Here is a 69,827-nt window from a genome sequence, read left to right as displayed (position 1 = left end):
GAACTAATGTGAAATACATGTGATCTTAATTTTGGAAATAATAAAAAAAAAAGTGAAGAATTTGGAGAAATAAAAACCTGTAGTTAGGATTTAGGTTGGGGGGAATTGACAAGGCGGGAAAGCAGACTTGGCAGGGCGGATCGGAGGGCTGGAGCAGGCACATTGTGTTTGGGAGGGCGCTCGAGCATCCGGTCCCCAGAAATATCAAAGCCGATCCGCCCTGTTCGGAAACGGCGCCGTTCCCGTTTTCGGCTAAAATTGAATTGTGATTCTCCATTCTGTAAATTACGAGTAGTATTGAATGGAGTGAATATTACGTCCGTTTGTTTCACTTTGTTTATGGTATGGTGGAAAAAACATAATAAAGTGGCTGGCTTCCTTGGAAAATTTGAAAAGAGAGCTGCGTAAGGGAAACGTGGAAGGGAATTTCGTGGGAATATTATTATTTATTTATTTATATCGTTTTTGTAATTTATTATAACTTATAATTAAATTTTTTTAGTATAAAAGTAAATTATAAATAACGGGAGTAACTCCAGGGCGGATGAATAAATTTTACCCGTAAATTACAAATATGACCTTAAAAGACCCTTGTTCACATTGTAAAGACTGGAGAGATCTCGTTTAGCTTCCCCGGTGTGCTCGCCTGGCCCCAGGATAAGTAACTGTTTTGGCGGCTAACTGACACACTTCGGAGTTCTGAGTTCACTTTTGAGTGAGTCTTGTCTTACCAAAAAACGAAAGAATATGTCACTGGTATAATTCATTGACGACAGAACATTTTTTTACTTTTCCTTTTTTTAATAATAATTTTTAAAAACATATTGTTTTCCAATTTTTAATGTGGGAAAATTCCTCGAATTTTCAACCTTTACAAACGTACAAAGACTATTAACAGTTAAATAAAAAAAGAAGAATATTAACAGTTGAATTAATTTGTAAATTGAAGAAACAAATCAACAATCATTAAAGTCAGTTATTTTGTAATTAAAGAAAAATATTAATTTTTTTTAACACTGATATTAGAATTAGACTATAATTCAATCATAATTTATATTAAATCTTATGAAAATGTGTCCATATTTTTTATCCTTATATTCAAGAGATTCTACTCCACTCACATTTCGTAAGGAAAAACTGTCTTTACTTAATTATACAATATAATTAAAGAAGAAATTAACACTCATAAGTCATAATATTTTTGTGAGAATTCAAATTATTGCCCCCACAATTGTGGGGGCAGTAGCCCTAACTTGGCTTTAAAAAAAAAAAGTGATCTGAAGTTTTTTTTTTTTTAATATTGTTATACAGGACTGTATGTATTACAATTAATATTTACAAACAGATTTTACAATTAGGACCCTTTTCGTGGCATGTACTCCTCTAAAGCGCTGCCCAAATTCTTCAAATTCTCTCAAATATTTGAGGGTTGTCCACTCTACTCACATTTCGTGAGGAATAGACTGGCTCCACTTAATTATTTGATAATTGAGGAAGGATTGTAAATAAGCCCCATAAATACTTTTATGGAGACTCGAACCCTTGCACTCATTATTATAAGTGCAAGGGTTCTACCACTGGACCAAATGCCCATTAGTAAAGTGATCTGAAGTTAATTTGCCCAATTTGGTCCCAAGCTCTTGTAGTTAATTTACATGTTTGAGTTTGGATAATTTCTTTTTCCTTCTAAATATATATTTTTATATAAAGTATAATCTTGTTAAATTAATACTTGACAAAAATTGATAGCCTCTATTCAACTTGTTGAATTAATAATTTGATAAATTTATTAGATAATAAATTTAAAAAAATTATGTTTCTATAGGACCAAATTAACAATTAACTAATTTAAAGCTAATCACATATGATATGTTTAAGATTTTCTTTGTTGTATTGGCAAAGTGCTTTGCGTATTTCATTGATCATTGTTATTTTCTCTACATCTTTAAGATAAAAAGTCATTGTTGTGTTATAAATAAGAGATGAATTTAATATATTACCTCTATAAAAGTCTTATCCAACGAATTATCATATAATTGTAATCAAGCCATGCAATCTAATGAAAAGATTATCAATTAATTGATTAACTTAGTCAAAATCAAACCAGAACTATATCATATAGTTGCTTAACAGAATCACTACCTTATTTAATTATACTATTGTGCTTCATAAAATTTTTATTATGGACGTAATATTATATTTATAAATTATCAATTTATTAATATATTAATATTCGCTAAATTAATAGATTTTTTGTAATCCTAAAACATTTAATTTACAGAAGTTTATTATATACTTGGATGAAAGCTGACCTCTCCCCCACTAATTTCGGGATATTGCTACGATACGAGTTTTAATATTGATATAAAGATAGTTCTCATTGAATTTTGATGGCAAATATATTAATTGTATTGCATCTTATTAAAAAAAATTACAAATAACATATAATATGTTTTATTTAATAATTTAAGATGCAATTATTTTATTTATTAAACCCCCTAACTTTATCGGAAGATACAAAATAATTGAATTAAAGAATTAAACATTAAATCACTTAAAAATGGTGCAGTAGCAGCAGTACTATGATTTTTTTTTTTTTCAAATCCACTGCAAATGAAATTTTCGAAAATCAAATAATTAATACGTCTTTTAATTCCCTTAAAAAGAGAGATATGGAAAAATTAGAAGCGAGGTGACCGCGAAATAAACGAACAGCGCAAACAATGCGATAGCCAACACTCGACAGGGTTCTCACTTCCCGGACAGAGAACGTTTGGAAATTGGAAGAAGCTTGAAAAGCCTCACCGAATACACCCTGCGTCCTCATCATAGATGCTATTCCCAGGCAAACTTTTCTCTTCAACTCCTCTCCTCTTTCACTTGTCAGTTTCAAATGTTATTTCACTTAAATTATTTACTTGTAATTCCAAAAATTTTGCTTAAACCTCGTGATTCTGTTTGTTTCTTTCTGTTTCATACCCGTTATGGGAAACTGGTTGTTGATAGACCTAAAAGCCATTTCTTTGAGCACCCATTTGCCTGCGTACAGCTCAGTATATTTTACTCTTCATCTTTATCAAGAAATCCTAGTTTTAACTCTGATTCAGTCCCTGAGAGTCATGTAGTGGACAAAGATTATTTTGGTGATAATAATGATGGTTATCACAAATTTAACCAAATGGGTACCCAAGATTCTTCGGATTTGAGTTTGTTTGGTAGTGATAATGGAGAGTTCGATAAGAGTGAAAAATGTGATTTTGATATATTTGCCGAGGAAGTAGAAGAGGGAGAGGATGGCAGTGATTCTGATGATAATTTCATGGTTTTGGATTCTTTCGACAAATATCGTGTAAATAGAGAAGAGATTAGGAGAGTTGTACTTGAAGAAGATGAATTTAGGCACCCTTTAGTGAGAGAAGTTTGCAGGTTGATTGAACTTAGGTCAGCTTGGAGCCCAAAGCTTGAAGGGGAATTGAGGAACTTGCTAAGAAGTCTCAAGCCTAGGCAAATTTGTGCTGTTTTGCGTTCTCAGGCTGATGAGCGTGTGGCTTTGCAGTTCTTCTACTGGGCTGACAGGCAATGGCGGTATCGGCATGATCCTATTGTGTATTATATGATGCTTGAGATCCTTAGTAAGACTAAATTGTGTCAGGGTGCTAAGCGTGTTCTTAGGCTCATGGCACGAAGGGGAATTGAGTGTCGACCTGAAGCTTTCAGTTATCTAATGGTGGCTTACAGTCGAGCAGGCAAGTTGAGAAATGCGATGTACGTTTTGAGTATGATGCAAAAGGCAGCAGTTGCGCCAAATTTGTTGATATGCAATACTGCAATTCATGTTTTGGTGGTTGGGAATAAGTTGGCCAAGGCGTTGAGGTTCTTGGAACGAATGCAACTTGCTGGAATTACACCTAATGTTCTTACTTATAACTGTTTGATTAAGGGTTACTGTGATCTGCATCGAATTAAAGATGCTATTAAGCTGATTGATGAAATGCCGCTTAAAGGATGCTCTCCGGATAAAGTTAGTTATTACACCGTGATGGGTTACCTTTGTAAGGAGAAAAGGATTAAAGAAGTGAGGGACTTAATGGAGAAGATGGTGAATGATAGTAACTTATTCCATGATCAGGTAACTTACAATACTCTTATCCACATGCTTTCCAAGCATGGGCATGGAGACGAGGCTCTTGAATTTCTTAAGGAAGCTGAAAAGGGGGGATTTCGGGTTGATAAGGTTGGGTACAGTGCAGTAGTTCACTCTTTCTGTAAGGAGGGAAGGATTGAGGAGGCAAAAGAACTGGTGAATCAAATGTCCCAAATGGGTTGTATTCCAGATGTAGTTACTTACACTGCTGTTGTCAATGGATTTTGTCGAGTGGGGGAATTGGATCAAGCTAAAAAGATGCTTCAGCAAATGTACCATCATGGCTGCAAGCCAAACACTGTATCATATACAGCATTCTTGAATGGGCTTTGTCACAATGGAAAATCTTTAGAGGCACGAGAGATGATAAATACAAGTGAGGAAGAATGGTGGACTCCAAATGCCATTACTTATAGTGTTGTGATGCATGGGCTGCGCAGGGAAGGAAAATTGTCTGAGGCTTGCGATGTGGTGAGGGAGATGATTAAGAAAGGCTTTTTTCCAACACCAGTTGAAATTAACTTATTAATTCAGTCACTCTGTCGAGAAGGAAAAATGGATGGGGCAAAGAAGTTCATGCAGGAGTGCCTGAATAAAGGTTGTGCTGTTAATGTAGTCAACTTTACATCTCTTATTCGTGGATTTTGTCAGAAATGTGACTTGGAAGAAGCTCTCTCATTGCTAGATGACATGTATTTGTGCAAAAAAGACCCTGACACAGTCACTTATACGACAATAATTGATGCCTTGAGTAAAAATGGTAGAGTAGAAGAGGCAACAGAACTTATGATGAAGATGCTTAGTAAGGGTTTGGTACCTACAGTCGTTACATACAGAACGGTCATCCATCGATATTGTCAGGTAGGTAGAGTAGAAGATTTGTTAAAATTGTTAGAGAAGATGCTTTCAAAACAGAAGTGCAGAACAGCGTATAATCAAGTTATTGAGAATCTGTGTAGTTTTGGATACCTAGAGGAGGCTGGTAAAATCTTGGGGAAGGTTTTGAGAACAGCTTCAAAAGCAGATGCTAGTACATGCCATGTACTTATGGAAAGTTATTTGAACAAAGGGATTCCTTTACTGGCTTATAAAGTTGCTTGTCGTATGTTTAATCGTAATCTGATTCCTGATTTAAAGTTGTGTAAGAAAGTGAGCGAGAGATTGATCCTTGAAGGAAAGTCAGAAGAGGCAGATACCCTTATGCTACGATTTGTTGAGCGCGGACATATTCAACCTAAGTCTGAAGAGCATTTGCAGAGATAAAGGATTTTTCTAAACTCATAATTGGAGGGATATGATTCCATTTATCCGTTCTTTGTTATCTGATGCAATGCTCTACTACTATAACAACTTTAAGTCCCTGCTTTCTTCTTTTGCTTTTGAATTCCCGAATGTCTGGTAAAACATACAGATGTCATGTTGTTTATAAAGAATAATATAAAAGACAAGTCATGTAGAGTATGCGTTGACGCATGTAGTGGACTTCATGTCGGCTGTAAATTCAGATATTGGATGTAATGTCGTTTAAAGGTGGACAACCTGTCGTCTCCAAAGTATAATTTTATTGCAGTTGTTCTTCTAAACTATTAAATGTCTTGTCGGCCATTTGTTATATGACTGGATGTTGTGTCGTTTTTATAAAAAATTTAGAAACAACGCATCTTCATGTGTTTACACTGTGGTAAATTCTGAATGCTGTGGGGCCCCAGCTGAATAATCTCTTATCTTTCAAAGGAAACTAATTCAACTGTCACCAAGCTCAATGACTGCCCTCCTCTCTCACTGCCGCTGTGTAGTCCATGCTCAACTAGTCATCTGCTTCCCTGGTTTGTAACCAACCTTACTTTCTTACTTTTCTACTCTTTTATTGAATGCATGTTAAATGTCCGATGAAATGATCAGTAGAAATCTTGACCAATTTCAGGCTAGGATATTGCATATTTGCATTTCTTTTTGGTTGATTTAATTATGCTCGTTCTTCCTTATTGGTGCAAATTAATTATGAAGTGTCGACTGCACATGGGCAAATGGAAAAACCATTTTGGAGTGATCCAAAAGTGGTTACAATCTTATATTAGATGGCTATATATACACTTGTTTTTAGTCTCAAAGTAGTTAGGTTTCTTTGAGTGCATTCTTGCAGCAAGTAGTTTATTCGGTTGTGCAATACATACTACAATGTACATGAATTTAGGTTGTAATTAGATGGTATAACCGTGTAATTAACAGTTTCTGTAGATTCATATGGTCATGTTCAAGATCAATTCAAATGCAGTGCTAATTTACCTTTTACCTCAGTTCTCTTAGTATTATTTGAGGTAATGTTGCAGCCTTTTGTCATGGAAAATAATAGTTTATTGAATATTTATCAATGCTGTTAACAGCTTTTGGCTGTAATTACGGTTTATTTAAATGCAATACAAGTGGAGGATAAAGGTTTGAACACTTCGTGATAGATTCAGCTGCTTAGCATATTCAAAAGCAGTATAAGAGTGTATGAGCACCATGGCACATCCTACCCAAATACTTTTTAGGGTTGATCTTGGTGTGGTTTGAGTTCTCTCTTTCCAACCTGGACATGCTTCAAGAAGAAGCATTATTCATCGGGTGGTCAAGCATCATGTGTGCTTTAATTATTTTTAGAGTAAAATAAAGTTTGGCATGCAAGAGGTTTTCAGGGCTGCTACAGATATACATTTGCCTTGATTTTAAAAGGTCAAAAAATGTGAGAGTGGAGGTTAGGGCTTGAAGGGAGGTTTTGATTTGACAAGCAAAAAGAATGCGGATTCCTGTTTGAAACAGAAAGTGAATATGCTTTACACATTGATTTGGAACCACCAAATTCATGTGACGAGAAATCTTTGTTGACAGATATACTTGATATTTTCTCAATACAAATTCAGCATTGTCATTTTGGCAGACAACAGATGCCACGATGGGATTGGACTTGCTTTTCAAGAGATTGGAATAGTTTAGCATGTGCTTGCTTTGTTGGTCACCGCTGCCTATTTGAAACTTTGAAAGCATCTCACCAAGAAAAGATAAAGAATCCAAACAATCCTGAAAGATAAAAAAGTGAGAGAGGTGGAAAGCGGAGGAGCAAAGAAATGGCATAACAAGATGGTGGGGTTTTGAATTTTGCTTTAACAATTTGCATTGAGTACTTTTAATTTTTCAGAAGTGTAGCTTAAGTTGGAAGGCTCTTGTGGAACTTTTAAGCATGTCTACTTCATGGCCGACCCATCCATTGCCAAAGATTCCATTTTTTTATCTTTCTTTTTTTTCATGTTGGATTGGAAATAAAAGTAATGATTCGAAGTTGTAAACTTGCTTAATAGTGTATTTCCAGTGAGTTTGTTTCCTTCATTTATTTTATTTTTTAATTTCCGGATTTCTTTGAGTAGTAGGAACAAGATCCAATACAGGGTGTGGGATATGCCCGTGTGTATGTTTCCTTTTGTTTGTCATAATTTCTATCTATGTTTTTCTCGGAATTAGGACATTTATGATATTTAAATTTTCTATTATAGCCATATTAATTTCTATTTCTTCTTCGTTTCTTTTAATTTTGGATTATTTCTTTTTCTATAATTACTAAATTTCTATGTAACTTGATTTTATTTATTTACATATGTATAGGTGGCCAGTAGCTGGTACTTTTAACATATTATTTTGTTCTAATTTAGTTAATATTCATTCTAATCCATTTAATTCACTATTACTTAATTTCTTAGGTACTATCATTTCTACATATTGACTTTTAAAAAATTTACAATATTCTTCCTTTCAAATATAAATTTTTTTTTATAATATTCATTATATAACTTTCTTATAAAAATGTTTTAATTATAAGATTTTTATATTCTGCATTTATTTTATATCCTCTAGTTTGTACACTTATTTAATATGTTTACAAAATTAATTTATGTCTATGTCTATATTAGGTATATAGCCTACTACTGCAATTTTATTTGTTAGGTCTACTTATGTTCTAACTATTTGAGCTTGTTCACGGTCATAAAATCTACTATCATATAAGTATCAATGTGCTTTAGTGCCTAATCCTTTGATAGCCTGACTAAGGATTCCTATTACTATTATTCTCATTTGTCTATTTATGTGATTTTTTTTTTAAGATAATCTCCACTTATCGGACTTATTAAAGTTAATTCTTCTCTTCTATTTACTATTGATAATTTAGTTTCATTGGAGTAGATATATAAACTATTATTTATTTTCGACATTAATTTTTTATTATATAATCTTATATTTTTAATTTGTTCAAAACTTCTTTTTAATAATTTATTTGGGTCTTGTTCATCTCTTATATTATCAGTTCTTTTTATAATTTATTCACCTCTACTAGAAAATGATGACAATCTTTTAATTATTTCTACCATATTTACATTTATTCTACTATTTCTTACTAAGTTCATTGCTTTTTAATATTACTTTGGGTCCTAAAATATCTTTAATGTCTACTTTTCTAGGTATTAAGACTAGTCCACTTCAATTTAATTTTTCTACTTTATTAGTCAATATGTCCAGTTTTCTGTCTAAATTGTCTAGTAAGTTGTTGAGCTCTAAATTTGACATGGATTCTTTATTTTTTCTAAAGGGTTGAAAGATACTTTCTAATTTAATAAGCCTATTATCTGAGTCTTCTAGTTTATTGCTAACTTTGACTAATAATTTAATAATAGTATTTGCTTGTGCTTGTTGGATAATTACTTTCTTGACTAAATTCTTTAAAGTTATAAGGATTAATATGTGCTATTTCACATTTTAATTCTGTTAAAAATTCTATTAATTACTTTTCTGAATTCATTTGCTGATTATTAATTTTATTGAGTCTAATTGTATTTGTAATTCTCTCTGTGTAAATTTAATATTTTCTATTTAACTTTTAAGGTTTCTCCAAGGTTTTAATTTCCAATTCTACTAGATTAGACATTTTTATGTCTGATATCTGGATTAATTCTATTATTTCTTTCTTGTTAGGGAATATTCTAACCATGTTATTAAAATCAATTAATAATTCTTTAATATAATCTAAATTTCTTCTTAATGTATTTATATTGCTAGTTTCAAAGGATTTTCCTAATCTTAATACTAGTTCTTTTAGCTTTTCTAGACTACCTCTAGGTGTGGTCCTAAATTAATTAATAGATCTACTATAAAATTTTGTTGACCATTGCTAGTGTATGGAATGTGTTTAAATTGATTTTCTAAGTGTTTTATGTCACAACTAATTTTTATTCTTTCTGTCAATTTTAGTTTTTGTTTTCTATGATGACTAATTTCTAAATCTAAATAATTTAATTTATGAAAATTAATAAACTAATTTTTTTAATATTCTAGTTTATTTATAATTTTTAAAGCTGAATTCTTGTACTTATCTAATAATTTTACTTGCTTGTTAATGTTATAATATTATAAATTTAATTTTCCAAAGTCAAATACAAACAAATTTGTAAAAGCGTAATGTTTAAGACTTATTTTTCTTTTTATTTCAAGAGTTAAAGGAGATGTGTAATATATTGGAAGCTTTGTGTTTCTTAATATTTCTTTTGATAAATTGTTTAGTTGTAAGTGTTATCTACTGATTCTTGCTATTTCAGTTTCTACAATATCTAAAACACGTTCTAAAATTTTTATGTAAGGGTTATTTATTATCCAAATATAAAACTCTTTTTTTTTTTAAATAAGGAATGAATTTTTATAAGATTTTTCAAGATTTTCATTAAATTTATTAATCGTGAAAATATATTATAAAGTAAACGAAATCTGACTTGTAATTATTCATATAAAAAATATTTAAAATAAGAACAAAAGAAATGCTCGGACACCAAGAAGAGAAAAGAAAGGACGGCCGCCCGTGATTTTGCGTCTTAACAAAATTAGCACAAAATATTTGCATAAAGCAAAACGAAACACAAGAAGGAAGAATTCAAGAAAGAGCGGGTCCACACATTTCCAGTCAAAAAATGGGGCCAATTATGCAGGCATGGAGCTGAGGGTAAAATCCAAATAATGGAAATGAACGTCTACCTAAACATGTACTGCTTGTACGGTTTACCTAGCTATGTTTGTCTGATGAAAGGCCTTTTCCTCGAGGATCAATTTATTAATTTAAACCCTGGCTATATACGTCTAATACCGTCAAGAGCAGCTAACTTTGTATAAGAAACTCCATTGTTGTTTTCATTCCTTGACCCTTGTGTGGGCAAAGTTTATCAGTATTCTAAATTCTACGAACTTCGTTTATACAGACACAAACTCTCTGTAATGAGAGGTGGAACAAAATAGGAAAAATCAAAGATAGATATGTTAAATTCAAAGGAACTTAAGACTTTTTGAGATGCTGGTGCTTCAAGAGATCAGCGCATCCCACGAAAACTACTAAGTTGTGAAATCAATACGCAAGACTTCTTAAAGATGATGATGGTGATAGCTTTTAACCAGTAGGGTAGATTACATATAAAACTTAAACCTAAAGAATACGGGCAGAATACTCTACAGTCCTTAAAGATCAAGTAAAACTAACGACTAATAGTCCGTTTGGAGCAACTGTGCTGTTGGCGGAACTTAAATACCAAATGAAAGTACACATATATGGCAACCAAAAAGATAAAAACAAATTAAAAAGAAAATATCGCATGACTTTTGGCTGATTGTTGTTAGTGTTATGCGAACGTGTCGACTCACTTATTTTCACCATACTCTCAAGATCTGCGCTTGATCTACGACTGCATCCATTTAGAGTCGTTTTCAATTGAAAATAATAGTATTGGGTTCTCGCACCGTCTGCTCAAATGCATGTTTCCATTACTTGCATGCGTCAGACTTCCGCTTTCCAGATAAACACAAAATGCATGCATCTGGCTTCGCTACATTGTTTTAATGGATACTGGGTTCTTGCTTTGAAATGATGAACTCAATTATTTCAAAATAATTCAAAAGTACGCTGTATGCATTTGATCAAGAAATGATTGATATTCTCATATGACAAAAGAATTCATGTTGAAAGCAGCAAACAGAGTGCATATGCTAGCTCATTGGCCTTTGATGGGTAAAATTATCCGAGAGTACAGTTGGTACAATGTAATTTCGCCGGGAACATATATTTTATTGAGAGTTTTATGCTTCTACTGGGTATAATTAATTGAATTTTGGTTCAAGCAACTAATTAACATCAGATTTAAGCTTTACCAATCGAATAGAGATTAAAGTGCAACATATGGACACTGCTGACTAATTTGAATGCCACCAAAAGAAATGATTGCTCTGTTTTTTTCTTAGTGATTATCTTTAATCATATATATATATATATATATATTTTTTAATTAAGCTTGTTCGCTTCCCTAACCACATTTTGCAGAAGAGTTTATGCGTTGTCTTTTGAGTGATGTTCTGGACCACATGACAAAGCAAGAAGCAGGCAAAAATTGTTGGATTTGATTATAAATTCTCAAAAAGATTATTGATATAATAATGTGTGTTTTGGATTATCTTCGACATTTAATACTTTAATCAGCAAGTGGGATTTTTTTTTTTGGCCCCCATCTTTCCCTGTTGGAAAAGAAAGTAGAGGGAGCAAGGCATGAAGCTTTTGATGATCGTATTATCAACTTAAAGCATGCATTGTCTGCTTCTGAGTTATCAATCATCCTTTCACTCACCGGCCTCAAACCTTTTGATATCTCTTTTACTTTGTTTTATTTCTTTTTTAAAGAGCCGACTAATTTCACTGCTACAACAAATTCCATTATTTCCATCTCCATGAATACGAGCAGATTATTTGCTTCACAGCACAATTCCCAATATATACTCCTTTTCAGATTAAAAAGAAAAAAATTGGTCCTATTGGAGTTGAAGAACAAAAAAATAAACTAAACTTGGTTCTCATCTATTTTATAATTAAGTACTTGTTTGAAGATTTAGCATGAATCTAATTAGTACAATATGAAAGTATTTGAAAAATATTTTCAAAAAAATCACTTTCTAAGTGTTGCTATAGTTCTTTGTAATTTCTAAAAGTTATTTTATCTATCTTCAATCAAGTGCTACTTTTAACTATTCAATAGTGTCAAAAGCACATCTTATAAATGAATGTAAAAGAGCCCGTCCAGCTTATATTCTCTATAAAGAAAACTTCTCATGCTAATCCTATAGAAGTAGGAATTAGATTAAAGCGAATAAATGGAAGTCAATTATCAATCATAAAACAGAGTAAAAAGGTGAAGTAAATTACAAGACATAAAATTGATTTACTTTGTTAATCTTTTCTTTTCCACTTCAATCATTATATTCTCCTAGTGAACAACATCTTGTCAAAGGTTACCCTGACCCATATTAGCTCATTTTTCACAATTAATCATTGACGTTGAACAGATGACAATTATTTCATTTGCAAAGTCTCTCAACTTTAGCTCAACGGAAACAAAAACTAAGGATAGGGTGTGATATGAAGCAAGATTAGAAGTGCTAGCACTCTCTCTCTCTCTCTCTCTCCCTGTATGTATGTAAACTATAAAGGGTATTGATCAGGGAATATGATCCTGATTTTTTAAAGATCTTCTATAATGTGTCTTTTAGTAATAGTATATGAATAAAATTTAATTTTTTTTATTTATTAACAACCAATCCGCAATTGAGTGATTTGCTCATAACATAACAGGGGAGAATGATCAGGCACGCATTGAACAGTGTGATAGTGAGCATGTCAAGCTCTTATTGGGGGCTTGCGGGCCCTACAATACAGTTCGCAATGAGAGCTTGACACGTCGATAGTCGTGCACCCCTGGTCATCCTTTTATTGCGGTAGCAGCTAATTTTCTCAGGTCGTGTGTATTCATCCATATTTGTGTACATAACATTGAAAAGAAAAAGAAAAGCAACAGAAAATAAATAAATGAATATACCAAAACAAAAGCAAAAAATCAAACACATAACAGCAACGCTTACTCTTGTAGGGACGTGACTTGAGTGCCACCGATATGTTATATCCAACCATATGAACTTCTTTCCAGATCAGCACAGCCAACTTCATAATCACCATCATCATCACCACCTCGCTTTCCTTCCTTTCGCTGTATAATTATAATTATAAAATTCATAAAATTATAAACGCATTCATCTTTTGATATATATAGAGAGAGAGAGCTTAAAATCAAAGATTTGATCAGCAGATAATCTATATAACATTACATGGACGAGTCTTGGCGAATGCGAATGGGACTGGGAATGCAGGCTAGAAAATCTATGCCTGAAGAAACACCCGCTACAGCTACACGTCACTCTTTTACCTCCACAGCTCTTGATCCTGACGATTTCTCTGACGTCTTCGGCGGGCCACCACGGACTCTCCTTGCTAGAAAATTCTCTGCTGACTTTTCTACCACCACCTCCTCTTCTTCCTCTAACTTCTATTCCGAAGTTTTTCGGATTCCGTCTCCGGAATTCGTGTTTCCCACCAGAAGGGCCGGCCGTGTCTTGCCTGCCTTCAGGATCCCTGCGTCCCGGGGCGAGGGATTCTACAGCGACGTGTTTGCGTCCGGCGATGGGCGCAAGTCGCGGGAGCGGTCGCAGCCCAAATCCAAGTCCAATTCCTCGTCCGTGTTGAGTTCGGAGGAGCTGAGTCCGCTCCGGCCGCCGGACGGTGAAGACGTGGCGTTGTCTTCTTTTACTTCCAAGCTCAGGTACCGTACCGGTTTTTAACTGTTTTTGGTTTCAGTTTTGTTTGTCTGACGTTTATGCCCTTGTTGTTTGGCTTTAATTAGTAGATTGTAATTTTGATAGAAATTTTTCACCCTCCCTCGTCTCTCGACTCCCATTTTCAAAATATCCTTTAAAATAAGAAGCTAATAAAAATAGCTATTTTTGTTTGATTAGAGTTTAGAAATCTTCAGGAAATTCCTTCTTTGTTTTATAATTGAATTTAAGAATCTATCTTTAGCTTCGTAATATATTATATCTCTTGGTTGCTACAGGCCAATCAATGTTCCGTGCAGATGGAACTCAACAACAATGATGCCGGATGATCACCCTAACAGACAAGGCATGCCGATGCCGGCTTTTCAATGCAGTCGCCCCTCGTACAATGATGATCATCACCTCAAGGAAGATGATGCCAATTACAACAATTTCATCAGGAGCTCCCACTACGGATTCTCACGACGTGTTTCATCCCCAGAAACCATTAGTGTCGAGCCCACTTCGTTCCGAAGCATTAAAGTGTCTGTGGATGATCTAGAGCTCAACTCCCCTTCATCCCCTGCATCCTCACTCTGTCAAGAGCCAGAGCCAAAAACTAGTTTTATGCAGAGTGGTAATGCAATGCAAGAACAAGAAGTGGAACAAGAAGAGGATGAAGTTATGAGTTCTTACGTTATTGAGATCAATTCTGACTACAGAGAGGGAACCGGGGAAGCAGTTTCCATTGATGAAGCAATTGCATGGGCCAAGGAGAAGTTTCAGTCTCAGAGTTCCTTTACACTTGCGCAACAGGAAAAACATGAGCTGGCTGCTGACAACGAAGGTGGTATTTTATTTCCCTGATTTATAGTTTTGATCTGAATAATTTTACTTCCAGTAAGAAGTTCTCATTACAGGATAATGACATTTTTCTTTTTTTACAATCATCTTTTTTGTTTGCTTCAATATTCTGCAGAAAGGCCTAATGCTAACGAATTTTTAGATCCACAAACTGCAGGACATGAAACCTTGGATTCTCCAATGGTAAGTACCAATAAGTGAAAACATTTCCCAGAAACTTTAAGATAATTGTATGCATCTTTTTATTTGAGTTAGGTGCTAGTGATCTTGTAATACATTTGCTCTTCTTTGTTATTGCATCTGTGGTTTCTTTGGGATGACATAACAAAAATGTCGGCAATTCTTTGATTTGTTTTCCCTTCTACTTTGCAGGAAGAGAAAACGAATCCGACAGCTAAAGAAGGAAAAGAGCAATCACAAGACGATGTAAGCTCATCACGCGCTACTATGTGTTCCAGTACAAATCATGTATTATGTATACACGAATCTTGATACATCTGCGCTCTTTCGTCAAATTTTACAGATTGAAACGGAGCTATTAGATGAAGAAATAAGATTGTGGTCAGCTGGTAAAGAAACCAACATTCGCTTGCTGCTTTCAGCACTACATCATGTAAGACATTAATTGATGTCATAATAAAGGATCAGGCTACGGTGCAACAGTGGCACCGTGCCACAGTTGCACCTAAGGGGAATCCCATAATAAAATGCATCTCAAAAAGAGAGCTTGATCATATGATGATGATATGAGGTATGAAGGTGAATATCTAAATGTACTTTCGGAACCTGGGTTCAGGTTCTGTGGCCTAATAGTGGGTGGTGTTCAGTCCCGCTGACAAGCCTCATAGAAAGCTCACATGTGAAGAAGGCATACCAAAAAGCGCGACTGTGTCTTCACCCGGACAAATTACAACAAAGAGGAGCAACAGCCCAACAAAAATATGTTGCAGAGAAGGTCTTTTCCGTCCTCCAGGTACATTTGGCTCTGTGCCCCGCTTTTTTCCCCAAATTAACAAAAGTAAGTTCAAGAGAAGTTTACGGGATCAGTGAAACCACAATTGAAAATTTTGCTCTGTGTGTGCTATTTGACTGCAGGATGCATGGTCCGCATTTATCTCGGAAGATGTTTTCTTTTAGTGAAGAATTTTGCAGCTTTTGGTAACTCGGTTTAATCTTGACGAGGACCTTCAGCGTCAAGTATCCTTTTTGGTACACAGTCGGAAAGTGAAATAAGCTTTAATTATGGATTATGGATTGTTTGATATTTTCACAAGATACCTGTAAGACTACGTACAATACAACTCCTTATCGGATAATTCTTGGAGTGATATGTAAGTAATTAATAAGGGTGAATGCGGGACTGCAATTTTGAGTTTTGACTTGGCTTGGATATTCTTACGGTTCTGATCCCTGTTATTTTTTCAATCATAAATTTAGCATCTCAAAAAATCACTTCTACAGATGTTGGGAATTGGATATCGCTAGTTTCCACTGATAATATTTAAGAGTGACGCTATTGGCATCCCCTCTGTCTCTTGCGAAACCCCATTGTTTCGTATTTATAAATTTATCCTTTATACTTTAAATTGCATTAAACATAAAAGTTACCTACTTAAACGCACCTACGTTGTTTTCTTAGTCTTTTTCTCTATTATAAGCCCTTTAAATCTACAAATTTAAAAAAATGAATTTTCATAGAATAAAAATTTGATCTAAATATATACTAAGTTTTTGTAGAGAAGATAATTTAATAAAGTTTGTTTACTTAGGCCAATTTTTTTTTAAAGGATATGCATATACTTCTCTTTACACACACACACTCACTCAGGTTATTACCTACTAAGAAAAACTAAGAGAGATAGCAATAAAAATCAGAAATTCATGAATGTTATATCCAGAAATAATTTGAAAATGATTTGAAATGGGGGAGGGGATAGGGATGGCAAACAAGTAGAACTGGGTCGGCCTTTTTCAAGCCTAAGCCCAATCCCACTTTAAGTTTAGCATAGGGGGCTCGAGCTTTATTTATTTTTTAAAATTATTGTAAATTTAAAATAAATTAATAATCAAAAATTTATTTTAATCATAGATAAATAAAAAAAATGAATATTTCAAAGTAAAATAATAAATAAAGTAAATAAAAGCTCATAACTTTAATTTTCTTTAATATTAGATTCTTTAATCAAACAAGCTCTTAATTAATTAATACAAAAAAGAGAGTTTAATATCATAATTTTAGTTTTTTTTAATATCATTAATTTATAAATTAAGAATTTAAGTTTTTTAAAGTTACTTTTCAATTTTAATTATATTATTCTAATTTATAAATTTATTTAAAAAAAAAAACAGTGGTCGAACCTAGTCCAAGCTTTTTTCTTTAAGTCATTGTCTAGGCCATCATGTGTGACTGCTGGGCCGGGCTTGGGCTTTTTTGCCCATCCTAAAAGGGGAGAGAGAGAGCGCCTGACAAAAGTTTTTTTTTAAAAAATTTCCCAGAAGTACTATACAGGTGTTTACAAAGAAAATGTAGCAAATAAGGGTTATTTTAGGAATTAAAAATGATATATATAGAAAGGGGTTTGAAGAGAATGTTAGAGGTGTGCCACTAGTCCAACTCTAATATTAAAAGAATCTATATTCATGTTACTTAAATCTCATACATGATACATTGTATTACAGCATCGCTGAAAAATTCTTTAAATTTAACTCTTTAAACACTTGTTTGCTTATCTATATAGTAAAAAAATAAATCATCTCTCAAAAAATTATTCAAATAAAAATAAGTTTATATTATTTTAATCATGTTTTTTTGTCTACCAAAATAATAGTAATTATAACACTTGTTTCTCTTAAAAAATAATAAGATAAAAAATTTAATATAACACTAAATTAAAGACTCGAAAAAACTCTTCAAATAGAATAATATTTCTTTCTCTTCAATATTGAAAAGAGAAAAGGATAATATCATTTTAATAGTTTTTGAAATTTTTTTATTGATGTGACTCTTTAAATAAATAGTAAAATTTTATTTGAATAACTTTATAATGATCCTCTTAAATGTCCACTTACTGTATGTACAGTCAAATTGAATCCAATCAATTCAGATAAAAAATTAAAAACAAATGAAAATTCACAATTGTCGTATTTTGCAAAATATATCTTTATCCTTTTTCAAATTATTATTATTATTATTAAGCATATCAAATGCAATTGCCAATACTTAGAAAATGATTAAACTTGAAATATTTTTCTGTATTAATTGGTTAAAATTAACAAATGCTATCATTTATTCAACCAACTCAGTTTCCAAATTCAATCCAATTAGAATTCTTACATTTTAAATTTTGAAGTTGTACAAATTTACACGGCATGCAATTTACAACACGGTGTCGTTTCACTTTACACATTACATAACCCTTCAAGGGTTGGTACATTTTCAAGCTTTATGTTTCAGGATAGGATGCAACATTAGCAGAATGAGCACAGGCACGGCGGAGCAAGAATCATGCGACTGGACGCAGTTGCCGGCGGACGTGACGTCAACGATTCTATCAAAAATCGGCGCCATCGATGTGCTGACGAGCGCGCAGCGTGTGTGCTCTTCTTGGCTGAGGATCTGCCACGATCCCGTCATGTGGCGGAACATCGACATGCACAACTTAGGAGATTTGTGGGACATGGACCATGACTTGGAGAAGATGTGCCGCCACGCTGTTGACCGTAGCAACGGCCAATTGCTCTCCATCAATATCGAGTACTTCGGTACCGATGAGCTTCTCCAATACATCGCTAATAGGTAATGTCAAAACCTTTTTTAAAAATCCAATTTTTTTTTTATAAATATATATTGGAAATGATTCTAGGGTTTTAGGGTTTGTTTATATGTTTGATTGATGGCACCCATTTATCCATCATAAACTGGAGATTTCTTCAAAAATTTTATTGGAGCAATTTGTTTGGGATTGGCTTATAGAATTAAATTTATAGGTGGCAATGTTTATTGGGTCGGTGAATCATCTATGCTTGGTAAAATTATGTTCTAATGGCCCTGCGAAATGGACAAATGGATTTCATGGGTTTTGACATATAATTTGCCTTCACATGGAAATTGTTTGATGATGAAAACTTGAATAGCTTTAAGTTAATTGTCTCTTTGTGAGTATTAAAATGATTAGTTCTTATTAATAGGTCTTAGTGAATAATAATGTGTAACGTTAGTACACATATTGCAGTCAGTGGTGATATAAAAAGTAACACTGCTGATTTATTTAATGAAGAAAATTAAAAAGAGGAATGAGCGAGAAAGAATATAAAGAAGGAAAACGTGAAGCAGGCATTCAATCCTTTAAATGATAGATTAATTACCCTAAAATCGGTATGAATGTCATGTGGTGTAGTTGCATGTTCTACTAATGCAACTATTCTGCATGGTTCTTTTTCGTTTACTTTCCCCTGTTTCTTTTACAAATTCATTTGTTTGTGGCAAGTGTTGGGAGAATGAGTGTAGCTTGTGATGACTTTGGGAAGATGGTGAATTTAGTTTTGATTATCAAATGGAAAACATTTTGATGCAGCTCAATGACTGACAGTATTAGAACAATGTAGCTGTACATTTTTCTTTGGTAAAGAATATTGGAAAAATCCTATTATGTTTGTTAATTTGCATTGATCGAACATGATGCACATTGTAACTTATACAATTCTTTATTTTTGTTTGAGAATGGTGACCCCGTAAGTCAGATGCATGGATGATAGGGTGCAATTAACAATTAGCAAAGGGAATATTTATTTGTATATTTGATGGAATTGTGACAGCTTGGTTCAGAAAAGGCCCTCAAATTATACATTGAGGGATTTTTTTTTTTCCATATCGTCTAAATTAATCTTCTATCTTTCTATTGAAACTAGAAGGCCAAACACCTTATAAATGATTGGACATATTAAATAGTAGAATCCCAGGGTTCCATGACACGCTTAACTTCCGAGAGATCTTTTCTCTAATATTCTTCTCAAATGTGTAGAAACATCATCTTTGATCTAGTAGTAACTATAATGACAAATGAATCCTATCAAATGGTTGTGATTATTTTTACTATTGCTGGTTTCCTATATCAAGTTCTTTGAAATCCTGTTGGCAGGTCAAGGAATCTCAGGAATCTCAGACTTGTGTCATGTTATAACATTTCAGACCAAGGATTTTGTGAAGCTATTAAAGGGTTTCCACTGCTCGAGGAGCTTGAACTTTCATACTGCTCATTATCACAAGAAGCATTGGAAGCTGTTGGGAGCCTTTGCCCACTTCTGAGATCATTTAAATTGAACAACCGGGGTCACAGGTGCCCAAAAATAGAGTGTGATGATGATGCGAAAGCTATAGCAGAAAACATGCATGGATTGCGTCATCTCCAGTTATTTGGAAATGAGCTGACAAATGTGGGGTTGCAGGCTATTCTTGATGGCTGTCCTCACCTTGAATCACTTGACCTGCGCCAGTGTTTCAATGTCAATCTGGTTGGGAAATTGGGGAAGATATGTGCCGAGAGAATAAGAGATTTACGACATCCCAATGACTCTACCCATGACTATGAATTCGGTGCAGATTTTCAAGATTTTTGTTGGTCATCTGTAGAAGATTACCCATCTGGTATTTCCGATATTGAGCTTGTGTCTGATGAAGATGATTACTATGAGTTCTCTGATTATGACTTTGGCTATGACTTTGACTATGACTATTTGTTTAATGATTAGGGGTCAAGTTTGGTAGAATAAGAGAGAGTTGAGATGTTAGTACTGGTGTCATCTCCCTTGGTTTGTCCATGGTCATTCGCTAATATTTCCTTGGTTTGTGTTATGACTTTATGCTCGCTTTCTACCTTGTGTGTCAAACATGAGACTGAAGACTCTGCTTTATTCTATGCATTCCCCCTCTCTAGTACGTGTGAATTATTGTAATTTTGTTTGTTGCAAAAGTATGCTAGGCCGTCCTGATAAAATGGAATGTTGAAGAAGCTGTCAAGTGTGTTTTTTATTATTAGTTTTTTCCTCCCCGAGATGTATATTCCCTAGCCTCGCTGTTACTCTTTGTGATAGTTTAGCTCAGTTGTGGGAATTAATATTATTAATCTGTTGATGGTTATTATTGTTAGGTTTAATTACTGCTTGGTCTGAGGATAAATCAAAAGAAAATAAAAATAAAAACGGAAAGCTCACACTTGCAAGCAGCACATCTCTGGCCGGCCATTAGCCCATTATGCGTGTTAGCTTGAGCAGAACTGTGTCGTTGTGATACTCGTTTGTGATTCGAGTTGTCCTTCGTTTCCCAGCATGTCATGTATATGTCACTCTCTCACTGGGTGGGCAAATATCATCATTATTCGGTTCCTTGTAATAACAGTCTTCAGTCAGAGGCAGGCCGGGATTAAAAATAATAATTTTAGAATATGGAGATCAAATAATAATTAAGACAAAGTGAAGGGGGCCTGGATGTCAGTTTACGGACAAATGATTCCCTCAACTCGTGCATCGACCAATTTACGCCATTCTCGGAATTGACCGGTAGTGCCGGTGGATCTGGATTCTCGAAGACGTTATCAGGTAGGTCATAGGTCCGAAACACCTTGAGGCAGACCTACAACTACACATTATCAAACCCTATGATAGTTAATTATTTAATTATCAGTAAATTAATTTTACTGAGAATCTACCATGCGTAGGCCACGTAACACTAAGGCACATAATCTCTCTAGGCACAAGTTACGTTGCATGCACAATTCACGTGATCTGAGACCCATTTGTCCGACACTAATCTGACGCACACCCACCGTCATCCTTCCTCGACTTGCCGGACCCTGATTCTACAAGCTGCATGTAACCTCTGACACCGTCTCCCCTCTTACCTGCTGCCACGTTAAATTATCTCGTTGACATTTGTAACTGTTGTATTGTATTGCAACAAGAAGGAAGACAAGTAATCGGTGTCTGGCAAACGAGAAAACATTGAAGGCAGGAGGTGACATTAGAGAGAAGGTACAATAGTGGGTATATTCGTTATTAGAAGTTAAAATGGATATTTCAATCATTTATATAATAATAATAATCTCATTAAACCTAATAATTTTATTTCTTAATTAATGAAAATAATTTTAAATATTTATAATAAATACGAGGATATATTTGAAAAGTTATTGTTAAAAAAAATTATTAAAAATTAAAATTAAAATTTAACTTTTTAAGATATTTTTGAACTTTTTAAAAATAATGTCAAATAGACCTTAAGTATAAAATTGACTCTTAAAATTAAATTTTAAAAAAATTACTCATTCATTACTTTTTTAATATCTGCTATAAGATAAAGTAACTTTAGTAAAATATTTTTAAATATTTAAAATTAATTTTTAATTTTTCGAAATCAATTTTTAACTTCGTAAAAGCAATTTCAAACGCCCAAACACCTCAAGCAGTACATAACGAGAGGTAGCTGGCATTGTGTCTTGCACAATCAAATCTCAGCTGGCGTTTTCAATTCTTACTATCAACTCAATTCTCTCCAATGTTGTCTCCAAAGCATTGTTTATTGCTTAGCTCTTTACCCAACAAAATTTCATATTAAAAAATTAGAGTTTAAGTTCGATAAGCAATCTTCTAAAAAGAGTTTTTTAATTTTGTCTTGTTAAGAGCAAAGTGAAAACCAAAATTAATTAATTAATTAATTGAGTGGATCGTCCTAGTTGGCCCCATTGCAGCATCTGCCTAACCCAAAGAAAATCCATGCCCTAATCTCTATTACCCGCGAATATATTTAATTTAGTCTAATTTTCTGATATTTTTACATTGGCTTTGCCAATTGAGAAAAAGACAATTAAACATAAACCCTTCTCTCTATATATCTACCTTAAATTTATATTCACATCAGTGATGATATTTTAATGCAGTGGAATATATACATCACAATAATCAATGAAGAGAAGTCATTTGTTTATTCTCTCTTTTGTCATTTCAAGTTCAAGCCTAGCCTTTTTTTCTTCTTCTTTCAAATCCTCACCGTCATCTTGTTGAACTTTTAGTGTAAATTTGAATTATTATTTTGAAATCAAATTTCAATTATTGAAGCTTTATAAGTACTTCTCATCTCTACTTTTTGCAACAGACTTGATGATTGATGTATGATGGACAAGCCATGTTCCAATGGTGGGTCATATTTAATATGGAACTAACTATTTCTAGCTTCTTTTCTTTTTTCCTTTTTTTTTTTCAATGAAGTCGCTTTTTCTCCGGAGAAAAAAAAGAGGAAAATCCTTTGAGTATTATGTAAATACAAAATAATAGAAGTGCATTTCAAACCTTAAATGTATCGTGTAGTACTTTAAATTATTGAACTCCCTGCAGGGACAGAGTTCAAAATTTAGTTCATAAATAACAATTTAACAATGAACTTACGTCACCAATGGGCCTTTGGTCCAGTGGGAGAGTCCTTGCACTTAGAATAATGAGTGCAAGGGTTCGAGCCTCCATAAAAGTATTTATGGGGCTTATTTACAATCCTTCCTCAATTATCACATAATTGAGTGGAGCCAGTTTATTCCTCACGAAATGTGAGTAGAGTGGACAGCCCTCGAATATTTGAGAGGGTTTGAAGAATTTGGGCAGCGCTTCAGAGGAGTACATGCCACGATGAAGGTCCCAATTGTAGAATCTGTGTGTAATACAGTCCTTTATAAACAGTATTCAAAAAAAAAAAAAACAATGAACTTACGTCCGATTGAGATTGAGGTGCTATAACTTTTAAGTTACAGCTGCTGTGAAAAAAAAAAAACTAAAACTATTAAATAAAAGTTAATAATATGTAGTAAATATAAATTTTAAATAATAATTTTTATAAAATTGTTAAAGATATAATAAAATTTTCATTATACAAGTGAAAAATCATATCAACATAGCTTATAAGTTATAGCAGTTAGTGTTTACCAAACACTTTAGTGCTCCCAACCTCAATTCCAAACGCACCCTTAATATAAGTAATCACTAATTTTCAACTCATGGGACATTTCAAATAGAAGACGTTTAAAATTTTCAAACTTTTATTAGACATTTTAATTAAGTTGACCGAGGTAGAAGCTTAAAATAATGGATGCAATTCTGAGAATTTGTTAATCAAGCGAGGGCAGGTGTCCATTCTTGTCCCATGCTAATTCCATCGTTGACTGTATCGACATTAATTACGTAAAAAAATTAAATTAAATTAAAATTAAAAATTTTGGTCTAGGTGCGGTTTATAAAATTGTTAAAATGTATGTCACAAAAGCCCTTGATATCTAATCTAATACATTATTTTCCTCAGTCCAGCCAAATTTTACAAGCTAAACCAACCACATTAATATTTTTATTACTTAAATTGTGTTCCTTTTTTTTAAAAGAAAAAAATAATTTTTTTCTTGAAATAGTAAGAATAAAAATTGTACAACTAACTTCTATCACTCATAGAAAAGAAAATTTCATTTTCAACAGATTTTGACAAATACTAGTTAGCAATTTTTGTTAACGGGAATACGAACATTAATGCACTTTGGGACAAAATAATCTCAAACACACACACCACAACTTGAGAGAGAAAGGGTCATTTTCCACATTAGAATACAATGTGATTGAAGAATGTAACGCCACGTGGGTGGATGTGATAGGGAAGAGTGGGGTCCGTGGGGACAGCCATTCGTTAGCCCAATGTTGGGTTAGCGTGGGGCCAGGCCTGGACAAAACTGGGGACAACTGCTTTTAAGTTATCTGTTACCCCTGATTCTTTGGCAGCCCATCACATGGACAGTCCCATGTGTTGTCCAATTATATGCTCGCTTTCATAACAACCGTACACGACTAACACTTCCAGCACGCGCCGATTCATTGGTCCGTGGCTGTCACGATATTTCATTAGCGTGGACACGGATTGCATATCAACAGTAACTTTCTTAAACGCGCCTTTTTAATTGTACCGTGGGTTTAGCAAAATAAAGTGAGCGTAACAGGGGAATGTGTCTCTCTACCTTCTTTTTCCCGAACCTCGGCAGCTGCAAATCTCGCTTTTCTTTCACACGCCCTCTGGGTTCGGCTTTTGGTGTTCAAACTAAATTATTATCATCCAATGATTTAAACTTGATTAAAAACAATTAACGAAAATGGGGAGTCAAGAGAAAAATCTGAGCCGTTGATGTGTCCCACGTGATGCGCTCATAGTCGTGGCCGACCGAATGGCGAAAAATAGTGGGACCGAGATAAAACTTAAAGTTAATAAGAGTGGTAAGCTCTGCAGTTAGAAGGAGGATAATTAATTAATAAGATCAAGTTTAGGTCAAAAGAGTACTGAATTTGAGGGGATTTTAACCTGCCCCCGTGATCGCCAAAAAACCTACTCCACTAGAGTTTCCAGAACACTAATTAAAGCTTTCTATCGTTGTTTAAGTGTTTGTATTCTACTAATCAACAGTCATTATGCGAATCAGTTAATTTCTTATTCAATGTTAACACATCTGGTGATGTTACCTTAAATAAAATGTAGGATGCAATATTTGTGTTGTATTCTAGACTAAACCTATAAATTAATTATGAGGAAAAAATTAAAAAAAAAAAAAAGGAATGAACAAGTAAACATATTTATGTGTTTATTATTCTATCGTTTCTAACTATTTCTTTCAACTCTGGCATACTATATTTACGTAAATAGCTAGTGACAGATATACACATTAATCACCCGCTAGGGACAAAATCTGGCAGTGCCTCACTCAAAACATTGCACTAATCCCCATTTATTTTCCTACCCCACTTCAAAAGTAATCAAATGCCGTTGACTGCGTTTTAATCTTTTGTTCTGGAAACGGCATCGTTTTTTGCCTTCTCATGCCCGGAATCTCGGGAGGCGTCAGCGATCTTATAAGAGCGAAATTAAGACCTTTGAAGAACGGGTGCGTTTTGACATCAGCAGCGCCGCGCTTCGACCCGAGTCTATTGCTCGGATCCTTGTTCAACAAACCGGAGATCAAGTCCCGCGCGTGGGACTCAAACATCGAAGAGGGCGACTGAGTAGGAAATGTTAAGGGCTTCTTCACTATGTTACGCAGTGTGCTTCCATTTGATGGAGCGGCGAAAGGCGTACGGCCGTAGATCATCTCGTAGATAAAAATTCCAAAAGCCCACCAATCAACGGCATTACCGTGGGACCCACCCGAAGCAACCTCAGGGGAAACATATTCATGGGTGCCGACAAAAGAGCAGGACCGGGCAGCGACCGGCTCGGCAACGAAGAGCCGATTAGGAGTCAAAGTTTGGATTTTTTTAGACCCGAAAAACCGGTTCAGAAAGCGAGACAAGCGTGTAGAGTATTGGCGAGTATATGTTTGGGAGCGTGGAGATGCGGCTCCTGGAGAGGAAGATGGAGATTCAACGGCAGGGATCGCATTTGAGCATAAAGAGAGGTCAAAATCTGAGAGCATGATGTGACCGTCCGATCTCACCAAAACGTTCTCGGGTTTCAAGTCCCTGTAGATTATTCCCAGCATGTGTAGGTACTCTAGAGCAACCAAAACCTCAGCGGCATAAAACCTGTAAATAGCAAATGAGATGACAATTTGTTAACGGTTTTTATTTTTTATTTTTTATTTTTATTTTTATTTTTTTGCCAAGCACTGAAATTTAACACCATCAAGACACCGTTAAGAAAAAAAAAAAAGGATATTGTTAATTCTATAATATTACTGTAACACACAACAATGTCGTTGTTTTTATCATGATAATATTTTGTTAATAGCCAAATATTATTTTTCTATTTTTCCTTCAGCAGATGGATAGAAAATCGAAAAAAAACGGACAACTTTCTCGGGAAAAAACACGCGTAAAGTCCTCGAGAAAATGAAAATTTTCTCATGTCTTGCGTGATAAAGGTCAAAATATGTTTGGATGAGATAAAATAAAATGTATCTTCGAAGTTAAACTAGGGTAAAGTCAATCAATTATTCCACAAATGGGAAATTTTCAAATAACTGAAATTTGCGGCTAAAGAGAAAAAATTTGAGCTGTGTATGAATTTGAGAAGAACTGGGATGATATAAAAATGCGATTTTCAATGACCCAATTAACGAAGCCCTCTGAAACACAAGACAAAAGTTTATTAATTAATATTTCCACTGAAGATGACTTAACAGAGCTAATAAAGCAGACATGATAAGAACAATACCATACTGCTCTGTAATACAAGAAAACAAAACACCCCTTATCAAAAACCAAAAAATAAAATAAAATAAATTGGAAAACAAAATACCCAGAATCAAAACATGCAAAAAAGTTTCTTTTTTTTTTTCTTTCAAAAGGTATTATGCAGAACTTGAAAAGGCTGCAACTTTTGATTTTTTTTTCATGCTTTCATAATAAACGGATCATCATTTTTGACAAAAATAAGAAAACCAAACAAAAGAAACTAAAAGGCTAAAAGAAAATGTACCTAGCAGAAGTCAAAGAGAAGCGCTTATGAGGCTGTTTATGTCTCAAAGAATGCAAGTCACCACCCGAACAAAACTCCATAACAATACAAGAGAAATTGGAGGCTTCAAATTCAGCATACAAAGTGGGCAAAAAAGGGTGATCCAACATCTTCAAGATCTTCTTCTCCATTTCAGCTCTATGCACCTTCTTCTTCTTCTCCAACACCTCTTTGTTCACAACTTTCATGGCATACAAACAACACGGCTCGTGGCCACGGTCTTGACGGTACTTGTTGTTGAGACTGCAGAGGTAAACGGTCCCGATGTCCCCAGCACCGATACGGCGGTGGAGGTCAAAGTCTCGGAAGGTGAGGCCGGTTTTTCGGCCGAAAGTAGCAGAGCGGATTGCGGAGTAAGCGAAGTCGGAGGAGCGGTGAGGCTTCAGGGAGAGGTTTTCCGGAGAAGATTTAGAAGTGGGAAGTTCAAAAGAAAGACGACTGAAACTGCTACAGCTTTCACTGCTCATTGAGCTTGAATTTGCTGTTGACGTTGTTCTAGTTGTCGCGTCACTGGGTGGCTCAAAATCCGAGTCTATTAACATTTTACCACGTCTCTCTTTCGGTAGGGAGGTTATCGAGTATATATTATTTGTCGTCAAAAAGAGAGGAATAATCGAATCGGATACTTAAAACGGCAAAGATCAAAGTTGTGTTTGGTCAGAGTGCATGAACGATCGAAGATGGGAGAAGAATATATCAGGTTTGAAGTCAAAGATATTGCGCAAGGGAAACGAAGCAAGCTAGCTAGCTGGAGGGTATTAATTAATGGAGAATCAACGAGATGATATGAAATTATGAATGCAGATTTTGAACGTAGCAGGCTTTAAGAGAGCTCTGAGCAAAACCAGTCCGTACGCTAAGCACTGTAGAAAAGGCAGAGCGAGAAGTGTTCCCCTGGTTTCTTTAAATTTGTAACCTGTTACTTTGGTTTGGTTTGGTTTGAGAGAGAGAAAGAGAGTGGAAAATGAGACGGTGGTTGCGTTTATTTATGCTGAGGTGTACGGAGGTAATTAGGGCAAGGTCCGTGAAGGGTAAAATAGTCTTTGTTGATAGTCGTAGTACTATTCCATCTCGCAGTTACAGGGTAGAAGAATAGTGGTAGAATAGATCAGTAGAATAGAGGAGCTACTAACTATCCAGCCGTTTGATGACGTGAGTAACCGGCACGTGCGGACGGCCTCACGTGGCCGAGCTGAGATTGCTTCTTCTCAGCTTTTAATAAATGAAATCTCACCTTGGGCTAAAAAAGTGGAAAACGCTTTGGAATTCTACACCGGCACCGCGTGTGGTTTTACTGTTTCTTTGCAGGACTGTGTAGTGTGTGAAGCTTTTTTTCTTCTGCAGGCATTTGACTTTTTTTTGTCTTTTACTAGTCAATGTAAATAAGGAGACGCCCCATTTTCCAATGAGTTTATATGAACGGTTGATAACAATTTTGGTATGATTATTATTTTTCTTCGTTTTCATATTGGATAGGATATGATTGTTCATTATTATTTTTTAGTACAATCTATACATTCTTCTGTGTTGAATCATATGGTAAGCCAGGAGCAGGAGTACCAAATGTGAACGAAAATAGGCATTTTGCCTTTTAAGTTAGATGGGATGGCAAAAATGTCATTATGCGGAAGTTTAAACAACGAGTGGAAGATTTTGGGCAAACGTAGCTCAATTTATAGGCACGAATTTATCTGGATTCCGCACCCTACAAAGTATAAATTCTAGCACAGTAATGAAATTACGCAACAGTAAAAATACTGTATGATAATGACTTTATGAGCTCAGTTATCTTATCAATTCTCAAATTCACATTTTATGTGCAAAATATTTGAAATTTTTGTAATCTACAGTTCTACACCGAGAAAATAAACAACACAAACACACATGTTTACGAGGATTTTGACTTTATTATAGAAACCCTCAAGAAAAAACCAAGAAGGGTCGCTAATAGAATCACAATTATGTTTTGATCATTAATGTATAAATATTAAATTGAAGAGACAGCAGCAGGAGCTGGCGCGCACACGCTCACACATAGGCTAGCCAGTAACTGTCTTGAGCCTAATGTGCCGATGCTGTTGCAGATTCCAGACACAGCCTCATTTTTCACCACGGTACACGAAGTTGCCTGGTGGCAGCTGCCTTTGGCTTATTCAGTAGTTACCTCAACAGGCAGCTGCTTAAGTTAGTTTGTTTGAAACCACACAGATGACTTAAAAGTAACCTCCCATGATCTTCTAATAAAAATAATCTCTCGTAATTTTCTAATTACTTCACAATCAACAACTAAGTTATACAAAAAAAAAAATTAATTTTGAGTTCATGTAAGATACATATAATGCAATCGATATTTATTATACATTTTCGAGGTCTATTTAGCATATATAGCTCTGAAATCTATACCAATTAAAAGCGACCTTAACCATTGGGTCTTAGCCCAGTGTCTGGAGCCACTCCCTCACATTTGCGAGAGAAGTGGTTCGAACTCTCACGGAAGTATTGTGGAGGTTTAATTTAAATTTCCTTCCTCATCTCTTGAGTGAAGGTTGAAGTCCTTCGAATATTAGAGAGGGTTAAATTTGGGCTGTGTTGTTTAAGAGTTAATGTAAACTAGTTCCAATTATTATGTAATTGTAAATATCAATTATAATATCATGTAATATGTTGTATCATGAGTAATAGTCTCATGTAATTAAAAAAAAAAAAACGACCTTACTCGCATTTGTGAAAAGAAATTTGAATTCACCACTAGTTATGACCTTGGACCTTAGTGCATTCATTAATTGGCTGATGAGAATCACTCATTTAGTTTTTGTTTCTAAAAATTCATGACATTCAATTTATCATACTTTGTGTGAGATAGATTAATAAGCTGGATTTATTTAGTTATAAATTATCATTAACAGATTCAAAAAATAAAATAAAATTATCAAAACGAAAGCGATGGAGCCAATAGAAAGTGGACAGATTAGATTGATATTAAAACCCACATGGCCAGATAAAACCGGGAAAGCATGACATGTCAGCAGAGCTGGAAGCAAAAATGATAGCGTCCCGATGAAAACAACAGTCCCTAAACAAGAGTTCGAAGCGATTTTGGATCGTTTCATGCTCATTTCGATATTGTGAAAGCAGACGCAGAAGATATAATTGGAAATTTGATGCCAAACGGGCCCTCTGATACTTTTAGAAACAGATTGTTGCCATGCGAAAGGCCAACAAAAAGTGCACCAAGTGGCTCTATTGTTGCGTCATTTGAGCCATGACATATTTCTGCAAAGGGGGAAGCCGAACGCCCGTCCCACAAATTGATGGGTCTTGTTTGGATTGCATGTGATGTTAAATGCCAAATTTGAATATGGAACCAAACCTTTCTTTGTTGTTGTTATTTTTAAAATTGGTCATAATCTACATATATTACAATATTGGATTTATTGTTTAACACAAAGATCTACGAGATTAGCTCAAAAATATACTCTCACTTGCTTTTGAGAATGCTTCGAAAGAAGAAATATTTTGACCTATGAGAATTCGAAAATTTAGACTCAACTTTGTTGAAGAAACAACCCCCCACATCCTCGGCCTCGTGGCAACTTTTTGTTATTTAAACAATCACATCTTACTTTGTCTTTTTATTCACTTAAAGTACGTTTAGAATTGAGGTTGTCTAGCGTAGTTTAAAAATTATAATACCAAAGTATTTAGTAAACACTAACTGTTATAACTTGAAAACTATATTAATATGATTTTTCACTTGTACGATTGAAAATATCTTATATCTTTAATAATTTTATTAAAATTATTATTTAAAATTTATATTTACTACAAATTATTAACTTTTGTTTCATAACAGTTGTACCTCAAAAACTACAGTATCTCAATCCCAAACAAAACCTTATTATAATAAATGTATGACGGTCAATTCATATAACGATTCTAGCCAGTGACTTTTTGTTGATACTTCAATGTGATATTTAATAATTTATTATTTCAATTTTGTTAAGTCTGATTTATGCTGAATTTTCATTCTAAATCTACTTGATTTTAGTACGATAATCGCAGCGGTAATTAAAATTAATAGTTAAATTAGCTATAAAATTAAATACACAATAATTGCTCGACCGTGTTTAGACACAAACCACGATTCAATTTTCCTTACTCTGATGAATCGGGCGACATGAGAAGATGTGTTAATCACATCTAAACTACATTTCTATATTAATTTTAAATATCAAATGAAAAATACAAAAATAATCATAAAATCTTGTGGCGGCAATCATATTTTCAGCACCAAAAAGAATGTGGTATAAATGAAGTTGGAGACAAAGTAGCTTATAAGCTATACAGAAATAAACCATCAATCATGTCATGTTGGTATTGCTATTGAACCTAAGGCCAATAATTCTGCTAGCCAAATCAATCATATTAGACCAGAAAATCAAAAAATTAAAGAGAGAGAGAGAGAGAGAGAGAAGATTAGGGCCCAAAATTCTAAACCATGAATTTTGGTGATTAAACATATGGTTAATCACGAAGGCACATGCTAACAAGAAGCTGCAAATTTGGTAAACCCATTTGGGGATATCTCTTGTGGGCCAAAGTCTAATTCGGTGTCATTTGTGTTTTTTTTTTTTTTTTGGACATATTGTCGTATTTCTCTTTTATTAAATATCGATCGAATTAATGACAATAATGTAGATCAATCGTTGTTGTCAACAATAATTGTGGACTAAATGTGTTACTGTCGACGTTGAAAATTATATCTTCTGGGACCACATATTATTACTAGTACAATGAGACACTATTTTTTTTTTTTTTTAAAAAAAAGCATTCCTCTGGACACAAAATCATATTGAAATCCTAAATTAACATTTATGTAATAAGAGAAATTATCATTGCACCACCTTTAATTTACTTCATATTTATCTAATCACTATAAAATTTTAACATGTACTTTGCATCACATTTCTTTTCACATTTTTATCAACTAGTCACTTTTACATTAACACTGTTGAATAATTTTAATAAAATGATAATTTTACCCCCAAATAAATTAAAAGACTACTTTATCTTATAAAAACTTTTAAAATTAAAAATTATAATCATAAAAATATCCCTAAATTTAATAAAAAAATAAATCTCAAATAGAGGTGCTCAACTGATTTTTACTAAATTTAAATTCTACAAAATTTTAATAATTATTTTTATTAAAAATTATAATTTTACAAAATTTTAATAAAAATAAATGAATTTATTTATTAAAAAATTATAATTTTGTAAAATTTTATTAAAATAACTGAATTGATTTCTTAGAAGAATAAATCCTAAAATTTTAATAATTTAGGGGATTTTTATTAAATCCCAAAATTTTGTAATTATTTTTATAATTATAATTTTATATTAAAATATTTTTTATTAAAAATAAAAATTCTAATTTTGGGATTTATTTTTATTAAATTTAGGGATATTTTTATCATTATTTGTTTATTTTTTAAAGTTTTTATAAAATAAAATGGCCTTTTAATTTATTTGGGGGTAAAATTATCATTTTATTAAAATTATTTAATAGTGTTAATGCAAAAGTGGCTAGTTGATACAAATGTGAAAAGAAATATGGTGCAAAATACATATTAAAATTTTGTAGTAGTTGGATGAACATAAGGCAAAATAAAAATGGTGCAATAATAATTTCCTATGTAATAATTAAGTGCACAATAACATTAGTGTGAATATTGTCACTCATCTGTATATTAACAGTCACAATTGCTCCTCACTTCTAGTCTAAATTATAGTGTATAATCACAAAACAAACATATGATTGGGAGCAAGAGTAAGAGAAATATCGTTGCAATTATTTAACATATAATTAAGCAATTAACCCAAAATAATGGAAAAATATGATAATTCCAAGGAAGTATGTATCGTAAGAAAGATGCACGAGATCGAAACAACCCGCCATATTCCCGCTGGGTTGTTAGGCCGACAACGTGACAAAATATGTCATTTAGACAAAATCCTCAAAACTTAGATAAATTTAAGTTAAAGCCGTGTTAGTTGAAACTCATGCCATTAAATAATTTAACATTGGCCATTATAGTATTTACAAACTTGTACTGAATTAAATTAATATCGCTACAAAAAGTCAACAAACTTCGATAAAATAAAAACAAAGTGACTGTATCAAATAAACCCCAAAATAGAAAAATTATGGGGAATCAAAAATTCAAAAAAAAATAAGGAATCCGAGTTCCTCTTTCTTGGTAGCACAAGCTGTTTAGATTGCCTCTATGTCTGCCTGATTTTATAGTTACAATAATATTAGTGGCTGCACATCTAACTGCTGGATTCTGTCCCACCATCATATTGATTTAAATTTTACCTTATAATTATCATTAGTCGGGCAAGTCAAAATTTGTGATGGGTTTGGTACTATTTAAAAAATTAAATTTAAAAAAAAAAAATCGAACAGGCACAATGACAAAATGAAAAAAAAAAAATTATATTGATACAGTCTCTCTCACTTTTTTTTTATTGCAAGTGCTAAGTTCGTATTTCATTGTACATTTTAAATTTACTTTGTATGACTATGAATCGGTGTATGAAATAAAGAAACTTGAAAATTATGAAGATATTAAAGTTGTCATATCTATCAGTTGGACACTATAATTCTATGTACAAATTTTTTTTGAATGAAAATACTTATAAGATCGAATTAAACGCTCTTAAGAAGATACTTTGACTTCATTTTTTTTTTATCATTTAGAGAACATTTTTGTTATTTTAATTAGTTTTTTTCCCCAAAAAAAAGAATCAATTACAGACAGTTAAATAAACATAAAAGCATTTTGAATGACTCTACAGTACATATTTTCAAAAAGAAGAAGAAGAAGAAGAAGAAGAGGATGCCTTGTGATTTTCCTCGAGCACTGTTGCCAAAACTCTTTCTTTTGGCTCTATCAAGAAACATATATTTATCTTAATTCGCAAGTGACATTGATTATATTAATAGAATGATTACGTTAAATTGTGATACACACACTTTTTTTTTAAAAGTAATTATATGGCTAAAGCCAAAGAGATACGTACGTAGGGTAACCTAAAATCAACTGGGCAAATTAAACCTTGGCAATTAACAACGTGATCGTATCAACAAAAGCATATTTAAATCTTAAAAAAAGCTTATTTCCTCTTAAATTTTACTTGAAGCGCTGGCAGCTGGCTCCTAATTTGTAGGATTTTTTTTTTTTGCATTTTGTTTTGTTTTATATGACATGGGATTTTGTTGTAGATATAAAAAGGATGATCGCATTTTGATCTTGTTGCTGCATGTTGCACGAATTTTCTTTATATGGAAAGATTGAGTAAGCCCTAAGGCAATAGAAAGAGAATGAAAAAGCAAACTCAATCGAGATTTCTTTTAATTAGGAGCCATATAGAAAGCCAAACGGGTAATTGTTTTATAAAACCATCTTAATGTCTTTTTTTTCCCTTTAAAAAATAAATAAATAAGAAGAAGAACTTTGACTGAGATTTCTGGGACAAATAAGAGAATCACTGAGATTATTGATGAAAATATTCACATCCGGAAGCAAAGAGACATGCAAATCAAATCTTTTTATAAAATGTCTTAACAGCATTAATCCAACATGGCAACGTCATAATATCTGCATTTTGTTAAACAATCTCAATAATATTTTACTGCTAAATTTACAGTTTGGGTCCGATTTGAAAGCAACTGAGATGCACAATCTTTGAACGAATTCCATAATAATAATTTTTGGAATTCATGGGTATTCAGTAAACTCGATCCAATTCGATATTGATGCATGTGCGTAATTTGCAGTTCATTCCATTCCAGTAATCTTGAATTAAGAAATAATAAGATGTTGGAATGTGATAAGTGTGTGCGTAAAACTTTTCAGGAAATGAAACAAAAGAAATTTGTGGAGGAGTGAATGGAAAGTTAAAACTCAATTAAACAGAGATATCTCTACTAATTAATTATGACTATGAGAATGAAAGGGGCAACAATTGACAGAAATTAATTAAGGCCACATGGCTAATAAATTTAAGGGACGTTAATAAAGAAGTAGCAGAAAAGTACTCAAGGGTTGGTGGTCGGATGCTTGGCTTGCACAACCGGGGCTTAATTTTGGTACTTTGAGCTGCTTGTTAGTTGTTAAAAAGCGCCCCAATTAGAAGTGTGATTGCCGAAAGGCAAAGCAATTTGTGAAAGAGAGGAGTGACACGTGACATATCCATGGATTGGTTTCACGGGGCCTCTTCTAACACTTGCTTTGTGTTGACAGCCGGTAAATATATATAAAAGTAGAATATTGATTTTGAATTAACTTGAAATATTTTTTTTTTCCCTTTTCTAAGTGCACTTAGTTTTCTCCCTGATTTTCAGTATCAAAATATAATGATTTAATCAAATTGATGCTATAATAAAGTCTTTAGCTGTATATCGTAACAGAATAATAATTTGTAGTGATCTTAATGGAATTTCAATTCTGTTAGGGAAAAAAAATATTGTTAGATTAATCTTTGATTATTTTTTGTTTTTCCTCCCTAAGTATGTATTTTAAATATGGGCTCATGAATCAAAGTTAACGTAGGCGAAAACTGTTTGTATGCTGGATTGGAATTTGTTGGGCCTGAAGAGGGTTTGGGAAGAGTGGAGCTATTGGCACCCCTACATTATTCTTACAAAATCCCACTTTAAATAAAATTACAATTAAAGATAATTAAAAATTAAACACATATAGTTTTTTTTTCAAGCAAATTACTTAATTCATAATCAATCTTTTTTTTTAAAAAAAAATTCTATATGTTACGTCCTATCTAACTAAAACAAATTGTATAAATTTAAAATAATCTATTGTTCTCTTTTGATTTCTTATTGATTAAATATTTTTATACTTAAAATTACTTTTAAATTATAATTTGAAATATGTGTTATTTCAACCAATGATTAACACTAAAAAATTTATCACCCATATAACTTTTTAATTTGTGTGTAGATTAACAATAGAATTGAAAATAATTAAAAAAAATAACACAATAATACTTTGAGTTTTAACAATAAAACAAATCAAATGAAAATTGAGAATTTAGAAAAGTAAATCTAAAAAAAGAGACATTTTCGGAAATAAAGTGAATATAACTAAGAAGGGGGTTTTATGTGGAGATGAGAGGGGTGCCAATAGTCCAACTCGTTTGGGAATCATGTGTTTGGATGAGTTTGGGCATAATATGGGCTTAAGGCTCACAATCTCAATATTCCTAAATGCTCCTTTATTCTCTTTATATTTTCAAGATTTCTGAAAATCCTCCCCATGCACAAAAATGATTTTTGAGAAATACATAAACGCTGTTCAAATATGTTCAAGTAGAAGAATCAATAAGCATAAAATAAATATAGTTCGTGATGAATGTCCCTCCTTAATAAGTCTTTATTACAAAGATAATTTCAAACATTCTTTTTTTTTAAAATTTTTTTTCCATTTATAAGCATTTTAAAAGAACACAACCAAGTATTTCATTGGTTGAAGACCCTTCAATTCAAAGGTAATTTAACGCCTGATGTCGTATTAATAACATCCATTATAGATTATTAACATGAAGATCAAACGTTACGCTGGTAATTAAAATATAACTTGAATGATGGATTTACGTTTTATTATATGCTGTAAATATTTGTAAAACTTGTGAACCGTCGTCACTAAGACCATTCATGGATCACCAGAAAATTATTGTCAAAGCGGCCACAAAGAGAAGCCAATTTTGATTTATTGCTCTTTTATATTTTATCACGGTTGCAACATAAATTCTCTTATTAAACTTTAATGTCCACAAATGTGAGAATCATTTAATAAGAATAAAAAAAAGAAAAGAAAAGAAAAGAAATGAAGACTGACCATGCTTAGATCAAATCTTGAATGTGAGACAATAATTTTTTATTTTATTTTTTTGTCAGAAAACGTGACTCAATATCTTATTATTTTTACTGTTATTTTATTTTTATACTGTTATCATTATTGTTGCTGCTGCTACTAGAATGCCATCGATAATAAAATAAGCAACTGAACGTGTGACATAAATTTATGGAATTATGATTTTCTTCTTAAATTTTAATATAAACTAAACGTGAGAGAATCACTCAATCAATAAAAATAAATAAATAAATATTAACCATGTCCGTGTGTAGATCAAAACTTGAATGTCACAACACACAAGTTTTTTTTTTTTTTTTTTTTGTGTGTCCATTTATGTTCACAAGCACGCGATCGAGCAGCTTATTAATCCGGTAATTTATTATATTATATTCTATTCATCATGATTATGTTTTAATATGGTTATGGTATCAATATTATTATTATTTTTCCTGGGACAAAATAAGAAATCTTCAGGATAATAATAATAATATTAAAGAATTCACCAATTATATATATGTAGAGAGAGTAATAAAAGTTCTGTCAAAGGTACTACTTAGCTGCTCAAGTGTCTGTCACACTGTCTATGTGCAGTCCAATACAGCATATAGATACAGACAGCAAGAAAAGAGAAAAAGGAAGAAAATTTCCTTTGAAGAAACTGATGATTCCTCCTCAACTCTATCCTCCATTTGTATAATAAGTCCCCATTTTGCTCTCTCTTAAATATTGTTCTTTCTTTTTAAGTAACTAAAGAACATACACACAGGGCTGGTGCTGGTGTTTTCTTTTCTTTTTTCCCTTTCTTTAACAGGCATCAACAACATTCGACAATGGTAAAAGAGACTTGGATTTTGCAGTTCATTTTAATACTATTGGTGCAATGTTGCTATCTGGGTATGTTCTCCTTTCTTTCTTCTTGTTATGAATAATTCTTCAGCGTTTGCATTGTTCTTAGTTTTCTTGCTGAAAAATCTTAAACGACTCTATGAAAGGAAAAAAAAAAAAAAAACACTTAAAATGGTAAAAAAAATGTTTTTTTTATTTATTTAAAGTCTAGAGAGTCAAACGTTTTGTATTTGTTTCAATGAAAAGTTAGGCCTTGTCTTAATCTCTGCCTTTTTTTTTTCTTGTTTATTTTTGAACTCATGAAAGTGCATTTTTTTTCAGTATAAGTGGAAGGAAGGAAAATGAAAGGATCTGCTGTTAGTAATGAGTTTTTAGTTACTTTGAAGCAGGACCGAGTGGGGATTAAAAATAATTTTATATCTTTTGAACCTTTTTGATTGTTAGAAAATTCATCTCGGTTTAAAATAATTACCTTTTACAATCCTAATTTGTGGGGATTTTATATTATTCATCATTATTAAATTGCTAAAAAGTTTCTGTAATTTTTATTTTCAATTTTATTTTATGTGCTTCTTCATACCCCAGTGGCCAGTGGTACCAAATTAAAAAAAAAAAAAAATTCTTGACAAGCAAGGAGAGAATACTAATTACGTTATATGCATATATTTTTTAATTGGAAATGAGATGGAGAGAAGCAAGTAACTTACAGGAATACACATTTAAAAGACAAATTAAAGAAAAAGGAATAGGAGCAGTGGCAGACAAACTTTGCTTCTCCAATGCATCTTGGTTGATGCTATACGTACACATAACTATTTTATTGCACTGTTTGTATCCTTGGCACCTCGAAAATGTTTCTAAGCATCGTTATGACGGCTAGAAAGATTGTTATTGCATAGTTTATCGTGATGACGAAGGTCCGGATTCATTATCTTATTTATATTTTATAATTGTTGATACAATATGTAGACACTTTTTTATGGGTCATTACTTAATTCATTTTTGTGATCCTTGCAGTAGAATTCTTGTTGGGGGAAAGAAAAAAGGAAAAATTTTAATGGGGAAGGCTGTCTAGTTGAAGTTTACTGATAACTTTCGTCATTTCAATATTAATTTTGTGTTGGTTCTGATTTTCATTTAGTTAAAGTGATCATGAATGAATGATTGCTCGAATTGTTATTGCTCCTTCTGCATTGCTCAAAATAAAAAGATTATGTTTTGAGATGAACATGATAGTGAAATCATTTCTTTTATTGGTTAATATTAATGTTGTTTTCTTTTACCCAACATTAGCTTCAACAATGGAGGAGAAGGCAGAAACAGCGGTTCCAGTTTCGTTTCTGTCTCCACCGGAAGGCAACACAACTTTCCTTGATGGAACAACATGGTGTGTGGCTCTTGCTGGGGCCTCTCAGATTGACTTACAAAACGCATTAGACTGGGCCTGTGGTTTGGGAAAGGCCGACTGCAAAGCCATCCAAGACGGCGGTCTCTGTTATGAACCCGACACACTCGTGTCTCACGCCTCCTATGCATTCAACAACTACTATCAACAGAACGGTAACTCGGACATTGCTTGTAATTTTGGAGGAACTGCTGCTGTAACAAAACACAACCCGAGTAGGTGATCAGTTTATAACCTTTTAACTTGGTTTTAAAATGTAAGCACAACTGTTGTTTCCGATTTTAAATACAGATTATACGCTAATATTTGTTAAATTTTACATTAAGCTTGGTGATTGACTAAAACAGAACAAGAGTTTATGTGCGTGTGTAGCTAGAATGAAATTAGTATCTATGCAATATGTGCTAAATTTAGATGAAATGAAATGTACACCTGCAGTTCTGCTATTGCATGTCATGTTTACCGATCAAAGTTGAACAGAGAACTAATTACTGAATGCATTTACTTTAATTGCTTATAATTGTAGGTTACAACAAATGTGTCTATGCAGCCCCCGGGTATGTGTTTGATCTCATGATTCATCACCTACATATATATACTTTTGTGCTTTGTGCTTCTATGCGCACTCACACAGGCACACACACACACACATAAGTGTGTGTGTGTGTGTGTGTGTATGTTGATGACTAACGAGTATGTAATTCTTTGCTGTTTCCAGATCAGTAAGCTCTTCAGCACCTACATTCTTCAAGCGAACAACAAGCTTAATCTGGTGGAAAGTTGGCGCAATCTTACTACTTTTGTACTTGAGAAGCTGATGTTGGGTCGGTAGACTTGCCCACAAAGCTGAATGGGCGTTTATTTCCATGCTTTTTCCACTTAAATGAAAAAGGCCAAATGATTAGGCCTTGATTAGGGAACAAATTAATGTGATCAGATTGGAATTTTGGAGTTGTAATTAGCTTATTGAGTTATTCCAGTCTTTGTGTTTAGGTAGGGAATATTCCTTTTGTTCTTTTGTTTAAGTAATACTACCTTTTTGTCCCCTTGTGGATTGTGCCTTTTTCACCTCACATCAGATTCCCGTTCCCATGCTAATGATGCTATGCTAGCTGGTAGTACTTTCACTGGTGGCTGTAATAATAATTACAAAATTAGCTAAACACAATATTTAACTTCATAATGTAGTTTAGGTCAATCTAAGAGTTGTTTTTACTAACTCAAAAGTATTTGATAATTATTTTCTATTTAGATTATTTGGAACAACTCTTAAATTGATGTAAATTATATTATTTTGTAACTTAACAAACCTGTAACTTTTTATTAAAAAAATTGTAATTTTTTTTTTCAATGATAACAAACTGCACTAGTTTGGGATTCACACTAACTTAAATATTTACATTTACGATAAAATCTAGTAAGTCCATCTCTTTTTTACATTTTTTTATAAAAAGATAAAAGAACTTTCACAAGCGCTAGAATTAGGTTCATTTTGGTTGAGCTTATTGAACAGAGGTTATGAGAGTTGCGTTCTTATAAAAAAGAACTTTTTCTAGTAGAGTTTTTGACCAAATAAAAAAAAAAACACTTTTGAATCATTAGGCTCTTTGGTTCTACAATACCAAAAATGTTTTTTAAGTTGTTAAATTACCAAAAAAAGATATTCAAAACAACTATCTTCATAATCATCTAAATTTTCATAAAATGCACTCAAGCGATCAAATTTATATGAAAATTATGTACTTCTTTGGTGTTCAAATTCAATAAAAACAAGTTTTTAGGGTGTAATAGATGGAATAAAAAAATCAATTTTGATTTTCTATATATATATAAAGATAGTTGTGGAATTAATAAAATTACGTAAGGACATTTTGAATATTATATAAAAAATAATATTTTGCCTGTACTTCCAAAATTTTAAATTTTAGAGTTTTGCAAAAAAAAAAAAAAAGACAAAATAATTTTTGAAGAACTCAAAAACTCAACTCTTTTTTTTAATCAAACACTCCTATAAATTTTAAGAAGTCCTTTTAAAATAAAAAAATACTTATGACCTTTCACAAGTATACTAAACACACACTTTTAGTGTTCATCAGTCCACTAGCTACTGCCCCAAAATCTTGTAATGGTTTTAGTTTCCAGAATCCAGCCTGAAGTTTTTTTACCCCCCGCTGATAATGAAGGTATTGATAATTTGATGACACTCTATTTTGAATGAAATTTTTTTGTCAATGTCTATAAGGTAGTGTTTACTTTTTGGATTGAAGTGAGAATCTTGAGGAGTGGGAATCTTAGGATTGGGAGTGTGGAGTGGGAGTGGGAGTAGATTGTTTACTTGCACTGGAATGGAAGTATGGAATTGAGATTAAAATCCAATTTATTGTTTACTTTGTCTTGAATTAGGAGTAAATAGTTTTAAATTATATTTTTATCCTTATTTAAAGAATTATAGTTTTTAATTACAAAGTTAATAAAAAATATATTTAATGAATAAACATTTATTTTATTATCTTTGTAAATTTATAATAATTATTAATATTCTTAATTATGAACATCATAATTTTTTATTAATTTTAATTTTAATTATATAAATTAAAAATTGTTGATAAGGGCAATATAAATGAAATATTTTTACTATTAACATAATATGAAATTAATATTTTCTTAGAATAAACTATTTATTAGTATTAATTATTAATATTAAATAAATATAATAATATTATTTTTAAATAAATATAATAATATTATATTTTCAAATAAAGATGGTATATAGTAATATTATTAATATTAATTCTCTATTAATATAATAATATTATTTTTAAGTAAACTAAACTTAGAATCAAACCCAATTATTATTTAGTTAAATATAATAATATTATTTAGTACAAACTTAGAATAAACTATTTATTATTATTAATTATTAATATTCAATAACTATAGTACTATTATTTTTAAAATAAATATAATAATATTATATTATTAAATAAAGATAGCATATAGTAATTTTTATTAATTCTCTATTAATATAATAATATTATTTTTAAGTAATTATAACTTATAATCAATGTAAATTATTATTTAGTTAAATATAATATTATTATTTAAATAAAGATACTATAATTTATTTTATTTTATTAAATATTAAATTAAATTAAATTAAATTTAAAAAAAATGGTAGAAAATGGAGAGGTGGGAGTGGATTCCTACTCCAAAGTCCCACCTCTCCCCATGGGAGTCCCACTCCCACTCCCACTCCCCACTCCAAAAATGGGTGGGGTCCACGGAGTGGGATTCCCAATTCTTCCCCAATTTATTGAAATAAACACTGGAGTAGAAGGAATCCACACTCCTCACTCCCACTTCAGAAAGTAAACACAGCCTAAGAGTATTTATTACCAAAAAAAAAAAATTCTAGCAGATTATAAATAAATGAAGAGAAAACGAAAGGGCTAAGTTAGGCTTAGGGCGATGTTATTTTGCAGTCTGTATGTTTTGTGTGTGTGTGTCTCGGTCTGCTCTTTATGTGATGTGAAAGCCCGCTTGCGCGTTGACTACCCTTTTCACCTTCCCAAATCAAATCACAACCAGCTTTTCCTCCTCGGCGACGTCATTTCTTTTTTTTTTTTAAATTTTGATTACACGTCATATTATTGTATTGTACAGATATTTACAACTGCTATTATAGCAGACATTATAATGATATTTACAATTAGATATACAGAATTGAAACTTATATTATTATATTAAATTTAGTGAAGTACACGCCTAGACAAATAATCCTCATAGAAGAGAAATGTTTCTGCTCCACTCTCATTTCGCAAGAGAGAAGGACTTATAAATATTTTAGCTCCCAAAATACTTTTATGGAGGCTTGAGCCGCTGCCCTCATGCTTGTGAGGGCAGCAGCCCAACCACTTCGGCCAAGGGCCTAGTGGCGGCAACACCATTTCTTGCTCGTTAGTTTGTTTTTACATCTTCCATTTTTCCTTGAGTGAAGCTTTTAACATCCTAAGAAAAAATTCTTTATGACGTCCTTCTTAAATTTTATTTTTTAAAAATATACCTAACTTAACTTATAAAATATTAACATGTTTTTTAAAATATTAACTTATAAAAGTATTTATAGATAATATTTAAGAAAAGTTAAACTATTGATAGCACTCCAAATACCTCTTCAAACCCCTTTACATATTGTACATCTAGCCTTCATTAAACTTGCTATTTTTGTAAAACTATGAATCTTATTCATAGTCTTTATTGTATAAATCATAAAAGCAGAAAATAATTTTATGCATGTCTTAGTAATATATACAATCCTCTAAAATACCAAAACAACATGTGGGAGATGGACTGAGGAAGAGAGAGTGGAGAATGTAGGTGGCCACTTTTTTTGATAATTTACATAAGAAAAGGGGCAAAAAAAAAAAAAAACACGCACTTGCCATGCCATATATTTGTAACAATTCATGTATATTGAAAACCAGCTGCAATTAATATGCTACAATTCTTAATTTAATGGATACCGCGGCTCTTGTTTAATTAAAGCGTCTCTCGACACACCTATATAATAAGAACATCTTGGAGAATGGAGATGAAGCAATTAAGCTCCTACATTGAAGAATATAATTTCTTGCGAGTTGTGTGAGAAATATATAAGACGTATGAAGCTTTACTACTTTAGCTATTATGTCGTTGCTATGCTTCTCGCTGCATCCTCAGGTACGTACTGTTGCCCTATTAATTAATGACTATGCTGTTATTAATTGATCAACGGCCACATTACCTCTTGATTTTTTTTTTAGTATATTAATTATATGTTTCTAATTAAAGAACCTTTTGGTCTTGGTGGGAGCCAAAATTAAGCAGTGGAAATGAGGGAGCTAGGGAGTAGTAGTCGAAGAAATAGCAGAGGAAAGTGGAAGGTGCATGATAGTGATGGACCCACGAGGATGCAATCTCTTGACTTGCAGACAGCATTGCCTTCAACAAAAGAATGGAAATGGCGTTTGTTTGAGCAAAATTAAAGAGGGTTACCAATGCGTTTGCTATTTCAATTGCGGAGATAGATAAATCTATGCATCCATCGGTGCCGTGCTAATGAAGGTCTTCTTATTTTATTTTAAGGAGGAAGAAAAACATGGAAGCATATGGAGAGATAATATTGGTTCTCAGTTTCATGGCTAATAACAATAAATTGAACAGAAAACTTCTTTCTCTTCTTATTTTGCTCGTGAAGTTGCTTTTTCAGGTTTATTATCTACTTTTATAACATTTCTTATGAAATCGTAATTAATTAAAATCATTAGTGGCGTAACTTATACTAGTCGTGATATGAAGACACATATACTGTCATTAAATTAAGTGCGTGATGAATCTTAAATTTTAAATTTTTTAACATACAATTATAAACCTTATATTCATATTGATTGCAAAATCATATATACTATAAAATAAAATGATTAATTACAAAATTAATTACTGTCTTAATTATTATTTTTTTAAAAATGCAATGACTTTTTCAACTATGCCTTACCTCGTGGTGGTTGCTTTAATTTATTATTAAAGTTGAGGATTTAATATTTTTGTGTGTTTTGAGACAGTATTAACATTAATTAAAGCCTAATCAGAGTAGTTGTGTGTGTGTGTGTGTGCACGCGCGTGCGTGTGTGTGTGTATTTTTTAAAAAGCAAAAAAAGGGTGGTTGGTGGATAATTGTCCTTTTTTTTCTTAAAATATGTCTGCTCGTGTAATTATCTTCATCCTATCTATGTTATGTTTAAAAAAAAACTAATTAATTAATTTTTATAACATCATTGAAATGATTTGCTCCCACTCGTTATTACATATGAATCAAATTAACTTAGAAGTTAATTTAAAGAGATACTTTACTTGTCAATGAATTTATGTAAATTTTCAAAAACTCAATCAGCTTGTCTATGTTAAGTTTTAATTGGATTGATATGCTAGACATGTAATTTTCTTTTTAAGTCTTTTGAAAGAAAGAAAATTTCTTTTCCAAACTATTTTACTTAATACGAATATAGATTTAATAATCAAAGAGATACTCACCCTGACGAACCATCAAATATACAAAATAGATTATTCATTATTAATAAATGTTGATGTTCAACATAATACAATCAAATACAAATGATTGTCACTTTCTGTAGTGATGATCATGAGAGAATTTTCCCTCCGCAAACCTTCCTCTAATGCAATAACACTTTTGAAACTCGCATCTACCAATACCAGGAGCTCCACAAGATTTGTCACAATCTTTGTCAACTTTGCAGTCCCCAATTTGTATCGCTTTTACTCCCTTGGATAAACCTAAATCAAAATTTTTTTTTATGCATTTTATGAGTTAAACATATCACTATCATTGAATATGAGCTTGCCAATTACCGAATGAATAAATTATTTAGAAGATTAAATAAAATTTTTTATAATTTTTTTGCAAGAAGTATTTAGAATAAAAAACTAATAAAATTTTTAAAATAAGTAAAGAAGATAAAAATAGGTAAGGAAGACAAAGGTATAGAATAATTACCAGACGAAGTAATTAATAGAAGAACAACAAAGTAAGCAACCAATTTAATTTGATTTATTTTCTCCATTATTTCAACTTGGTGTAGTATAAAAGAGAACCAAGGGTCTAAGGGTGGTATTTATAGTTTCTATAATGGATTTGCTTGCCCGCTTGGTAAATTTTTGGTGCAAGGATCTGGACATCTATGGTATGTGGGTTTTTTTGGTAAGTTTTTGGTGCAAGGATCTGGATATATGGTATGTGTGTTGTAAAAATCTTTAATTGACTTTTGAAATTCAGATCTAAAGGATTTTCTTTTTCATTTTAGAGGTAATGATAAACAGTAATGTTGGCACATATAAGGCAATATACCGTGTAGTTTTGACAAGAGATTTTCTGATACCACTTGTTGGCAATAGAAGTAATCGGTTGTGCAATTCCAATTTTAGCATGGCCAATTAGAGGTGATTAACATAAGAATTAAAATATTTGCCTTCAAATTATGTTAAATCAAAATTTTCAAATTTTTTATTTGGAAATGGATGGGCGATGACATATGTGCCAATCCAAATGATGAGCCACTGCCCAAAAAACGAGTTGGCCAGTAGTGAACTGGTTTAGGTTTCTTTTTCTTAATTGCAAATCAATTCAATATCTAAATGTAGTTATTACCAAACTTCATTAGGCTATATTTCTCAATCGAATTAAAGTACATACTGTACCATAATCATTTATGTAGACAACTTTTTAGGTTATATTTTAATATGTCTATTTTAACCCATCATAAAATTAGAATTACTCTTAAATCTCTGCATACTAAAGGCTCACCCTCTATGTGATACATTAGCCCAACATTAGATTAAGAATCCAACAAAATAAGGTTAAATCAAATCAAGTTTTCAGAAATATAGATGAACAAGCAAAAAGACACGTAATGCTTATTAATAATAGCAGCATGGCTACCATTTGAATTTACTACAAGGAGAATGACTAGCTCTTGGTTAAATTTGAATTTTACACAAGCAAACATGCAAAAGAAGAGTACTCAGAGGCATCACATAAAGAAATACAAAGTAATAATATCAGCAGGCCCATTAGTTTATATTGAGAAGTCAAGATTGGAAATCTCCTTACAGATAGCATATGGAGTCACTCCTGGTACAGTGGAGACAGAACACGTGTTCAACAAAATGCTTATGATCCCTGGATCATTGCCCGTGAATAAATGTATCTTTGATGAATATAATTTCTTTATTAGGTGATTAATAGAAGAAAATAAAATAAAAAAGGAAAATCACGTTTCACCACCTTTCTAAAAAAGTTATATTCTTTCCAAGCTTTTCCTACGAAAAATAAGACGATATGGCTTTATTTTTATAACACAACAAGTTTTAATGTTTTATAGTGGGTTAATATATTGAATGTAACCATACATAAAAAGAATTATCTTATTGAAAGCATTAGATTGGCTATAAAGTAATAAAGAACAAGATAGGGAAACTTATCATAAAAACATTTTGAGCTTTGATGAGAAGTTATGAAGGGCTCTTTACTTAGATCTCTTGTAAAACAAATAGGGTAATACACAAATTCTCCATGAAAAATGCAACAGAAAGTCAATGCAAAAATGAGACGCGCAAAAACATCAAACTAGCATCTGGTGTCTGATTTTCTGCACAGCAGTTTGTATCGAGAGTTTGCAGCCAATGTTGGATTTTTAGAACTTGGCATTTTCTACACTCATTGATAACAAAAATCAAAACCAGAATTTAATTGCACATCTCATTTAGTGATTTACATAGTAAAGGAAGTAATTATGTGTTTTCTACTTATGCCTCTAACTAAATTTTCATTTTGTTACTTTGTACATTATTTAAATTTGTTGTAACCACACGGCTTACAGTTTTAAACCTTTAAAACCATGCGGTTTTAAAGTTTTCTCGCACTTTAAAATTCATGACTGGAATATTTCTCTTCTAGTCATATACTAACTTTAAAAAATATGTGACTCAATTTTTATAAAACATCCGGAGAGGTCATCAAACGATAGGATCCTACTCAAAAGTACTTCATAAAGAGTTTTAACTTTTAAAACAAGCGAGAGTGAGGGTTCATGCGGGTCCAAATTGAAGTTGATTTGCCAAGCAAAACTTATATAACGTGGCAATAGTTTTAATACTAAATAAGAACAAATTAGTAATAAATCAACACTGGTAATGAATTAATGTACTACTGCCTACCATATAACATCTTCATTCGTCGAATATCATCATCGTTCAAACCCTTGGTGGTTCCTGCTCGCGTTGACGGCCACATACTTGCTGCTTTAACAGAGCTATGAGAAAGCCCCAACACATGTCCAAGCTCATGCAAAGCCACAGTTTGCATGTCAAAACCCCCTTTTACCGTACCCATAACCCAATTCACATCGCCATTGAAATGTACCACCGCATATGGATCAGAAAATGCATGAGCCAACGTATGCCACGGTCCGTCGAAAGGAGTGCCGTCCCCATGATCACCCCGCTGAAAACTGATCTTTATATCAGCATTTTCGTAGTCATTTGACCCTTCGAATGCGAATGGTGCCCAATTGCTCCACAATAGAAGAGCTACCCGAACTGGTTCATGAATGTCAGCTCGAGTTCCTGGCTGAAATGCAAACGTTACGGTTTTTTTCGTTAACGGCCATCTCGGGCCTTCAAAGAAAGCGTAATGAATGTCATATTTTTTATCGGCAGAGCCTCTCTGCATTCTTGTTGTTCCATTTATGATATCAGGTAACCCGCAACGCGGCTGCGCCATTGTTGAGATTGTTTGAAGATCTAGGGTTCCTGTGGCGTTCAGGTTGAAGTTTATTTGGTAAGTTTTGATGGCTGATTCTAAATCTTCACCAAAATAGTCATCCTCAATATGGGATTCCTTGTCTGAATTATCAAGGGAAATTGAAGGGCTAATATTGTTTTGATTTATGTAGCCAAGTGATTGGAGATATTTTCTGAGTTGATGGATTCCTTTCACTTTGTCACCCTTTTGAGATCCCTGAAATTGCTCAAAGAACTCTAATGCCGATGGTTTTCTTTTGTTGTTTGAGGCGTCTGAAGCAAGTGCATGCATTAAGAGGAGTTGAAGGAGAAAGAGAGACATGAACGCATGGAGACTAAAGGTTTTCATGGCTAATTATAAGCTAGTTAATTTGATGGTGGGGTTGCTTGTATATCTTTCAGGCTTATATTTATAGGCTTTCTCGTCATCAAGTTGTACGCTCACAAGAATTTAAAGTTGTGTATATCACGCATGCATGCTGTGAATATTAAGTGCTTTACGTTTCATTAATTTTTTGCCACTGTAGTTAATTAAAAGCATAAATGCACGAAATCATCGGAGGTGATTATTGTGGTGGCTTCTAATCCATGATTCCTTTTCTGATCATAGTTATAGTCTTTAACTACAACGTCATCGTTTGTAAGTCTAGAGCCCATGGAACTGTTGTGAATTTGTGAGGTATTTCAAAATACTCACACTATTCCAAACTGACAAAACTCATATGGTCTTCACGGACAAAACTATGGTGCAACTGTGGTACCATACCACAGCTGCACCTAGTCATTAGATTTAACTGCACACATGTACTATAGCTGAATCTAATAGCTTGCAGTAAGTGTATATTTGGTGTATCTTATTTAATAATCATAAGTGTTTATTTACTTTTATGAAAAAATTTGTTGTATTAACTATTTTTCATGTATTAGTAAAAACTCAAATTTTGAATTTTTAGAAGCAGAGTTTGAAAAGTTTTTTTAATATTAAAATATATATCAAAATTATCTTTTACTTATTTGACAATCTTAATTCGTTCTTTTCATAATATAACTTTAAAAAACTTGCCTAAAATGTTTTAAATTAAAAACTCTACTTGTAATGGTTTTATCAATAAAAAATTTATTTAAATAAGCTCCATTTAAAAAGTTATACCAAATCTAGCCTAAGAGGAATTGAAGAAGAAACAAAGAAATAAGAGAAATGGGTTTAAATTTCACGATTGAAAAAATTGAAAACAGAATTTGGTTCATTCGGTTGATGGAGAAATTATAATCTCATTTCAGTTTTCTAGGGATTGTATATGTGTCAGTGTCTTATCATATACTTAAAATCAATAAAAAAACAAACCAAAGTTGGTTGGTGTGAGTAGTTCGGCACTCTCACTCCTTAACAGAGGTCATGGGTTCAAGCCCCACTCTCGTATGGAGTCATCACTTTGGCCAGCACTTTACCCCTTACCGGGCCGACCTGGTGCGAGCAAGGATTAGTCTAAGTTGTGATACGGGCTTCAATGTGTCTCCTACAGTTGAGGCACACTCAGGACCACCTCGTGGTTCAAACAAAAAAAATTTAATAAAAGCATTTCCGTTTACACTCATCTATAAGTTGTAACTTCATTCAATAGGTTTCTAAAACGATATGTATTTCAGCAATTTTTCAGGATTAATAAATTGAATAAAACTTAAATTTTTTTAATTACTTGATTTTTTTAGTCTCAATTTTTATAGGTGACTTAACCAAAATTATTGATAGTGTTTTTCTTTACTATTTCATCTGTTACAAATTCTATGGTATATAGATCAACAAAATAAAATCAAATAAAGAAACATTATTGAACCAATAATTTTGAAACTATACGATAGAATACACAAATATCAGATTAGAAATATTAATTTATTTAGACTAATAATTAATTCCCATCGACTGCTACCATATAACGTTTGAATCCCTTGAATATCATCATCATTCAAACCCTTGGTCCCGCCAACGGGTACATAATTGCTGCCTGAACAGGGCTATGAGCTAGCCCTAACACATGCCCTAGCTCATGCAAAGCCACAGTTTGCATGTCAACAGCGCCCGGGACTGCCACCACCGTCCAATTTTCATCACCATCGTAATGAGCCCGCCCGTCAGTCGGCGAAAAAGAGTGAGCCAGCAGATTGTATGGCCCCGGACCACCGAACGGGTACCCGTCCCCATGATCCCCGCGCTGGAAACTGATCTTGATATCAGCAGCGTCGTAATCCTGAACGAATTCGTATGAAAACGGCGTGTACTTGCTCCACGTTAGAAAAGCTTGGCGTACGGGTTCTTGAACGTCGGTTCGAGTCCCGGGGAGGAACGCGTAGCTGATTATTTGTTTGGTTGCTGGCCATTTAGGCCTTCCTGGATAAAATACATAATGAGTGTGATAATGGGCAGGGCCACCCTGCATTCTTGTCGTCCGGTTGATGACATCCGGCACCCCGCAACGTGGCTTCCCCATCATTGATACCGTTTTGAGATCCATGTGTCCGGTGGGATTCAGGTTGAAGTTTCTTTGGTACGTTTTGACTGCTGATTCTAAGTTTTCGTCAAAATAGTCCCCATCGGCAGCATGGTTATGGTTGTGATTGGACAAGTAGCCGAGTGTGTGAAGGTATTTCTTGAGTGCATTGATTCCTTTAACCGTGTCACCCTTTTGAGTGCCCTGAAACAGCTTAAAGAACTCTAATGGTGATGCTTTTCTGTTGCTGTTGGTGTTTGAGGCTGAAGCAAGTGCATGCAGTAAGAAGAACTGAAGGAGGAAGAAAGAGATGAATGCATGGAGAGCATTTCTTTTGTGTTTCATGGCTACTAATAAATTAATTGATCAATATCGAACTTGGTGTATTTGACGGTGAAGTTGCGTATTTTCATGCTTACTTTTATTTGAGATTATATATAAACCTTGTTTTTTTTTTTTCATAACTTTTTTCGGAGCAAACTACCTTATTAAGCTTTTTTTTTTTACCCCTCGCTAATCAATCATTAAATTTCTCCATGGATTATATTATATAGCTAGATTTCAATAATTACGGTCTAGGTTCGAGTCTTAGATAATGTGCGTATTATGGGAGTAAATAAAAAAAGATTATATTCTTAATTTGATTCAATCACAATGATCATGCATAAAGAAAGATTTGAACCTTCAATGAATAAATGCCAACCATTATAATAAATAAGTAATTTTAAAAATGAATATCAAATATGTACTTGACGGCGAAGATGCATATTTCTTATTTACTTTAATAGGCTTAATGTCCCCACAATATAATGTTGATATTTACATGATTAAAGAAAAAAAAGTATATACTGCCTTAATTATTAACCTCTTCCAAGCAAACTACTTATTAAAATTTTTTCTATTAATAAACAATTAAATAGTTCTAATTAAGATTGAATAACTTAAATAATAGTTCCAGTGATTTGATTCCTTTACTCATACAGAGAAATGCAGCGACTCTCGCGAAATAAGGAATAGATAGGCGGAGTAGAACATGGAGGATTATATTCTTAATTTGATTCAATTACAAATAAGGAATAATATTTTTTTAAAAAAAAGTATTTCATCATTTTTTAAGTTTAAAAAAAAATGCTTCACATGACTGTTTAGAAAAAATCAAAATTATAAAGTTGAAGAAGTCATGAACATCAAATTATAAAATATTGAAAATAGAACCATTAACATTAAATTCTTCATAATCCAGTTATATTCAATAATAAGATTATCATCTCAACCTATCGATCGATAAAAGTGTCGACGACATTTTAGTAATATGAGATTGAAAATTTAAGTCTCTTGAAATTCATTTGAAGAGATTAAAAACTACAACTTCAATATTGAAGCAGTCGAATAAGTGACAAACGTTAAAGCAAGAGGTGATTGCTATTTGATGAAGTAATGTCGATTTACTTACTGTGTCTTGTGTGCCATGGACATTCATTAACTAACAACTTGCAAAAAGAAATGTTTTGGTCAAAAGAAGCCGGTCGGATCAGATCCGATTTCCATTTTGGATCCTGAAGCCCAACCAACCCATTTAAACCTTAACCCTTCCAGCTGAGCACCCACGATCCACCAAAAGAACGTTTCCCTGAGTCACCCAAAACCTTATCCGAAGAAAATCCCCAATAGTGGAGAGCCACGTCCTCACCGAGGATCTAAGTGTATCCAATTCAAGCGTTCTGAAGCCACAAATCGCTCACGTGGGCCATCATAAACGTCTGCCCACTCAGTTTTTAATATCGTTTCAAAACTTAACAAACTAAAATAATTCCCAAGTATTACTCGTTCTCCGGTCATTCAATTTCCTCCGTAGAAAGCTGAAAAATGGCAACTTCTTTGATGACCATGCCACAGTTCAGTGGGCTCAGACCCCAAATCTCAGCAGCTCCAGCACAAAGCCTGGTAACAATTTTTTTTATTGATGTGATCTTTCATGTGGCAATTTGGCAACTACATTAGGCTCATGTTTGTTTTGTGTAAACTCTAATGGGGCAGGTAGCAGCCCAGCCAATGAGGAGGAAATGCAGTGGAGCTTTGGGTGCTCGTTGTGGCTTCATTGGTTCGCCCACAAATTTGGTAAGCACTTTCACTGACATCTGTTGATTTCAGAATTGCTTTTGTAAAAAGTGCGTAAGTTTATCCCATTGTGGGCAGATAATGGTGACAACAACAACCCTGATGCTATTTGCTGGGAGATTTGGGCTGGCTCCATCAGCAAACAGGAAAGCAACGGCAGGATTGAAGCTTGAAGTGAGGGACTCTGGCTTGCAAACTGGTGACCCAGCTGGGTTCACTTTGGCTGACACATTGGCTTGTGGCAGTGTTGGTCACATCATTGGTGTTGGGGTGGTCCTTGGCCTTAAGAACTTGGGTGCTCTGTAAAAAATTTCGAAGCAGTATGTTATGTTAAATCGATTGTTAATACTCGCTGTGCCATTTCTGTTGCACCTATCTGCCTGGTTTTAATTTTTGATGGCTTCATTTGGATGTTAAAAATAATTTATTTATTATTCTCTAGAATAAATGATAAGTGATATTAGTGATTATATTGGATAGAGAAAGAGAATGGATGAGGAAAAATTCCATCGACGCCCCAAGTCAAAAAAATTGAATCAATCCACAAACTGGGGTTTTGAGAATTAATATTGCATACACTTGTCGTTTTAAAATTCGATTTACATTAAGAAAAATATATAAAAATATATCGTCAATTTAGTCCTTTTTTTATCTTGTTTTCTTACATAATACCGTACAACTATGCACACAAATTATTATTAGTTTCTATGGGAAAAATTATCCGATCAAAAAGTTCATGAACAGTTTATAGAAATATTGTATGAGAAATTTGAATATTTGAATTTTGATGGCATAGATTTAAAAGAAAAAAGAAAAAAAAAAGAAAAGAAACGATAAAACAAAATCATTTTGGGTTTCAAATTTTTGGGGCGGTGGGCCTAGTCAAATTGATCCGCTTCGACATTTACTTTCGATTTCTAAACACACCTGCGTTTTGTAGCGGGTTCCGTTGGAAGTCCCCAAAACGGGCAACAAAGCCCAAAACCTGTAATTGAATATATATATATATATATATATATATATATATATATATATCTCTCTCTCTCTCTCTCTCTCTCTCTATATATATATATATACCGGGAAAAAAAAATTCATTATGCATATTACCGTACTAACAAATCGTGCGGTAAATTTACAACAAATAAATGACTAAAGTACAGGGGGAAAAGATAATGCGCTCAAGATAATAATAAATGATATCTAAATTCAACATGCGGGTTAATTTGCCATCCCTAATGGAGAGAACTGAATCAAATTAAGCATAAATTTGGACCTGGATAAACTCGGATAATTTGGTTCGGGTTTAACTCGCGCCAAAAGGTAATACAATGTAGATATGGGAATGATATTTTGAACTCAGATACATTTCGGCTCTCAACTCGGATATCCGAAACCCGAACCCGAATACTTTAAGTATAAAAGAAAAAGAAAAACCCTAATGCCTTAACCTATTGCAGCCGCTTTCTTTCTTCTCCCTCTTCCTTAACCTACTACAACCGCTTTCTTTCTTCTTCATCTTCTCTTTTCATTAAACCCATTGCAACCGCTTTCTTTCTTCTCCAATTTCTTTTTCATTCACTCAAACGACTTGAAAAAATATTTGTATTGAAAGGAAGACAAAGAGGAATGCGCCCATTAAAGCTGATCATCGTTTTTCCGCCACTCTTGCCGATTTTTTGTCACCAGAAACTGCCGAATCTCCACAACAACTTTCCGACGATGCTCTCCTCAACGCCGACGACAACACCAATGCCACAAAAAATCTGAAAACTCAGCAACCCTCTCTCAATGTTCATTTAGCTATGGTATTGGGATTTTGGTGATTTGAGGTTTAGAGATTCGAGGAAGTAACAGCGAGGAAAAAAAAAAAGAAAATTATAATAGATATATGGGTTTGGAACCCGCAATCTGGAAACCCGAATTTTTTCGGGTTCAATTCGGACCGGACCCGGAGTTAAAATATCCATATTTATATCCGAGTTCGATATACAAAATTATCATCCGAGTCTGGAACCAGAAAAGTTAAACCCAAACCCAAAATCAGATTTTGCCATCCCTACTCTCCATTGTGAGAATGCCTGTACAAACAAATGCAATGATATATTTGTTGCAATAATCAATCTATAGTTTGAAACTTCAATTGACAAACTTTTTTTTTGGGGCTTTAGAGAGAGAAATTGGAGTGTTCAAGAAAGAACTCTTGAATTACACTTCTCATATAAGCATATAGTTTCTCCATTTGGTAAAAATCATAAAATTTTATAGAAGAAATAAGCACAAAATATATCATTGATATTCTCACATATAATAATGAAATTGCAAAAAAAAAAAAAAAATCAACTTCATGAGAGTGTATTTGAAATAAATGGGTATACTATATCCTTATCTGATAAAACATAAAAAATCAAGGGCTTCGAATATAATTTACCAACTTAAAAGCGTTTCGTTTGTCAGCCCACGTGTGAGCTCGCTAGCCCCGTCACCTCACCTCTTCGCTGAGCCACAGTAACAAAGAAGGGAGGAGTGAGAGCTGGAAGCTGCAAAGGAGCAGAAAAGCCCAGAATTCAAAGGAAGAATAGTTATAATAACAACTTCAATTAGAAAAAAAAAATAAAAAATCAGCGACTCCATAGAGCATCGAGCGGAAGAGAAACAACGATGAGTATATGGAACTACGTCGTTACGGCTCACAAGCCGACAAACGTTACTCACTCTTGCGTCGGCAATTTCACCAGCCCGCAAGAACTCAATCTCATCATTGCGTAACTTCTCTTCCTCTTTTTCTTATTCTTCTTACTATCTGTTTATTTGAGTATTTATTTGATTAATTTCATCTCCTTGTTGCAGATATTTCGTTCTTATTGTATTTTCCTGCTCTAGGGTTTTGATTAATCCAATTATTGTTTGTTCTCTTCATTTCCTCTTAACGGAGCTTCTATTAATTTAATCAACAAAATTTTCTATTGTTTGGTTTATAAATTGCTCATTTATGATTCTTGCTTACTTTTTAGTTGATTATTGTTCTCGTTGTAGCTGTTATTATTATTATTATTTACATTTGTTCATTATTAAGTTGTAATTCATTTTAAAAGTTCATTTTTTTCCCTGCGTGGGACTTATAATAATGTAATTGAGAAAAAAATTTGTTCCCATTCGGTGTATATTGCTTTGCTTTGGAACAGATTGTGCTAAATCTAATTTTTTTTAATTTATTTTTGGTTATATATTTGCTGAAAGATCTGTGAAAGAATTGTTGTGTGGTTCATTCTGGTGTCACGAGTACAATTTTAAACTATTTATTTTGCACCATTTTCAAATTTAGCTGGATTTTGTGTTGAAAATGCATTTTGATCCATTGGCAGTCTATTTATAGTTCAATCTTCTTTCAGGAAATGTACACGTATCGAAATACATTTGCTTACTCCTCAGGGACTACAGGTATCATTCATTATTTTTCTTCTTATATTCTTGCATAAATGTACCCGTTAGTGCTTCAATTGGAGCCTTGAGTGTGTTGAGTTGTGTTTTCCACTAATAGAATACAGATGCACTTTATGCTAGGACAAGGTTTGTTGACATTATGTGTTTTCTTGTTCAGCCTATGTTGGATGTACCGATATATGGAAGAATTGCAACGCTTGAACTTTTCCGCCCTCATGTGAGTTGCCATTTTTATTCTCCTAAGAGTTATACAGTTAGAGCTCTGATATTGGTTGTGGTTTGATTTTATTTAATGTTTTGTGTTCATATCAGGGCGAAGCACAGGATTTTCTATTTATTGCAACAGAAAGATACAAATTCTGTGTTCTTCAGTGGGATGCGGAGTCATCTGAGCTCATTACAAGGTTCAAGCATTAAAAAAAATAAAAATAAAAGAAGAGTGACAATTAGCTTTCATCCTTTGATTAGCAGATGTTTGACATTGTTTAAGTTCATGTTCAAAAGGGATATCTTAACAATGGCCAAGAATTTGGGATTCTTGGCAACTGCGAGAAATTTGGTCTCTTATATAGGCTACTAATGTTTTGTTTGATCCTTTTAGTTATCATTTGCCTTAGTTTTCCATGATCAATTTTCTATCAGAAGGTTGACTATCCCCATTGAATCATTCATAAACGTCAGAAAGTAGCTTTTGATTTTTTGATTTTAAAGAGTTTGTAGATTTAGTCTTTTATGTGTGAGAACCAATTAACTGTTGCATTCTTGCACTGACAAAGTTTTGCACTTATTGTGTAGAGCTATGGGGGATGTCTCTGACCGTATAGGCCGTCCTACAGATAATGGTCAGGTAAAAGCTCTCATGAATTTTTCTGGTTGTTTTATGTTTCTATGTTTTTTTTATGGCTGAAATGTTTTCCTTTTAATATTAATGAAATTTTAGCAAAGGTCATTCCACTTCCGCTTTCACTCTATTTGGACCGTTTCTTCTGCAGATCGGAATAATTGATCCTGATTGCAGATTAATTGGACTCCATTTGTATGATGGGTTGTTTAAGGTATTTGTTTTGACACTAACTCTTCTGTTATGCGCATTCTTTTCTACTTTTTATATTTAATTCTTTTTATGCATAATTTTTAAATAAATTATTATTATTTTTTTTTTTTGCTCAGGTCATTCCTTTTGACAATAAAGGCCAGCTCAAAGAAGCATTTAACATTAGGTATTCCTTTTGATTCTTCCCTATGCTTTCGAGCGGAAAAACTTGGCTACTGTATATATTCACTGTGCATTTGTTAGTACTTTCAACACTCCAAATTCATATTTCTTTGTCTACACAGGCTGGTAATAGAGATCAAGTATGGTTAGGTATCTGCCTAAGCTGCATTCTAGCTTGAAAGTGCTTGCTAGCCTTGAGTTTGGTTCTCTTGTTTGATTGGGTTCAAGCATATTGAATTGCAAATGGAAAACCTATTATTTGTCAGTCGGAGATTTCAGATTAAGTCCTTCAGAAATTTGCTAATGTTGGATAATGTGGGTTAATTAAGTGGTGGATTGAGTATAGCCTCTAAAACATGCATCGCAATTGATTTCTATATTAATGTTCTTGTTTTCAATTGAATGTGTATTTCTTGCTTTATCTGTTTCCTAGTATCGGTGTAGTTTAGTTGAAAAATGACCCAAAGTAATACATCCTAGATGCTAACCTTTTCTTTTTTCCTTTTTTTTTTCTCCCCCCAAGGCTGGAGGAACTTCAAGTTCTGGATATTAAGTTTCTCTATGGTTGTGCAAAACCAACAATTGTAGTGCTCTACCAGGTTCATAAATTCTTCATCTTCTTTATTTTTATTTTGGAAATGTGGGTTTTACTTTTCTATTGCATTTACATAAATTCTTGTAACATTATTCGTATTGCCCTTTTTTGTGCATCTTTGATCTGGTCACTCTAAAGTTGAAAGGAGATCCATAATAGAAGTTGGGTGAGTTGAGGATGGAAATTATAAGAGTTTGGATATGGAGAGTCGCCTGTGTATGTGAAAAGATTTCATTGCATAGAAAACATACTTCCTGTTTCATATGCGGATATACCCGTGTCCGACACAGCTAGCATGATTCTTTACCTTATTGAATATATTTCTGAAACATTATGGGTGCTTTGGATTGTTTCGTAGAATAATTGCTTTCCTGACAGTTACTATTTTGCATTTTAGAGTAACATAGAATAATTGCTTTCCTGACAGTTACTATTTTGCATTTTAGTGAGTAACATAGAATAATTGCTTTCCTGACAGTTACTATTTTGCAGCTTCCATGCTGTTTGATGGTCATAAATCTGTGTCGTATATGAAAAGATATCTTTAATGAATTGTGCTTGCCTATCAAAGCAGGTAGGTCTTACAAAATATTGTTCAGATCTTATATTTCCATCTCATTGTTGTAGGATAACAAAGATGCTCGGCACGTTAAAACATATGAAGTTGCCCTGAAGGATAAAGATTTTGTTGAGGGGCCTTGGTCTCAGAATAATCTGGACAATGGGGCTGATTTGCTCATACCAGTACCCCCACCTCTCTGTGGCGTCCTTATAATTGGAGAAGAGACAATTGTCTATTGTAGTGCCAATGCTTTTAAAGCAATCCCAATCAGACCTGTAAGTTATTCCTAGACTTCCTGCCAATTTTATTTAAGCATAGAAACAGTATTTTTCTGCAGAATTACCAGTGGCAATTGGTTCCGTATGGCTTTTGACTTATTTTCTTTGGTACGCTAGTCTATCACGAAAGCCTATGGGAGAGTTGATGCTGATGGTTCTAGATATTTACTCGGTGATCATGCTGGGCTTCTTCACCTCCTCGTCATAACCCATGAGAAAGAAAAGTAAGTGATTCGGTCTCGAAATAACTGTCAAATGTTGTAAATCCTGTAGGAAAAAGTTATAGTTTGAATTAACTGTGTCTGTAACACAAAAAAAGCTTAGCTCTGACCGTAGACAATTTGTTTTGATGGGATCTCTTGTAAATTGTTCTGTCTATTTGTTGTCAGGGTTACTGGACTCAAAATTGAGCTTTTGGGCGAAACTTCTATTGCATCTACTATATCATATCTGGATAATGCGGTTGTGTATATTGGCTCAAGCTATGGAGATTCACAGGTTTGGTGGACATGATGTTTGTATATGTTTGTTTATTTTTCTCTTTATGTCTTGAAAGCATTTTCCTGAAGTTTAAAGTAAATTCTGCTTCAATATTGAGCTAGCATTATAACCTGTCTATGTTTGAAAAATCCATTTTGAGTTCTGCAGCTATGTTGTTTTATAGATGGTTGGTATATGAAGAGAAGAAGAGCTGCGTTGTATGCAAATCCTACTATTTAGTTGTGTGAGTTTTTAATATAGGAAAATTGACACAAATATTTTATAAAAGTCCCCGACCATTGAAATCTATAGTTCTTACAGAATAACTAATTAATAGTGAATTTTCTGGAGTAATTTGTTAATCAAAGTAATAAAACTTATTTTTTCAAACTACCTCAATCCATTGTTCCTTGTTCTTTAACCTTTTATCCCACTTACTACCCAATTCAATATTCGGAAAACTTAATTTTAATTATGCACATGCATGGCCACTGACATATCAGGTGCTTCTCTTATAATATCTGAATTTAGAGATGCCATGGGTAATACCAGAAATAGTTGGTGAAACTTCACCTTATAGATGCAACAGCCAGAGTTATTCATGAGATATCCATCTTTCTTAATACCTTCACTCAAGAAAATAGGGATGATCCCTCCTATCATTCTTTGCTGTGTGTTTTGATGTTTTCAACTTGAAGGAATAAATAAGATGAAAAAAAGTTGTCCATGTTGTGTTTATAGTTGTAAGTTAAAAGTAATAGCTGAATTTTTAAGATAATTTGTGATAACGAATGTTGACATTCTATGTGTTGCCAAAACAGCTTATAAAACTAAATCTACAACCCGATGCAAAAGGTTCATATGTTGAAGTTTTGGAAAGATATGTCAATTTGGGGCCAATTGTCGACTTCTGTGTGGTTGACCTTGAGAGGCAAGGCCAAGGTCAGGTTGTAACCTGCTCTGGAGCTTACAAGGATGGTTCTCTCCGTATAGTTCGAAATGGAATTGGAATTAATGAGCAGGTATGATTTATTTTTTCCTTTTGTCCCTGCAATTTTGAATTAGTGGGCAGGTATGATTTATTTTTTCCCTTTCGTCCCTGCAAGTCTGTTAAGTACTTGTACAATTTCATGAAACTCACTTTTGGTGCACATATGCGACATTGTAGGCATCAGTGGAATTGCAAGGTATTAAAGGAATGTGGTCACTAAGATCATCTACAGATGATCCATTTGATACCTTCTTGGTGGTTAGTTTTATCAGCGAGACACGAATTTTGGCAATGAATCTTGAGGATGAGCTTGAAGAAACTGAGATAGAGGGTTTCTGTTCTCAAACGCAGACTTTGTTTTGCCATGATGCTATCTACAATCAACTTGTGCAAGTAGGTTTTCTTATTGTATCTACTCTTTTAAAACAAGTAAAGAAACAGAAACAAGAAAATGTATGCTGATGATTTAAACAAAGTGCAAAAATATATCAGCTGTCGACTAGTCGACAAGAACTGTCCTGTAAGGAGAAATAAAACTGTACAGCGTTTAATGTGTAAACCCGAAATTGACCATAGACTGTAAGCAAGTATGTAGACCACTGAAACAAATTCAACCGGCCAGATTTATTTACAACCTCTTCCCAGTTGAGTTGAAAAGAGAAAGAAAGAGGGGGTGGGGGGGAAGGTAGCTTGTTTTGTGATAAATGCCCAAAGAGATGCACTTCTGTTTACTCTTTGGGGCATATATGTTCACACACTCACTAATTTTTATCTGTAAATTTGACCTAAACTGATGTATTCATTTGAGGTTAAATAGATTTTCCATGAAGTCATCGACTTTACTCTTTATGATGGATGATGCGATGGTAGGCATTAGTAATTAATGATGTTCTATTTATGATTTCAAGGTCTTGTTTTGAGAAACAGCAGCTAATCATGATATGTCTGTTCCATTTAAAAGAAGTGAATATCTGAAGCTGATAAAAATGACTTGAGTCATTTTGTTGCAACCATTTCTTCTTCAATTTGCTTGTTTCTTCAGGTTTATAATGTATGTACTTGTGTATGTAATAAATGAGAATAAGTGTCTTACTTTTTATGCTCTAACAGATCAAACTTCTGTGACAGGTAACTTCAGGCTCTGTAAGACTTGTCAGTTCTACATCCAGGGAGCTGCGAAATGAATGGAAATCTCCGCCCGGTTATTCAGTTAATGTTGCAACTGCAAATGCAAGCCAGGTTGTTTCCCATCCCATACTATGCCTGGTTCTGCCTACTCAGAGTCAAGTGTGGTCTTTGCATTCTTAATTCTTTACTCAGTTGCTTCTTTTAATGGCAAGCCTCAGCTTAGAAATGGAGTTGCGTGCAGCCTGACTGTTGTTTCTTTTAATGGCAAACCGGACCTTAAAAATGAATTTGCATACAGCCTGAGTGGATAAGAAACAAACTGCTTTATAAGCTAGTGTTGTGGTTGTAGATCATAGTTTTTATCTGTTGCATGTAGGGGTGTGGTCATCCAAAATAAATCAGGCACAGAAACTCATTTCCATCTCTCTCTTGTATTTAATATTTTTACATCTGTTCTGATGACTTTTGGTGAGCTTGAATATTTTAAGTGACCTCTTGGTATTCTGCTTTAACTTCCAGTTTGGCGTGTTCTAGTTTCAGTTAATGGTGTAATTTTTGTACTATTTTATGACAGGTTTTACTAGCAACTGGCGGTGGACATTTAGTTTATTTAGAAATTGGTGATGGAATATTGACAGAAGTAAAGCATGCACAGCTGGAGTACGAGATTTCATGCCTTGACATTAATCCCATTGGTGAAAATCCTAGCTATAGTCAGATAGCTGCAGTTGGAATGTGGACAGATATTAGTGTTAGGATATTTTCACTCCCTGACCTGAATCTCATCACTAAGGAGCATTTGGGTGGAGAAATCATACCTCGGTCGGTTCTTCTTTGTGCCTTTGAAGGGGTATGCTTTTGCTTCTGCTTCAACTTTGTTGATTTACTTGCAATCCAGTTTGAGGAGCATAATTTTATGTGTGGCACTTGCAAAAATAGTCGCCGTGTATAACATTAAAAAGTTAAATGTCTCTGATGAAATCAATTCGTGATAGAACTATGGGTCCATTTTAGATTAATTCTTTTAGTATAGAAGGATACTGAGCAAATGTGTGTGTCATTTTATTCTTTCTTTTTTCCCCCCCTATGAATAACTCTTCTGCTTATTTCTTTTCAGATTTCTTACTTGTTATGTGCACTTGGGGATGGCCATCTCTTAAACTTTCTATTGAACATGAAAACCGGTGAGTTGACAGATAGGAAGAAGGTTTCTCTTGGGACCCAGCCCATAACTCTCCGTACCTTCTCATCCAAGAATACCACACATGTATTCGCTGCATCTGATAGGCCAACTGTAATTTATAGCAGTAACAAGAAGCTGCTTTATAGTAATGTAAATTTGAAAGAAGTTAGTCATATGTGCCCTTTCAACTCTGCTGCTTTTCCAGACAGGTACACCTTCATTATCTGAGCTGTGTAGAATGACTTATCATTTTCTCTGTTATTTATGGATAATTTAGTGTGACACCACTGGGGTGTTAATTGTTGAATACAATTATTCATTTTAAGAAAAATAGTTTAAAGCAAAAAAATTTGGGTAAGACGAGAAATTATGAAATTCATAATTTTACCGAGCAAATATTCTCATACCACTCCAAAAGTCTATGAAATTCATTTGCAATAACTTGCAACTGTGAGGTAAGACGAGAGCGTTATCTTAATAATGTGTGTGCTGGGATAGTGTTAATTTATGACGTGCTTAGCAAGTTTAAGTTATTTTGGTCAACAACCTTGATCTCCTTACTTTGTTTTAGTTATATCCTGTGTAATGATCAGTTTAGAGCCATTAACTAGTTGTTTTTGATCTGCAGCCTTGCAATTGCAAAAGAAGGCGAGCTTACTATTGGCACAATTGATGACATCCAGAAGCTTCACATCCGCTCTATACCACTTGGGGAGCATCCACGGCGTATCTGCCATCAGGAACAGTCCCGGACTTTTGCCATCTGTAGTTTGAAAAACCAGTCATGTGCAGAAGAATCTGAAATGCACTTTGTTCGTTTGTTAGATGACCAAACATTTGAGTTCATATCAACTTACCCACTTGACACTTTTGAGTATGGCTGCTCCATACTCAGTTGTTCTTTCTCTGATGATAGTAACGTTTACTACTGTGTTGGTACTGCATATGTTCTACCAGAAGAAAATGAGCCAACAAAGGTAAAGATGACATTTGATGCAGTTGTCTTCTATTTTCAGGTTGAGAACTGAAATTGTGAAGACCGCTAATTTCTTAATTGCATTTCTCTTCTTCCCAATCAACATTGCAGGGCAGGATATTGGTTTTTATTGTGGAAGATGGAAAGTTACAACTAATTGCAGAGAAGGAAACCAAGGGAGCTGTTTACTCTTTGAATGCCTTCAACGGCAAATTACTTGCTGCCATCAATCAAAAAATTCAGTTGTACAAGTGGATGCTCCGGGATGATGGTACACGTGAGCTGCAATCTGAGTGCGGACATCATGGTCACATACTTGCCCTCTATGTACAAACTCGTGGAGATTTCATTGTTGTTGGTGATCTGATGAAATCAATTTCTCTGTTGATCTATAAGGTAAATTGTTAGCCCTCAAATATATGTACTATCTATAATTTCTCGCTGAATGCCAATGTATGAGGTTGTTTATTGTTTTGCACTCAGTGCTTCCATTGACTTTAAAGGCGGTTGTTTATCTTCTGTGCATGGAAATTTTATTTCCTTTCATTTGTTTTCAGCATGAGGAAGGTGCTATCGAAGAGCGAGCCCGTGACTACAATGCAAATTGGATGTCAGCTGTTGAAATTCTTGATGACGATATCTACCTAGGTGCTGAAAACAACTTTAACCTCTTCACAGTGCGGAAAAATAGTGAAGGTGCCACAGATGAGGAACGAGGTCGTCTTGAGGTGGTTGGCGAATACCACCTTGGAGAATTTGTCAATCGGTTTCGCCATGGATCCCTTGTTATGCGCTTGCCGGACTCTGATGTGGGCCAGATCCCAACTGTCATTTTTGGAACTGTTAATGGGGTCATTGGGGTTATTGCGTCACTTCCACACGAGCAATATCTATTCTTAGAGAAGCTCCAGACAAACTTGAGGAAGGTGATCAAGGGAGTTGGAGGGTTGAATCATGAGCAATGGAGGTCCTTTAACAACGAGAAGAAAACTGTAGATGCTAAGAATTTCCTGGATGGTGATTTAATAGAGTCATTTCTTGATCTCAGCCGAAGCCGAATGGATGAGATTTCTAAGACAATGAATGTTTCTGTGGAGGAGCTTTGTAAGAGAGTTGAGGAACTTACGAGGTTGCATTGATAAAGTGTCCAAAATGCAAGTATTTTTTTGGTTCTTTTATTTATTGCCTTTGTTTCCTTATCTTGTAACATCTTCAGACATATCTCTTGTGGCCTTGGAGTTGTGTGGGGAGTTAGGACCGGCGGTGGGTTGTATGGGGGCATCGCATAAAGTGAAATTTATCACATTTTTTGTTTCATCTAATGTTATAGACTTTCTTGGACCCCTAGTGGCTTGCGTGGATTGTGCATGTTTTTCATTTTTGACAATGTAAAATGGCAATGGAAAATGTCCCTTATTGATCACAGAAGGCATGTATCGGCCAAGAGTAGGAGTCTAAGCAGGAAGATAGGGATGTTGGACATGCATCACTTGTGAACTAGACTCTAGAGTACGAATTGTCAAGCACTTTTTGTCGTTACTTATAACCATAATTGCAAATATCATTACAGCTCTCTGAAAATCTTGGTATTTTTTCTAGAGCCAAGTACGGTTGATTTCAAAAGTTTAATTAAGCTACAAAAATGTATACACCGTTCTATCTATTGGCACACGAAGATGCTTTTATGTCCATTAGGGAGCCTCTACATCTTTCTCGTCTGCCTGTTTCCCCTCATATTTTGACATGATTTTATACCCCGGATTTTGAATCCCATGTTTCTCCTCTTTCCCTTATTTTTCCTTTTTTTTTTCGGGGGAAGGGTCTTATGATTTACCATAAAGGTGAACAATTTCATGAGGCATGAGCACATATTCTCACTATCATTTTGAAGCTTTGTGGGTGTATAGATCTCAGTTTTTAATACCTGTCCCTGGCATCTGAAAATCCTATCTGCTATAGTTTGCCGAGCATTTAAAAGAATAGAGCATTACTACTTACTAGTGTTAGCACAATCACTTTAACATATCACTAGACAGTTTACCATAAACTCAAGTACCCAACCATGACAAAAGAAAAAGAATGAACAAGATGAGACGAAATGCTGCCACAACCGCAAAAGGTTTCCTCTTACGCAAGTAAATTTGGCAAGTGCAGTTTATTGTTAAAAGCAATAAACTGAAAATAAAACTCATTATCCACCAAAAAAGAAAAGGATTCTCAAGCTCCTGCTTCAGGTGACCGAGTCTGTCGCTGCAACTCATCATCAGCATTCCTAAAAAACTGATCCCAACCACTCCCTGGCTTAGTATCTAAGTAATCATATGGGACGGCTGTCTTCAGACCTGGCCTAACAGCGCATTGGCTCTCCACAATTCTAAATTCCACATCATCACCTTCTTCCCCAACGTTCTGCTGCAATTCCTCCCAGGCAAAAAGCAGAGGCAAGGTAAAAGCACCCCACGGATTGAAATCCAAAATCTTAACCCGCTCATCCTTCGTGACATAAACATCAAATGTGTAATTTTCTGACTCAAATTCTTGTCTCACATTGCTGTCAAAAAGTTCTTGGATCAACACTTTAATATCATTTTTCTTCTCAGATAGAGCAGGATAACACATCGTGACCTCTCGCTGGGAAATTCCAACTAGGCACTGACCACGTACGAAACATCGGAACTCCATCTCTGGTCGTAAGGATGGATACCACTTGCGGAGGGCGAGGAAGAAACTTGGTGGTCTTGTCAAGGTCTTATCATTGCATGAATCATATGCATGACACAAATCATGAACCAAGGAATCAGATGACCGTAGTAAGAGTGCAATCTCACAGAATGAAGTGCATCGAAGGGTCCCAGAAGTGCTGATCCAAGCGGCATCTTTTGGTGCACTCCAATTCAGCTTAGGGAAAACTGCACCCCCAAGGGATTCAATAGATTCCTTGATCTTTAATTCTAGTTCTGGAAAAGATGGAGGAGATGAAGGTTCTGCTTCATCTCCAGATCCTTCAGAGACCTGATAGTCCTCTTCTTCAAAAGCATTGTGGATTCTATTCGGCAGCGCGTCATCATTTGAAACGGAAGCGGGAAGGAGAAAGGGCCCAGAATCATCAAGAAGGTACTCCACAAAATATTCTGGAAGCTCATGAATCAGGGTTCTTATGGACACCGATTTAAATTTTGGGTACCATTCTTGAATCTGGCAACGGTTAACTTCTTCCTCTGTCATTCCTAACATTGTAGAATAATGGCTCAGCACGGTCAATGTATTAAAGCACTGAAACTCCTTCTATTATCTGGTTTACAACAAGCAGAGCACATTATCATAAGTATTACAGAACCGAGCAAGATAACATACAACATCACTTGTTATTTATCGTACTAGCTCAGTAACAACAATAAATAAAAAGCACAATACTTGTTTTTTCAGACCGTGCCTATAAACTTTTAACAGATGCTATCGCTAATTAGCAATAATAATACAAAACATATGCAAGAAATCTAGAATACAAGAATTGGGTGTTAAATTAGGAATATCATAAACAAACAAAAAAATCAATATAAGTTCATAATATATCTACATGCAAACATTACCAACAAGTTGTAGCTAACAGCTTCTAATTCATCAAGTAAATATTCTTTAAAATCAGCAAGAAACCTCAAATATCTGAGCAAATAAACAAATTTCCAATTCCTAAAACCCATAGAAGAATCATTTCACCTAATTTTCTCTAGAAACAAACAGATATTCGGTCCCCTCTTTTTGTGGTCAAGCAAGATAACCATCCCAATAAGACTCTGAAGTCTGAATTTGAGATCCTTCGAGTTTGTTGTAGTCGTGGAAGGCGAATCTAGGGCCCAGGCCCCAGCCCACAGATCCATCCAGTTATGAGCGGGCTGGGCCTGGGCTTAAATGTTTTTTATATAAATTTTTAATAAAACTATAAACTTAGGGAAAAAAAACTTAAATTATAAATGATTATGCAATACATGATTATCCAACATACAAAATACTTTTAATACAACATAATAAACCACAAATAATGCTTGTAGAATGATTTAGCTAGAAAGATTATGCCAGCAAAGCTTTCTTATTCTGTTAAATTATAAATGTTACAATTTCAAATTTGTTGAGAATCTGAATGCATAAGCATGTAATGCAATTTAAAAATCGACACATATGCAGAGATGCTTCCTAATCAATGAGAAAAGAAATAAACAAGCAAATTGTAACTTTGCCCAAAATAAATAAACAAGGAAACGATTAATTGCAACTTTATAATCACATTAATATGTATATATATTCAAAATTAATACAGAAATTATATTTTTTTCTACAAGGAAAAAAATAGAAACTGGCGCTGATTATTTCTACCTCAAAGATCAATAGATCACGTGGATGCTACTACGCTGGATGCAAGGCTTAGAGTGGGTTCATTGCTGCTGGCGTCCGTGCGTCGCGCTGCAGCCGCTGCTGGTGCTAGGTTCGTCGCGACTCGCGTGGTTGCCTGCCGGCAGCTGCAGTGCTGGGCTTGCGACAGTCGACAGTGATGATGGCTGTGAGTGAGGCAGCGACGACTGAAGGTGTGCCGGTGTGGCTGGTGTCGGCTGTTTGATGCACGGTTGGGCGGTCCGCGGCTGGTGTTTGTTTTATTTGTTTTGTTTAACACTTCAACTTAGGGTTATTGCTTTCTGGGCTAGGGGGAACGGGCTTCGCTGTTTTCGCTTTTGATTTTGATTTTTTCTTTTCCTTTGAACTTTTTTATTTGAGTAGTAGTGCTATTGGCACACCACTACTTTCCTTAAAAAACCCCTTTTCTTGCCGCACCCCAAAATAAACTGATGAACGCAGCGTGATTTGAAACTCTGGTTTATTTCCGAAAGTAACCTCCTTCGTCATCTTTAACAAATGAACAACCCCTCGTCCCCTCCCCACCCCCCCCCCCCCCCCCGCGGTGCGGCAACTGCAACAATTTTTGTTTTTTTTAAACTAGCAAATACTTTAAATTGAAATTGAAATGAAACCCACTAGAGTGTCATCAAGTCACTATGATAATAAAAATAAATACCCTTTAAAAGCAAAAAAAAAAATCTAAACATTTAAATAATTAAAATTCCATAACAACATCTACTCTTCAGCAGCTGATTCACCTCTTTATTTGTTATGCTTCTCTCATTCCTTTGATCTTGTGATAGATATAAGAAAATATACTTTTTTGTTGATTTTTTATACTAGCTAACTAGATCGAATTATATATATTTTTTTTTAAATGCGAAAAGTAGGAGATTGGATTGAAAACCAGTAATTGGGGATAAAATTTAAGACTAGAAAAGAAAAAGCGAATTGATTTATTGTAGATTAAATCAATAAGATTAGTTTTGAGAAATGAATGGACACAAATAAATAAGTTCTAAATATAAATATGAAGGATGAGAATTTAAAATCTAAAAAAGAAAAAAAAGGGTAAAGTGATGAGGGTAATTTTGAAATTAAAATGTGATTTTTGAGAAGTGATATATATATAAAAAGGGAGCCCTTATGTTACAATTAATGTAACATAAACACTCAACAACAACCACACAAATAATGGGCCCACACAATTTGTGTGGTTG

General features: G+C 33.7%; 9 protein-coding genes across 12 annotated transcripts in view; 6 read left to right on the top strand and 3 right to left on the bottom strand.

Moving 5' to 3' along the window:
• Positions 1 to 411, bottom strand: part of LOC18052301 (putative hydrolase C777.06c) — a 7,271-nt gene extending 6,860 nt beyond the window's left edge. For both annotated transcript variants that reach the window (XR_002907127.1, XM_006448902.2), the window contains exon 1: positions 78 to 411. Coding sequence is in view for 1 of the 2 variants with exons in the window: in XM_006448902.2 (XP_006448965.1) it covers positions 78 to 277 (200 nt within the window). In the remaining variant the exon portion in view is untranslated. The remainder of the gene's footprint in view (positions 1 to 77) is intronic.
• Positions 412 to 2,702: 2,291 nt separating this feature from the next.
• On the top strand, positions 2,703 to 7,376 carry LOC18052300 (pentatricopeptide repeat-containing protein At3g04760, chloroplastic). Its single transcript, XM_006448901.2, has 2 exons — positions 2,703 to 5,970; positions 7,065 to 7,376. The coding sequence occupies exon 1, from the start codon at positions 2,894 to 2,896 to the stop codon at positions 5,405 to 5,407; it is 2,514 nt and encodes an 837-aa protein (XP_006448964.1). The 5' UTR covers positions 2,703 to 2,893; the 3' UTR covers positions 5,408 to 5,970; positions 7,065 to 7,376.
• A 5,697-nt stretch (positions 7,377 to 13,073) lies between these two features.
• Positions 13,074 to 16,239, top strand: LOC18052299. Its single transcript, XM_006448899.2, has 7 exons — positions 13,074 to 13,845; positions 14,137 to 14,684; positions 14,817 to 14,884; positions 15,074 to 15,127; positions 15,225 to 15,314; positions 15,498 to 15,674; positions 15,797 to 16,239. The coding sequence occupies exons 1-7, from the start codon at positions 13,355 to 13,357 to the stop codon at positions 15,836 to 15,838; spliced, it is 1,470 nt and encodes a 489-aa protein (XP_006448962.1). The 5' UTR covers positions 13,074 to 13,354; the 3' UTR covers positions 15,839 to 16,239.
• A 1,883-nt stretch (positions 16,240 to 18,122) lies between these two features.
• Positions 18,123 to 20,732, top strand: LOC18052298 (F-box protein SKIP19). Its single transcript, XM_006448896.2, has 2 exons — positions 18,123 to 18,497; positions 19,840 to 20,732. Exons 1-2 carry the CDS (start codon positions 18,178 to 18,180, stop codon positions 20,447 to 20,449), a joined length of 930 nt encoding a protein of 309 aa, XP_006448959.1. The 5' UTR covers positions 18,123 to 18,177; the 3' UTR covers positions 20,450 to 20,732.
• A 4,634-nt stretch (positions 20,733 to 25,366) lies between these two features.
• LOC18052602 (protein kinase PINOID) lies at positions 25,367 to 28,146 on the bottom strand. Its single transcript, XM_006448895.2, has 2 exons — positions 27,183 to 28,146; positions 25,367 to 26,287 (listed from the first exon to the last, which is right to left on the bottom strand). The coding sequence occupies exons 1-2, from the start codon at positions 27,761 to 27,763 to the stop codon at positions 25,513 to 25,515; spliced, it is 1,356 nt and encodes a 451-aa protein (XP_006448958.1). The 5' UTR covers positions 27,764 to 28,146; the 3' UTR covers positions 25,367 to 25,512.
• Positions 28,147 to 37,744: 9,598 nt separating this feature from the next.
• On the top strand, positions 37,745 to 40,403 carry LOC18052601 (glucan endo-1,3-beta-glucosidase 13). 2 transcript variants are annotated; one of them, XM_024191733.1, is made up of 4 exons: positions 37,745 to 38,053; positions 39,299 to 39,625; positions 39,937 to 39,967; positions 40,129 to 40,403. In XM_024191733.1, exons 1-4 carry the CDS (start codon positions 37,990 to 37,992, stop codon positions 40,226 to 40,228), a joined length of 522 nt encoding a protein of 173 aa, XP_024047501.1. In that variant the 5' UTR covers positions 37,745 to 37,989; the 3' UTR covers positions 40,229 to 40,403. The 2 variants fall into 2 exon arrangements, with proteins under 2 accessions (XP_024047501.1, XP_006448957.2); XM_006448894.2 differs by having other exon boundaries at positions 39,299 to 39,629.
• Positions 40,404 to 53,012: 12,609 nt separating this feature from the next.
• On the top strand, positions 53,013 to 53,838 carry LOC18052598 (photosystem I reaction center subunit psaK, chloroplastic). Its single transcript, XM_006448891.2, has 3 exons — positions 53,013 to 53,194; positions 53,288 to 53,368; positions 53,447 to 53,838. Exons 1-3 carry the CDS (start codon positions 53,117 to 53,119, stop codon positions 53,672 to 53,674), a joined length of 387 nt encoding a protein of 128 aa, XP_006448954.1. The 5' UTR covers positions 53,013 to 53,116; the 3' UTR covers positions 53,675 to 53,838.
• Positions 53,839 to 55,857: 2,019 nt separating this feature from the next.
• LOC18052597 (DNA damage-binding protein 1a) lies at positions 55,858 to 65,764 on the top strand. Of its 2 annotated transcripts, XM_006448890.2 has the most exons (19): positions 55,858 to 56,130; positions 56,758 to 56,806; positions 56,967 to 57,026; positions 57,122 to 57,213; positions 57,605 to 57,656; positions 57,802 to 57,864; positions 57,980 to 58,029; positions 58,549 to 58,624; positions 59,248 to 59,457; positions 59,578 to 59,684; positions 59,850 to 59,958; positions 60,762 to 60,962; positions 61,109 to 61,324; positions 62,060 to 62,170; positions 62,634 to 62,909; positions 63,177 to 63,451; positions 63,871 to 64,219; positions 64,330 to 64,614; positions 64,776 to 65,764. In XM_006448890.2, exons 1-19 carry the CDS (start codon positions 56,027 to 56,029, stop codon positions 65,355 to 65,357), a joined length of 3,267 nt encoding a protein of 1,088 aa, XP_006448953.1. In that variant the 5' UTR covers positions 55,858 to 56,026; the 3' UTR covers positions 65,358 to 65,764. The 2 variants fall into 2 exon arrangements, with proteins under 2 accessions (XP_006448953.1, XP_024047577.1); XM_024191809.1 differs by lacking the exons at positions 55,858 to 56,130; positions 56,758 to 56,806; positions 56,967 to 57,026 and having other exon boundaries at positions 57,198 to 57,213; positions 57,750 to 57,864.
• A 497-nt stretch (positions 65,765 to 66,261) lies between these two features.
• Positions 66,262 to 69,079, bottom strand: LOC18052596 (cell division cycle protein 123 homolog). Its single transcript, XM_006448889.2, has 2 exons — positions 68,590 to 69,079; positions 66,262 to 67,510 (listed from the first exon to the last, which is right to left on the bottom strand). The coding sequence occupies exon 2, from the start codon at positions 67,450 to 67,452 to the stop codon at positions 66,436 to 66,438; it is 1,017 nt and encodes a 338-aa protein (XP_006448952.1). The 5' UTR covers positions 67,453 to 67,510; positions 68,590 to 69,079; the 3' UTR covers positions 66,262 to 66,435.
• Positions 69,080 to 69,827: the final 748 nt, after the last annotated feature.

This window comes from Citrus clementina, unplaced genomic scaffold (genome assembly GCF_000493195.1).
Source record: "Citrus clementina cultivar Clemenules unplaced genomic scaffold, Citrus_clementina_v1.0 scaffold_2, whole genome shotgun sequence".
Classification (NCBI taxonomy): Eukaryota; Viridiplantae; Streptophyta; class Magnoliopsida; order Sapindales; family Rutaceae; genus Citrus; species Citrus x clementina.
Note: the sequence above shows the minus strand (reverse complement) of the source record. Positions and strands in the feature narration are given on the sequence as shown.

Bases quoted from the DNA above. Each gene is read 5' to 3' on its own strand.
- LOC18052299 (XM_006448899.2), top strand. From the start codon at position 13,355: ATGGACGAGTCTTGGCGAATGCGAATGGGACTGGGAATGCAGGCTAGA. The intron at 15,315-15,497 runs GTAAGACATTAA...ACCTGGGTTCAG, and splicing joins TGCTTTCAGCACTACATCAT to GTTCTGTGGCCTAATAGTGG. The intron at 15,675-15,796 runs GTACATTTGGCT...ATTTGACTGCAG, and splicing joins AGGTCTTTTCCGTCCTCCAG to GATGCATGGTCCGCATTTAT.
- LOC18052300 (XM_006448901.2), top strand. From the start codon at position 2,894: ATGTTATTTCACTTAAATTATTTACTTGTAATTCCAAAAATTTTGCTT.
- LOC18052298 (XM_006448896.2), top strand. From the start codon at position 18,178: ATGAGCACAGGCACGGCGGAGCAAGAATCATGCGACTGGACGCAGTTG. The intron at 18,498-19,839 runs GTAATGTCAAAA...TCCTGTTGGCAG, and splicing joins CTCCAATACATCGCTAATAG to GTCAAGGAATCTCAGGAATC.
- LOC18052601 (XM_006448894.2), top strand. From the start codon at position 37,990: ATGGTAAAAGAGACTTGGATTTTGCAGTTCATTTTAATACTATTGGTG. The intron at 38,054-39,298 runs GTATGTTCTCCT...ACCCAACATTAG, and splicing joins GGTGCAATGTTGCTATCTGG to CTTCAACAATGGAGGAGAAG. The intron at 39,968-40,128 runs GTATGTGTTTGA...TGCTGTTTCCAG, and splicing joins TGTGTCTATGCAGCCCCCGG to ATCAGTAAGCTCTTCAGCAC.
- LOC18052596 (XM_006448889.2), bottom strand. From the start codon at position 67,452: ATGTTAGGAATGACAGAGGAAGAAGTTAACCGTTGCCAGATTCAAGAA.
- LOC18052598 (XM_006448891.2), top strand. From the start codon at position 53,117: ATGGCAACTTCTTTGATGACCATGCCACAGTTCAGTGGGCTCAGACCC. The intron at 53,195-53,287 runs GTAACAATTTTT...CTAATGGGGCAG, and splicing joins CAGCTCCAGCACAAAGCCTG to GTAGCAGCCCAGCCAATGAG. The intron at 53,369-53,446 runs GTAAGCACTTTC...CATTGTGGGCAG, and splicing joins TTGGTTCGCCCACAAATTTG to ATAATGGTGACAACAACAAC.
- LOC18052597 (XM_006448890.2), top strand. From the start codon at position 56,027: ATGAGTATATGGAACTACGTCGTTACGGCTCACAAGCCGACAAACGTT. The intron at 57,657-57,801 runs GTAAAAGCTCTC...TTTCTTCTGCAG, and splicing joins GTCCTACAGATAATGGTCAG to ATCGGAATAATTGATCCTGA. The intron at 59,685-59,849 runs GTAAGTGATTCG...ATTTGTTGTCAG, and splicing joins ATAACCCATGAGAAAGAAAA to GGTTACTGGACTCAAAATTG.
- LOC18052602 (XM_006448895.2), bottom strand. From the start codon at position 27,763: ATGTTAATAGACTCGGATTTTGAGCCACCCAGTGACGCGACAACTAGA. The intron at 26,288-27,182 runs GTACATTTTCTT...TGCTATTTACAG, and splicing joins TTCTCTTTGACTTCTGCTAG to GTTTTATGCCGCTGAGGTTT.